General features: G+C 35.9%; 5 protein-coding genes across 5 annotated transcripts; all 5 read right to left on the bottom strand.

Annotated features, from left to right (window-relative positions):
• Positions 1-16,059: 16,059 nt before the first annotated feature.
• On the bottom strand, positions 16,060-17,059 carry LOC118480462 (transcription factor KUA1-like). The gene is made up of 2 exons (XM_035975330.1): positions 16,588-17,059; positions 16,060-16,272 (listed from the first exon to the last, which is right to left on the bottom strand). Exons 1-2 carry the CDS (start codon positions 16,766-16,768, stop codon positions 16,229-16,231), a joined length of 225 nt encoding a protein of 74 aa, XP_035831223.1. The 5' UTR covers positions 16,769-17,059; the 3' UTR covers positions 16,060-16,228.
• Positions 17,060-19,126: 2,067 nt separating this feature from the next.
• On the bottom strand, positions 19,127-25,949 carry LOC110868730 (methylesterase 10). Its single transcript, XM_022117970.2, has 3 exons — positions 25,518-25,949; positions 25,226-25,354; positions 19,127-19,620 (listed from the first exon to the last, which is right to left on the bottom strand). The coding sequence occupies exons 1-3, from the start codon at positions 25,890-25,892 to the stop codon at positions 19,339-19,341; spliced, it is 786 nt and encodes a 261-aa protein (XP_021973662.1). The 5' UTR covers positions 25,893-25,949; the 3' UTR covers positions 19,127-19,338.
• Positions 25,950-36,039: 10,090 nt separating this feature from the next.
• LOC110866998 (acidic leucine-rich nuclear phosphoprotein 32 family member B-like) lies at positions 36,040-36,411 on the bottom strand. The gene has a single exon (XM_022116145.1). It carries the CDS (start codon positions 36,409-36,411, stop codon positions 36,040-36,042), a length of 372 nt encoding a protein of 123 aa, XP_021971837.1.
• Positions 36,412-49,351: 12,940 nt separating this feature from the next.
• On the bottom strand, positions 49,352-53,503 carry LOC110868729 (methylesterase 10). Its single transcript, XM_022117969.2, has 3 exons — positions 53,100-53,503; positions 52,809-52,937; positions 49,352-49,803 (listed from the first exon to the last, which is right to left on the bottom strand). Exons 1-3 carry the CDS (start codon positions 53,472-53,474, stop codon positions 49,522-49,524), a joined length of 786 nt encoding a protein of 261 aa, XP_021973661.1. The 5' UTR covers positions 53,475-53,503; the 3' UTR covers positions 49,352-49,521.
• A 16,537-nt stretch (positions 53,504-70,040) lies between these two features.
• LOC118480285 lies at positions 70,041-70,457 on the bottom strand. The gene has a single exon (XM_035975055.1). The coding sequence runs from the start codon at positions 70,455-70,457 to the stop codon at positions 70,041-70,043; it is 417 nt and encodes a 138-aa protein (XP_035830948.1).
• Between the last annotated feature and the right edge of the window lie 1,632 nt (positions 70,458-72,089).

The raw sequence follows: 72,089 nt of genomic DNA, 5'->3' as shown, positions 1-72,089 counted from the left end.
TTTGAAGAGTGTAGTCATATCATGTGGGATATGAATGCATGCATTTGCAGAGGTGAGTTCTTTTTTTTATGTAATCGTACTGCATATGGTAGTCTTTAATGGCCACAAATTTAAATTAAAGCTCACATGTGACTCCTGCAAACAACAGTCTCAGGCTTGCATGTAATCGTAGCCCCAATTTAAAATTAAAAGTCACATGTGACCACTGCCACACAGTCTCAGGATTGCTGCACCATTTAGCGATTTTCAGGAAGAAAGCTACATCAAACAGCGACCTTTTAAAGACTCCCATATCAAACAACGACCTTTTATAAGAAAGCTATATGATTCACCGACCATTTATAAGAAAGCTGTATGATTCAACGACCTTTTATAAGCAAGCTGTATGATTCAGCGACCTTTCGTAAAATATATTTTTCAAACAACGACCTTCTGGAAGATGTATGTATCAAACAGCGACCTCTTAAGGTCTTTATTCAGAACAACGACCTTCTTACATACTTGCAGATTTTGGACAGAATTCAACTTGAAGGTCGTTGTTTCATACAGCTACTTACCTAGATATGAAAACAATATTGGTGACCACCTAATGGCACTCTTTTCTGGCTCAAAACACCTATTTCTGCAAAAAATTCACACTAGGAAGCCTCTAGACAAACCTCCCAAACTTCTATTCATTTGCTTAATTAGAACCCAATAGCTCTGAAATTTAAGAGTTTCTACCAAATAAGTTAGCTTTAATTATTAAAATTTTCAAATATTGTTTTATTATAAATTTATAATATATGCTTATCAAGTGTTAATATCTAAGCATTTATTTTTTTAATCGAACTAGAATTAAGTCCCCCCGTGTTGCGGCGGGGGCATAAACCGTGCCAAGTAGCACTAATGTTACACAACTACCAGCGATCAACAACGCCAAAAAAGCTCGTAAAAAATAAACAAAAAGGAAAAAATAACACCGAAAGAAAAGCATATATAAAATCGTTGAATCACGCACGCCCGTTGTGTCATGATAATGCGAAAAAATTAGACTGAAAGGTAAAAATAGAAAAGAATAACTAAGTCGATCTAAGACCACGCGCGTTGCAACGAACTTGTCAAACAGGGAAAAATAGACGCATTGTGACAATCTTATTAAACATGAAAAAATAGACGAAAAAATGTTGAAACCCACAGGCATATTGCGGTCTGTTCACTCGCAAAATTAAAACGAAACATAAAACGAAATGTGACAACCTGAATTTCCAAGGCAAGTGACGTGTAATCTTGTGATCTTAACTCCATTAAACTTAAACGTTTGATAACCCGATTAGATAACTTGTTGGAAATTGTTGGGTTGCGTATATTTTGGGCTTTATAACTATACCTTACAAGATGCACTTTGATTTAATTGAACACAAAATCCCCATCTTACCCCTAGTGAGTTCCCCAAATTACAACCACTTGCCATCACATGTTTTATTCGGAATTGAGCCTTGTGCACATTGTTTAGTTTTGATTGGGCCCTACCATTACGTGCAACACATTTATTTCAACCCAATTAATTAGAATCCTATACAAACACACATACATACATCGCAAGAAAAGGAACAGACGGCAGCAGCAATACACATATTGTGCATGTTAATACTGAATTCGACCCAACTGATTATAAGCCCACTTAGTTGAAAATGATCTATGTCCTACCCTCTATGTTGTGCGGCATCCCAAAGTGGATGGGCTTGAGCCCATCTCGGTTATAACTTGAACCGCCTCAAACTCTATATACTATGTTTACGTAATAGTTGTTTGAGGGGATGAAACTCTAAATCAAAAGAAAAACAAACGCTACTTCCTCTCTCAAACGTGCGAACGGCAGACGACCCCCCCCCCATCAAGGCGATCTTGCAGTCTCGAGACATCAGTCTATTTGTTCGAGCCCTGCTTGGTTAGTAGATTTATGTTATGCTAAACTTTAGATTATTTGATTTTGTTATGATGGTATGATCATTCTGATTAGTACATATGAGTGCATGATAGTAGGATCTCATACGTGTCAACTGATTATCGAAGAGTATGTTAGTGGGTTATGATATAGGGTTATGTGTGTTACTAGTCTGCATGTTAATGGTGGAAATCATTGTGCATATGATTGGGTTAGGTTGTTTAAGGATGATGATCGAGTAGACATAGACAGATTCTTATTGTTGAAAACTGATTGCTTGCGACCACTGTTGAATGAATAGTTTGATATGATAAATCTTAGACTGTAAATGTTAGGGGTGAAGTACGACGAAAGTTAAGAGTTTCGTCGAAACCGTGTGCCGACGAAACCTAGCGTTTCGTCACCTTCTTCACGACGAAACCTAGAGTTTCGCCGCGCATATCTTCACGACGAAACATAATGTTTCGCCACACATGGTGCCTCGTCTGTATGATGTTTGAATGTGAGCTGTTATATGGATTCGTATGTGTGCATGATTCTGATTAGGACTAGGGGCATCCATTGGAGGAATTGTGTGTCATGACTTGGGAGCTGTGGTGAGGTTCGAAATATCCAGGTTGCATGTTGATGAAAGAAGTAGGTGAATTAGAATGCAAACTAGGGTTCGGCCGTGTGGAGGTTGATGTCGATATGTGCAGCCAATTTAATAATAATCACTTCATGATGTCGGCCACTATGTTTCTAGTTTGCATGAGAATTTATGGTATGTGTTTATTAATAGCTTAATATGGGTGCAACTGATCAATGTCAATGTATATATATGTGTGGGTTTAATCTGATAGGGGGTCATGAGCATATGCATAAATATTAGGGTATAGATTTCTGTTGGTTATTTACCCAAGAAGGGGCACAAGTCAAAACCCATTTTCTCAATTTGATGGCACTAGTGGTCTAGTAGCCATAGGGTTCCATGTGCTATGCTACATATCTAAATTTGTTGGTGCACTTGTGTCTGTACTTTGTCTGTATTCAGTCTCTATGTAAAACGATGTCCTTCTTAGTCCTGTAAGTTGACCAAGTCAACCATCCTCCTGGTTTGACTTGGCCAAAACTGTTTGTATATGGTTGTAAGCTGTCCATGTCGAAGGATAAGGCATCGAAGGATTATGTGTATCCTTCGATGAGCTCGAAAGTTATCATTCGATAGATTCATATGGACTTCGAAGGATATGCCATCCTTCGAAGTATATGTGGATCCTTCGAAGACTTTGTCATCGATAGATGATCCTTCGACCATCTATCGGATCCTTCGGACAGACAACCAATGCTGGGTGTATATATACCCATGCAGTGTATGTTCACAATAGACTCGATAGACAGAAGATAGACACACTCACTTGAGAGCATTCTGTCCTGGAACACACACACACACTAGAGGGTTTGCAAAACTGATTTGTAAACAATGTGCTTGTAACCGGAACCTTTCATTCGTATTAATACAAGTGGTGTTAATCGGTGAACTTTGTGTGTTTGTGTTTGTGCTTGCTTCAACTCGGTTTGCTCACTAGCTTGGATTCCGCACTTGCTAGTGGGTTAGTATAACAAGGTTAAGGTTGAATCTCATCCTCCGAGAGGGACCTACAAGTGGTATCAGAGCCGTGGCTCTTTACCTTGTTTAAAACCGGGTTTGTTCAAGTTCTTGGTGTGTTTGGACACTTGGCTTAGCACCCGTTTTTAGTGTTTTTCTTGGAGTTCTTAACATAAAAACGTGTTCTAAACCAACCGGGTGTGTTAAAAAGCGGGTTGGGTAACTTAAAACTTGTTTTTAAGATATTTGGTGATTTCCGGCCATAATTCCGGTGGATTCCGGTGACCGGTTTCTGGATAAGGTTTTCCTTTTTGGGCATATCTTATTTGAAAATCTGAGTTGGTAGAGAAAGTACAGTCTGATCATACTCTTTTGCCGAAAGTTGACTCTACCAACCCATCACCTTTTCACCAACCTATCATATCTGTGTCAGTGTGTCAGAAGCATTCGAAAGATATCCTTCGACATCGAAAGACCATCTTTCGATCAAAGACAGCTCGATAGATAAGCATCTTTCGAGTAGTCTTTCGAAGTCTAAGCATTATCTTTCGTTCCAGGAATCTATTCGAAGGATAGTTGTTCGAAAGATAAGGATTTATCTCGAAAGATAAGGATCTTTCAAGTGTGAATCGTTCGAAATTTTGAATCTTTCGAAACCATTGCTCGAAAGTCAACAGTGATCTTTCGAACACTGTTGATCATTCGAACAAGTGTTGATCTTTCGTTTGTGGTTTGTTTATAGTTAACAAGTTTCTGTGTTTCAGATCTTTCGTACCAGGATCTTTCGGCTGTGTGTGATCTTTCGGAATATTCATTTAGAATTTATTTTTCTTATCAATCATGAATCCGAATTGGTGGAATCCGGCTCCAGACAGTGGAAAATATACAAGTTCAGGTTCCACTCCCTCATGGTGGGGTACACCAGCTCCAGATAGTGGAAAGTACACGTGCACAAGTCTATCACCTTCATGGGCCGAGTCTCCGGTATCAACATATTCACAAGCAAATGCCATATCATCAAGTCAATGGGCATTAGTATCGAATCAAACTCCGAGCATCCAAAGTATCTTATTGAGCGAAAGTGAAACCGGAAGTTTGAATCGACCTCCGAAGTTGATGCATTTAAATGAATATCCGGGCTGGGTTGATAGATTCCGTACATACGTTCTTGGTCAAAACACCGAACTGTGGATACGTTTCACCACAGATTTCGATCAAGCTATAGAAGTTGCTGCTTCAGATACTGCTACGTTTGCCGATCTTCCTGAAGATCAAAAGAAAACGTATGATCTGGAAAAGAAAACATACGCCATTCTCACTCAGGCGTTGAGCAAGGATATCTACCACCAGTTTGTCAGTTTCAAGACAACTAAGAAGTTGTGGGACGGGTTGAAAACCAGAGGAGTAGGGAATGAAGCAACACGTCAATTGCGTCATGATCTTCTCAAGAAGGAATTCGACTGTTTCACGTGCATGGATAAGGAGTCTTTGGGAGACATGACAAGCCGGTTTTATCATTTGCTTACTGAGTTGAATAATTTTGGTGTAGCAACAACTCAAGCAGAAGTGGTGAAGAAGTTTGCTGATGCTTTGCCTCCCCAATGGAGTAGTTTCTTGGAAATCCTAAAGTATAACGGAGTGTTGAGAACTACAAATATCAACGACTTCGTGCAGCTTTTGGAAAACAAGGATCAGGAGGAAACATTAAAGGCAAAGAGAGTTCCATTGCCACAAAATCCAGAAATGTATTATGGAACTTCAAGTACATCGTCTGCAAGAACTGGTCCACATGCTCCACTGCAAACGGCGTTTGTCACAAGCACGGATATGTATGGCAATCCGGTGCAAGTTCCTGTTAAGCCACCTCCCACCACAGACATGTATGGAAATCCAATACAACCACCTCCTCCTCCTCCTGCTCAACAACAACGTGCATGTTATGGAGGAACATCATCTGCTGGTCAGCAATCAAAGCCAAGTACTGTACAGCTCGACACTTCAAGTTTCTCTAAAGTCAGTGTATAAGTAGCTAAGGAACACATGGAGCTGCTTAACACTGTAGTGAGCGCGTACTGTGGGTTAATAGAAGGTCAGATTGGCAACATTAATCTGACACAAGAAGACTATCGACAGATTGATAAAGAAGAGATGGACTTGATGGATATCAAGTGGGCCTTTGCTAGTGCTGTGAGAAGGGCAAAGGATTGGATGGAAAGTACTGGCAGAACCAGCTTGGAGAGTAAGAGAGACACCAAGTATGGGTTCGATAAACAGGCAGTGAAGTGCTTCAACTGTGGTGAACGGGGTCACTTTAAAAGGGAATGTACAAAGCCAGCACAGCACGGGAACCAAAACCCCTTCAGAAACCAAGGCAACCAGCAGAACCAGAACAGAAACAATGAGTGTACATTGGTGCCTTTCAACAACCAAACCAACCGGGCACTTGCGGTTCAGGTGGATGAAGGTTGTGACTGGTCAATCCAGTTGGGTGGTGATGCTCCCGATGGAACAACATGTTTTGCTCAAGTTGTGAAGGATGTAGTTCACACCAGTGGTGGAGAATCTTCCGCCAATGGTGGTGAATCTTCTGAGGATGAAGACTCTTCGGGTTATAGCAGGAGTTCAGATGAAGAATCCTCAAGTTCTGGTGATGATCATGTGGGTGAGACATCAAATGCAGCAATCGATGCAGATATTGATGAACTTTTGGGAGAAGCTGCAGCAGAGACTCAAAGAAGATCTATTCTGGTGGATCAAGCTGCTTATGCTTCGTCTTCTCTCCATTCAGCCTTTATGGCTAATGTCGACGGTTCATCAAGTCAGGTATGTGTCGATGAACCGACAGTTGATAATTGTGATGAATGTGATAGATTGCATGCTAGATGTGCTGATGTAGAGAAAAGTATGTCTGAGTTGCAAGGCAAACATGATGCTTTACAAGCTAGTTTGTTTGACTTGCAAGACAAACATACTGCAGTGAATGAAAATTTGAGTGACTTGCAAAGTAAGCATGAAGCTTTGCAAGAAAAGTATGATGTGACTTTTATCCACAATCAGAAATTGACTGTGGACCTTTCCAAATGCACTAAAGCCAACATGTTTTACGAAAACCATGAAAAGGAATTTAAGTCGGTAATCGAAAAATTAAAGAAAGATAAAACCGAACTAACTAAAATGGTTTCCAGAAAACAAACGGACATTAATTTGTATATATCTCGTCTTGAGACAATGCAAAAAGAAATGGCTTGTGTAAAAACGGAAAGTGAGGCAATCCAACTCAAGTTAGATAGTTATTTGAGTTCTAGCTATGTGTTGGATCACATCATTGATGTCCAAAAGGAGAAAAGGGACGTCACGTGCATAGGCTATAAGAATTGTCCACCTCCAGTGAGACATAATTATGATGCCATGCCGGATGAGGAGGACAGGGTGTTCTTTGAACCATCTGTGCCTCTAGATGTGAAAGAGTTTGCAGCAGGACTCGGATACCAGAAAGAAGTATCCTCAGATTCAGATGTGTTAGCAGATACATTTGTAACTGCTGAGCAGAATCAGGATCCTCCAGTTGTGATTGAGGATGCTGATTCTTCTGATGATGAATCTGATGATGCTGTCCCAGCAAAGTCTGATGCGGTAGTCAAAAATGAGGACATACCTCTCGAGAATCACATTCTATGTGATCCACCTGCAAAACCCGCTAAGACTGTTGCAATCGAGTCCTCGTCTGAAAAGGAGTTGGAGAGTGTGAATTTGCTGTACACTCTTGTTGGTGATGATAAGATTTATTCAGACAAAGATTTTCCTATTAAGAATGTTAATCAATCTTTAATCAGTAAAGTCTTTGAGAATTCGACTAGTAAGTTTTTGGGAAAGACAGGACCACGTGTTACAGTTACACAGTGTCCTCCTATTCCAAAGGATGAAATTCGAAAACAATATGGCAACAAGAAATTACCAACAGTGCAGAAACAGCAAAATCACACCAAGCCAAAAGCAAAATCACCGGCTCGAACGCAAAAGAAGCCGAATCAGAAGAAAAACAAGAATGTAAACTTTGTGAAATCGACGGGAACGGACAAAATTGAAACGTTTGAAAATAAATCTAACTTAGATTTTGTCAAGAAAGCTACAGTTCTGAAAAGAAATGAACAAAACAGTTCAAAGCCTAGTACCTCGGGTTCACAAAGTTCAACATCATCGGCTAAACGATCACATGATACTTCGGGGTTTGTTGAACGAAGATCATGTTTTGAGTGTGGAACAATTGGACATATAATTAGAAATTGTCCATATCTTCATAAGCAAAAAGAAAAAGTTGATGTTCCCCGTGACCAAACTGACCGCAGGCAAACTGTTTCTGCAAAACAAGATCCCCGCCTTGTAAAAGAAAGGGAAAAGAAACAGAAACGCCAACAGGTCAAGAAAATTGAAAAGGCAATTAAAACCGATGTGGTTAACAAATCATCTGTTTCTGTCAAACCAGAAAATTCAAAAACTTCAGACAACCATGAAGTTAAAATTTTAAAGAAAGACACTGGTAAAACAAAACAGACATGGAAACCTAAAACGGTTACTGAATCAGGGGGACCATCACAATTCACCAACCATCAAAGACAAGAAGTTATTGTCATTGATGAAAATGGAAGACCCAAGACCACAATGGCTTGGGTCCCCATCTCCAACTAATCATTTTGAGTTCATGTGCAGGGTGTTCCAGGAGGAACTATCAGTAGTCATTGGATTGTTGATAGTGTGGCATCCAGGCACATGACAGGCGACATGAAGCTTCTCTACGACGTCAAATCTATTAGAGGAGGTTATGTTGCTTTTGCTGGAGATAAAGGTGGATATATTACGGGTGAAGGAATGATATCCAACGGGATTGTCAGCTTTGACAAGATCAACTTTGTGCAACAACTTGATCACAATCTTCTTAGTGTTTCTCAAATTTGTGACAAGCAGTTCTCAGTACACTTTGATGCTAATGGGTGTTATGTGCTGAAACCCGGCTTCAAAATTCCAAAAGAATGGATTCTCTTGTCAGCTCCAAGGATAAATGATCTGTACGTCCTTGATATGAGCCAAGCTATTACTACGTCTGCACAAGCAACTTGTTTCGTTTCCAAAGCCACAGAAAAAGGCACTATCTCTTGGCACAGACGAATGGGTCACATTCACTTACGCAAAATGAATCATTTGGTATCAAATGAATTGGTGAATGGTGTCCCTCTCAAAAATTTCCATCTTCAAGACGTCTGTGTTTCGTGCCAGAAAGGAAAGCAAACGAAGAAGAAGCACCCTACTAAGAAGATCAACACGGTGGCAGTTCCTCTTGAACGTTTGCACATGGATTTGTTCGGTCCTGTCAAGCACAAGAGCATTCGGGGTGATCAATACTGCCTCGTGATAACTGATGATTATTCAAGATTTTGTTGGGTGGCGTTCATGGCACACAAGAGTGAAACCTTTGGCATTATCAAAAACTTGATCATTCAGATTGAGAATTTGTATAAATTGAAGGTTAGGCGGATACGTAGCGACAATGGTACTGAATTTAAAAATCATGCCATGGCGGAGTTTTGCACTTCAAAAGGTATTCTTCATGAGTTTAGTGCAGCTTATACTCCTCAACAGAATGGCGTCGCTGAACGAAAGAACCGCACATTGATCGAGACTGCTAGGACAATGTTGGTAGAGTCGCAGTTACCCATTCCATTCTGGACTGAAGCTGTGGCCTCTGCATGTTACACATTGAACCGAGTCCTTACAGTCAAAAGGCACAACAAGACCTGCTTTGAGCTTCTTCAAAAACGGAAACCAGATTTGTCTTATCTTGAACCGTTTGGAGCTCCATGCACAATCATCGATCCTAATGGAAAGTTTGGGGCAAAAGCAATTGATGGATACTTTCTTGGGTATGCCACCCCTAACTTACGAGTCTGGAATCTAGAGACTAAAAGGGTCGAGGAATGGTCTGAGGTCAGAGTACAAAGGCACACTTTGCCAGTCAAATGTCCTGGTCAGCCTTGGATGTTTGAGTACGATGACTTTTTCAATTCGATCAATGTTGAAGCCGTTGAAGAAAGTGCTGCGGCAAGGATGTTTTTTGAGAGTGACAATGCAACAGTTTCACCGGTGGTCCGTCCAATTCTTGTCAATCAAGAACCATCTTCGGTGAACAATAATACTCTCGACAATGAGGATTTTCACGATGCTGCTGAATTGAACGAATCTTCAGAGGATGATGAATTTCTAGATGCAGATCAAGAAGCTCCGACAACAGCAGTTCATGGTACTTCAGAGGGTACTCCTCCAGTGGATACCCATAGAACAGCTGAAGCTACTGCATCATCCTCTTCGTCAATTCCGGGCATTGATTTAGTTGTTGATCTCAATCTCAACAACCTGGGTATAAATATTCCAGTTCCAGATAATCCAGAAACAAGGATTCATAATACCCATCCTCAACAAAACATCATCGGAAATGTGCAAAGTGGCATTCAAACACGAAACATGTTGCGAAACAACAACAATGCAGGCTTGTATGCGGCTATTCGAGAATCCGGGCAACAAAACGATTGGTCCTTCGCGTGTTATGTTTCACAGGAAGAGCCAAGAACTTGGAAAGAAGCTTTGAAAGATAACTCTTGGGTTGAAGCAATGCAGGAAGAACTGCAACAATTCCAGAAGCTGGGTGTCTGGAAACTCGTAGAGAAACCTGCTGGATACAAGAAGATTGGTACCCGTTGGATTTTCAAATGCAAAAAGGATGACCGCGGAGTTGTTATCCGGAACAAAGCACGTTTAGTCGTTCAAGGTTTTCGTCAGATTGAAGGGATCGACTACAACGAAGTCTATGCACCTGTTGCACGTCTGGAAGCTATTCGGATCTTTCTGGCTTATGCCTCATTCAAAGGATTCAAAGTTTACCAGATGGACGTCAAAAGTGCATTTTTACATGGTGTGGTTGAAGAAGAGGTGTATGTCGAACAGCCTCCAGGTTTTGAAGATCCTATCCATCCCGATCGGGTTTGGTTGCTCAACAAAGCTCTATATGGTCTTCATCAAGCACCGCGAGCTTGGTATGCAACCTTATCACACTATCTGCTGGAGAACGGTTTTCGTAGAGGCCTTATCGACTGTACTCTTTTCATCAAAGAACAAGATGGAGATCTTCTTCTGGTACAGGTATATGTTGATGATATTATCTTTGGTTCTACTAATGATGTCTTGTGTAGGAATTTCGAGCGCATTATGCGGGATAAATTCGAGATGAGTGCTATGGGGGAAATGACTTTCTTCTTGGGCCTACAAGTATAACAAACTGAGTCTGGGATATTCATCCATTAGACTAAATATGTTGGTGACATCTTGAACCGGTTCCAGATGTCTGATGCAATGCCCATTGGTACCCCATTGCCGACAAATCACGGAATTACTCCAGACTTGAAGGGTGAAGCTGTTAGCCCCTCATATTATCGCGCAATGATCGGATCTCTTATGTACCTCACAGCATCAAGACCAGACATAATGTACCCAACGTGCCTGCTTGCCAGATATCAAGTCAACCCGAAGGCCTCACATCTTGCAGCTGTAAAAAGGATTTTTCGTTATTTGAAGGGTTACACTGACACCGGTCTATGGTACCCTAGGGATAATAACTTTGAATTGGTCGCTTTCAGTGATTCTGATTTTGGCGGATGCAAAATCGACGGCAAATCCACAACGGCTGGATGTCAGTTTTTAGGAAATCGCCTAGTCACATGGCAGTGCAAGAAGCAGACATGCGTCGCTACATCAACATGCGAAGCTGAATACATTGCTGCCTCAAGTTGTTGCTCTCAAGTTCTTTGGATCCAACAACAATTGCGGGACTACGGTTTTGAATTCCTAACTACTCCTATTTACGTTGATAATTCTGCTGCTTTAGATATCACTAGAAATCCTGTGCAGCACTCAAAGACCAAACACATCGAAATCAAATATCACTTCATACGTGATTGCTTTGAGAAAAGGCTAATCGATGTTGTTAAGGTCCACACCGATGACCAACGTGCCGACCTTTTTACCAAAGCGTTTGAAAAATCAAGATTTGACTTTTTATTATTGGTAAACGGCATTAAGGTCAAGCAAGAGTAAAACCAACATCGGAAAATCATTTTTGTAAATACCTTTGTGTTTTAAATTTGTCTTAGTTTATTGATTTTAGGGGGAGTAAATCCAAAATCTGAAAATCCAAAAACATCGAAAAATTTCAAAAACACAAAAACAATAGAAAAGCAAAAATGAGTTTCCTGGCGAGCAAAAGAGAAAATGATAGTACATCAGTGGTCTATCCAAACCTCTTTAAACCTTAAATGAAAAACGATAAGCAACTCTATATAAGATGTATCGGTAGGCTCACAATCATTTTAAAGTGTGCAGGGTGATATAAATCTTAAATCGACTGAAGACCAGGTGGGAACCATTCATTGGCATATGGTCTTAGTACCGAAATTTCGTTTGATAGATTGCCGAGGTTATGAGATATTCGGTCTTTATGCTGCTTATCATCTGGGTATCATGGTTGTATCTTTTACCGAAAAATAACGGGGACGCAAGTCTAGATCTTCCATGATACTATACATACGTGTACATATTACATACTGCATTCGACCTCAATAAGTGATAAACAATCACATGTCCAAACAAATAAGTGATAAAATATCACATTTATCCGGGAGTCAAGTTCGTCTCTCTGCTGTACGAAAGTACTGACCTGTTCACGGACTTGCTCCTGTGCCCTCATGCATATGAAAATCAAGTTCCTCATCAATAAGTGATTATATCACATAGGGCTTGTTTTCAAATCAAAATAAGTGAGAATCTCACATCATATACGGTCAAACAGATGATAATCGGTATACTCACCGGTAAGATGAACCCTCGTGCATACCTTGATACGGGAATGTGTCGTGATGTGGATGAACACCGGTCGGTAAGTATAAATCATACCTTAACGTATCCCCTCGCCATGATTACATCTGATAAGTTGAGCTTAAGTGGACAACAATACTGATAATTGTTATAGGATGCTTATCTTAATGTTAACTAACTGAACAACAAGAGTGTTTTGGCATGACCGTACACTGATATGATTCTCTTACCCTCGAAACTCGCAAAAAGAATGTCTGTATATATTTATTTACTGCTTAACTTTTATTGTCTTATTTTTAAACAGTTTCGTCGTTTGGTGCATATCAGCACGACATTAGCGGTGATGTCGTTTGATAACACTCAAAGGATATTAAAATTGTTGTTCTTTTAATTTATTCAAAAATACCAAAAAGATTTTAGGTGAGTTTTAATATAAAGTTTGTAAAAGCCAAAAAGATTTTATTTCTACTTTATTTTCGATCGTACGATGTTGGAACTCTAGTCTTCGTTACCTGAAACCTGAACGAAAACCGAATTGACTAAATCTTCATAAACGGTCGAAATTTGCAAGTTTTGAAAGTTGGAAACTAAAATTGACAAATTTTTTTAAAACTTTCAAACTGTCGGACGGTGTTTGATTGTGACATGGTCATACGTGTGTCATTTGTTTATGCTAACTATATTCCAAGCAGTTGTTCTCATTACGCGTTTAGATTTCTTGCATGTGCAGATCCTAAAGGCAAGGAGAACATAGTCGATGACAAGCTTCGGAATAAAGACATGACGTGAAGGCACTCAAATGATGAAGGTGTTCGAGTTGCCGCTGACCATCATCAACACCACAAGGATCTTAAGCTTTGAAGATCAAGTCATTCACGAGCATAACTCAAGGGGGAGCTTATGTTAAGGGGGAGTTTGTCAACACACTTCCTACATGATACGGGTAGTTTGTTGATACACTCTCTGCTTTCAAGACGTGAAGACTTTGAAGATCCTCCGACATTGAAGACTTGAAAGGACATTAGAGTCTTGAAGACATAAAGATCAAAGATGATAAAGATCGAGACAAATTTGCAAACATCGAAGATCGAGATAAAGCTACAGCCAAGGGGGAGTTTGTTGGTGCACTTGTGTCTGTACTTTGTCTGTATTCAGTCTCTATGTAAAACGATGTCCTTCTTAGTCCTGTAAGTTGACCAAGTCAACCATCCTCCTGGTTTGACTTGGCCAAAACTGTTTGTATATGGTTGTAAGCTGTCCATGTCGAAGGATAAGGCATCGAAGGATTATGTGTATCCTTCGATGAGCTCGAAAGTTATCATTCGATAGATTCATATGGACTTCGAAGGATATGCCATCCTTCGAAGTATATGTGGATCCTTCGAAGACTTTGTCATCGATAGATGATCCTTCGACCATCTATCGGATCCTTCGGACAGACAACCAATGCTGGGTGTATATATACCCATGCAGTGTATGTTCACAATAGACTCGATAGACAGAAGATAGACACACTCACTTGAGAGCATTCTGTCCTGGAACACACACACACACTAGAGGGTTTGCAAAACTGATTTGTAAACATTGTGCTTGTAACCGGAACCTTTCATTCGTATTAATACAAGTGGTGTTAATCGGTGAACTTTGTGTGTTTGTGTTTGTGCTTGCTTCAACTCGGTTTGCTCACTAGCTTGGATTCCGCACTTGCTAGTGGGTTAGTATAACAAGGTTAAGGTTGAATCTCATCCTCCGAGAGGGACCTACAAAATTAATTATACCCATGTAAATTATTAAATGGTGGGTTACATGAATAAGCATAATTTCGAGGATCTAGTGTGAGGTTCAGAAACTTATGAGATGATGTCACAATAACAATTGACTAAATTGAGTTGCACTACTTCTTGTCACAACTAACATGATAGTTTAAAGGTGAACTGAACTACTTGATGTGGGCTATGATGTAATGTGAACTTGCATCATGAATGTAATAATAATCTGGATATTTCCGATGACTTAAGTAATGATATATGCTAAGTTTGCTGTTACTTGAGTTCGGTGTGCAATAAATGTGCTTGATGTGAACAATGAATACGTGGATTATTTGTACGTGAAGGTGTGGTGCATGTGCATGATGATATGTGCTTTATTGTTCATTACCGTGTGATATAATACGTGATTAATGTGTGTTCAAAAACTGACTGTCACATGGTAACCATATTAGGATTTGGTTGATCAACTTGAATACGTGAATAGTCATACCGAGCAAACCAAGGTGAGTTCACACAGCCAAGGCATGGGTTCCCAGGGTGGGAATGGGTTGGATTATTTATTTGGGTTTACCTAGCACATTGAACTTAGTTATATGGTCCTCGGGTGAGGAAGGGTTATTGATAAGATACAACTAGACTAATGGTACTAAATTGAACTGATCTTCGCACACACGCCAGGGTTGGCCGCGATATTATGACTAATCTTCGCACACATGCCTAGGAAGGCCGCGAACTATACTCTGAACTTCGCATACATGCCAGGGTGGCCGCGATACAAACATACCTAGTCTAGAATATTTGGGAATATTTCCCCTAATCTTCGCATACATGCCGAGAGGGCCGCGATGGAAACTAATACGAAACATGACTTAACGAACGAACATAATGCTACTCATACTACTACAATTACTGAACTGTACACTGTGAACTCGCTCAACTAGTTGTTGACTCTCTGCTGCATGCCTTGCAGGATCTTAGGTACTTATGGAGCTTGCACAAGGAGGAGCAGGTCGTTGTGGGCAATGGATCGTGAATGCTTGTTAAACGTTTATGACATTACACACTTGATACTTATGTTTGGGTTTTTACATTTATGCTTCCGCTACACTTGATTATGTTGGTTTTGAAACCACCTTTCGTATTGTTGAATAACGATTACTACTTATTTACATGTTCAATATGATTGGTGGCTTGATCCTGGTCATGTCACGCCTCCAGCCATTGATACTCCGCGTGTGGATTTTGGGGGTGTGACACGAAAAATTTGCAAAAGATGAAAAATCTGGGGATCAAAGTTGAAAATAAAAATGTGTTGGGGTTAAATTGCAATAGATGGAAAAATTTATGTTAAAAGTAACAAAATAAAACAAAAGATGATAAAATGTAAAAAATGAATACATTTGGATTGAAAGTGAAAACTCACAAATTTTTTTGGTAAACTCCCTAAGCTTGGAATACAATTTACTAAAGCACCAACATAATGTTAATTTATAGTATGGTAATGTCATTATTATTATTATGCTCGTCAAAATACACATATTCAATAAGCTTGCAATAAATTCAATACCCGTTTTATTTTTTTTAACGGCAAATTTCTTTTATTTTCCTCCCTATCTGTCGGACTTGAACCCAAGACCTTTCCCCTCCTAAAGTGTTTCCCTCCTAAAGTGTTTAAAGACTTTGCATTTGCCAATGGACCACTATCCCATTGGTTCAATACCCTTTTTATAATTGTTCACTAATTGGATAGGCTTAAAAACCTAATAAAAAATCTATAATTCAAAACATACTTTATATTTATATGTGGATTTATAAATATACGAGAAAAATGCAATTTGCGTTCCTGTGGTATGTGTGAAACATCAACTTGAGCCCCTAAATTTATTTTTTGGTTTTTTGAACCCCTGAGCTTATAAATTTATAACAGTTTGAGTCCCTCCGTCAGTGTTCCGTCTGTTTGACTGTTTGACAATTGTGAAATGTCCTTTATACCCTCATCTTCATCATCTTTATCCTTCATCTTCATCTTCATCTTCTGTAATCTCCACCGATCATCATCTGAGCCCCTGCATCTTCAACATCAATTTAAAAACAGAAAATGTAATCAATTTAAAGTCAGGAAAGATGATTGATTACATGCAAAGAATAATACTAATTAACAATAATTTTGCAAAACAAAACGAATTACCTAAAAAAATCACCATATCACATATCTGGTTTACAAATTTAGTCAACTTGATTACTAAAAATTCTAAAATGTAATCAATTTAAACTCAATTACCCACAACCAATACTACAATTCAACGAAAACTTTACAAAGATATATAATTTAATAAAACAAAACAAAACAAATTAACATAACATAACATGTCAAATAAAAATCCAACCTTTTTTCCTTTCACGGCTAGAAGACGACCCGGCAACAAAATCCTCCGACCCGTACCCATCACCGGCGGCGTTATGATCCGGAGTATCTCCCGGCGACTCACCGTCACCACCACCGCCGCCGGAAAACCCATTTAACAAATTGCTGGTTCCGGATCTGGTGTAGTGGGTCAAGTTCCCCATACTTGCACTCTTTCGGATCGACCCATCTGTAATCTGAAGAATTTAAAAATCAATCAGTTGTGTATGTCGGTTGCATTTGGCCCATTTGACGTACTGCTAATTCTTGTTTTGTGACCAAATTTCAGGTTGGGATCCCAATAGCTGCTGGAAGTTTGTTGCCGACGACAGGGTTGATGCTTACCCCGTCGATTGCTGGGGCCCTCATGGGTTTTAGCTCTATTGGTGTAATGGCTAATTCGTTGCTTCTGAGATTTAGATTTACATCACAACACAAGAAAATTAATGGATCATCATCGTATCAAGTACAAGAAGACATTGAATTAGGGCTTAGAGCATTCACATCCATACCATCAAATTCTGTGTGTGGAGTTTTTATAATATAAAAAGTATAAAAAGTGGTTGTGAGTGGAGGTGAGAGAAAATGTTACTGTTCATCTGTATATTTGGGGATACTGTTCACCCCCTATAATTTTTTAATATATTTTGAAAGTGGTTGTTAGTGGAAGAGAGAAAGGTAATGATAAAAGTATAAAAAATATTATTTAATTGAAAATGAGAGATAAAATGTAGTGTTTTTTAGTGTAATTTAGGGTGAAAATATGATGGAATGGATGTGAATGCTCTTATTAATGAATTTTGGGGTTTTTAGAAGGGAAAGAAATCCAAAAGACGGTCTTACCCCTGCAGCAAACAGTCAAACAAACGGAAGTGTAACGGAGGGACTCAAAGTGTTATGAATTTATAAGTTTAGGGGCTCAAAAAACCAAAAAATGAATTTAGGAGCTCAGGTTGATGTTTCACACATACCACAGGGACGCAAATTGCATTTTTCTCTAAATATACACACAATATGGAGCTTTAAATTGTAATAATTGAGATTTTAACAACAAAAATAGATAAAAATATACCAGGGCCGGCCCAAGGGTAAGCCAAATGAGGCTTGGGCCTTGGGCCACCAAAACTATAGGGTCTTCACAATTTGATGAAACCACAGTCCATTTATAAAAGATTTAGGGTGTGGGTTATTAACAGATTGATGGTTGGTAGTGTAGTGGTTTTGTGTATGTATGGATGTTGGTGAGACCTGCGTTCAAATCCCTGGTTTAGCAATTTTTTTCCTTGTTTTTAAATTTTAACACAATCTTTCAAATAATTACACTTGGGCCCTTGAAGTTTAACTTTCAATTACATACATTTTTTCCTTATTTTTAAATTTTAACACAATCTTTCAAATAATTACACTTGGGCCCTTCAAGTTTAACTTTCAATTACATACATTTTTTTTAGGAAAAAGACCACAAGATTTTACTTCGCCTTAGGCCACCAAAATGGTTGAGCCGGCCCTGAAATATACCATAACGAAAATCTTTCTCAACCACTTATTCGGTTTGCAAGGTTCAACCAGTCTGCAACATAATCTAGACGGTACAATTAAATACAGTTTAATAGTACTCAATTGGAATGAATGTGTGTGTAGCCTGTTCTTTGTCCGACTGATCGGTCCATCAATCCAATTTTAAGAATATCGATTAATTATGCATTGTTTATATATATTATCAAGTTTACTGCTTAGACTTTATTAGATGCTTTGTTTACATTAGGGGGACGGGGCACCCTTACGGGTATCACATCCAGGTATGAACCAGTGCTACAACACCGCCGTCACCCTTAAGGTAGGCTTGGTGGGTTATGTTTCCGGGTAGAGGAATCCGTGCAAGGGTAGGAGAGAAAGGTTTGAGGGTGAGGTGCATCTCTTGAATGGTGTGTGTGTAATTGGTGGGTGAGATAAAAGAGTGGGGTCCATGGTTCAAGTGTATTTTGTAGGGTTACTGTGCAAGGTAGGACACCACCAATATTTTGTAGTGTAAGGATAGTTTGTAATGAATTTGACCTGGTGCCGGCTAATTGGTCGGGTCAAAGATAGTACCCTTGGGTGCCCCTTCCCCTTAGACGTCTTGTTTCTATTAGATGCATAAGTTTGAATATTTCTGCATCAACTATGATATTGGAAAATGCATAGGTGACAAAAGATGTGCGAGAAAAACTAATCAAATGTGAAGGCGACTGATATATCTATTTTAAAAACAATGTATGCGGTAACATTTATGCAGGTAATGTCGTCACTTTGGTCTACTATAGTCTATATATGCATGAACACACACTTAAGCCATATGTGTGATAGCGTACCATCCTAGAAGACTATGATGGTCAGCTTTGAGGTTGAATAGACGCCTTAGTGAAAATAGACAGAGTTAAAAGATCTAGTTGGTTCACATTTTTTGACATATATATCATAATGATTTTAATGATACAAATTAAAATCATTCAGATTTGGAGATTTTATGAAACAAAATCCAGTTTAAATGTTCATAAACCACATGATTTATAGGCTAAAATAATATTGTATCACGCCTAAGATCATCTTCATAAGCGTTATATTATTGAACCACATGATTTATAGGCTAAAATAATATTGTATCACGCCTAAGATCATCTTCATAAGCGTTATAATATTGAACCACATGACTTATAGGCTAAAATAATATTAAACTACATTGGGGGACACAATATCACGAGTATCGATCAGCTATTTCCTGCAAATAAAGAGAGATATCTTTCGAATGTGACAACATAATCATATGCCCAACTCCGGGAAAAGATTTGACTTCTTTCGGAGGGCTGTCTTTTATGACAAATCTCTGGAATTCTTCATCCATAACACGGTCACCTTCGCACACCACGTAAACCCTACTAATCGAGCCGTATCTATCACTGGTCAGAAGAGAATCCTTGCTCATATCCTCCAAGAAAAAGTGACTCGGTCTTATCAACATGTTTGCCAATGCCATGTCCTAAGTACACCAAAACATGCACCTTTAGTGGACCAAAATTGAGATGTTAAAGTGGTCAGCACTAATCAACTTGCATCTGATTAGTTTCCACCGAATGACCAGTTTCAGTTTTGGACTCTCACAAGGTCCAATTTGGCATCATTCAGACATACAACACGTGTTACACATATAGGCCCACCAAAACTGTTCAAGCGTGGATGGTAGTCGTATTCTTGAGTGGTGGTATATGATATCAACTTTTGTTTGCTTAGGGTTAGCATATGATAAATCATAAATCAATTAGTATAATTATATGTTTTCGTTATCATTAACCATTTAACCGTTTTCAAATTGATTCTACACATAAAATATCAAACGTTTTGATATGTGCTTAATTACAACTGGCAAAAATAAAATAAAATCCCAAAACCCCAAAATTGAGAATTAGAGAAACACTAGAGAGAGAGAGACTAGTGATGATGAAATAGTTAAATGTCTATATGACATCAATAAGAATTTTAAGATTGAGGGTATAAATGTTAAACTAGGTAAAACTAATAAATCAGTTGGTAAATACAAAATTCAACTACTCACCGGGGCAGTAATAATAATAATAAAATTTTGTAATGTGTTCAGTGACATTCATAACTTTCATTATTATTATGAAAATTCTAGCCTAATGAAGAAGTAATTTCATCTGCTTCTAGCTTTCATTTGTGTTGTTTTAAAACAATTTACAACAACCTGCTTCTAGCTTTCTAGTAATTTCATCTGCTTCTAAAACGTAAGGAAGGAAGTATTTAAGTTTAATTTTTAATTCTAATTCTGTTTATTTATTTTAATTACATTTAGTTCCATTATCTATATTTTAGTACTAAAGAATTTGAGAATTAAAATTAAAATGTAAAAGATAATGCTGATGTCGAAATATAATTATCGGTAAGAATGTTTTTAGGGTTGGAGTGAAAATGAATGTCTTTTATGCATTTTTATAGATCTGATGTGGCAGCTGACTAGGCGTCTTTGTGAGTGCATTTAGCACCTTGCATTGGTGACGGTCTAACGGAAATAACGGCTATAATTTAAAAAAAAAATCTTTATAAGTTTTTTACACTCAATATATATACCACACACATACCACTCTCACATTTCTTATACACAACTCTCTCAAACTCTCACAATTTTTACACTCTCATTTTTATTATGGATCAAAGAAAACGGAAGGCTGCCCCAAAGAAATCTAGTCGAGCGGGTTATAAACAACGGAAAAATAAGAAACCAGTCGAGTCGTCAAGCAAAGTCTCCTTAGCCGAGAAATTTCGGGCGTATAAAACTATGAAACAAGCCATGTTTAAACAGTTGGTAGACATTTAAACGGAAGAAGGTAACAAAAGAATCGCGTTATTGGATGAACAACATGACGGTGCTAAAGGTAGAATTTTTGAAGTAATTCTATAACGAAAACGTGAATTGGCCAAGAAATACGATTAGGAGTGTTATTGGAAAAGCCCGCAAAATTAATCATAGTTTGTAATATTTTCTATTTCCTTAATCGTAATTTTTTATTGTTTTTTTAGGTTAACTTTATGTATGTTTTTATTTTTATTTTTTAGGATTGTATTATTTTTTTATTTGTAATTAAAAAAAAGAGAAAATAAGGAAGAGGGATAGGAAGGTAATTGGTGCAACCAAAAAGAGTAGTTTAGGGTAATAGATGATTTAAATGACGTGCTAGTTTTCGGAAACTTATGGTAGAAAGGACAAGTGACCCATCCCCTTATAGTTTGCATTTGACATGAGTTAATTAAAATAACATAAAAATAAAAAGTAAAAATCTGTAATTGATTAACAAAAAGTATTGATTGAATAAAATAAAGTAAAGTCATTGCTTGTTAAAATATTAAATCATTTAATTAAAACCATTTTGGTAAATATTTTATAAGTAATTTTTCTATGAATTCAAACTTTAATCACGCATAGGATAACTCAAAATCACGTATTGGGTAAACTCAAAATCAAGCATGATAAAAAAAGACATAAATCACGCATGAACAAAAAAACACCCAAAATCACACACGAACAAAACAAAATACTCAAAATCACGCATGAACAAAACCCTAACTCACGCATGTCAAACCCTTATCAGGCACGTTGTTTAGTGGTCGCATAAAAAGAGGAAGACACGCATCTCAATCTTCTACTCGCATACGCAACGCATGATAAGCGCTATTGTATTTTATACACACATACTCTCTCTGTATATATATACACACACACACACACACACATATAAATAGGGGAGGCTTCATCGGGATAACACTAAAAACTTGAGGAAACCGAGAAACCATCGTTTTAACATGTTAAAAGTTCAACTTAACATGTTAAAAATGATTTTTAAATTATTTATGAAGCTTTTGCATATTATGTAGAAGCATTTTTGATAAAATAAATTCAATAATTAAAAAATCAAAATAAAAAAAACAATAAAAAGGGTAAAAAAATTACAAAAATATTTTACTTTTTTTAAATAGTTTCTACGCATCTTAATATGCAAAAGCTTTGAAATAATTTATGAAAAAAAATAATTTTAGCATTTTAAATTGATTTTTAAAATATATTTAATTTGTTAAATACAATGTTCTGCAATATCCCATTTTTTTAGTGTATCCCATTGAATCTCACTATATATATAGGGACGGGTTAAAATGAGAACCACCATAAATTGTGAGAACCGTAAGAACTAGGCCATCCAAAAGGTTTTTTAGAATTTTTTTTCTCAAAAGTCATAAAAACACACTTGTTTAAGCAAACTAAAAAAAATTAAAGAAATGCCGTATACCCACATTTACATGAGGCATAAAAAAATATTTATCTTCGTACAAAATTTACACCAGCGCGTAAAAAAAATTTATATCAGTTAAAACTACCGATTCGACAATTTTTTTTTACTTTTTTTACAGATGTGTTTATAATAATTTTATCTACGTTTGCGCAAAAAAATTTGGCTCAACTCACGCGGGAAGAAAAAGTTCTCACGGTTCTCACAACTCATGGTGGTTTTCATTTGAACCGAGCCCTATATATATATATATATATATATATATATATATATATATATATATATATATATAGGATTAGGATCATGAGTGAACAACTTCTTGAGAATGAACTTAGTGAACTAATCTTGACTCTTGATCATTTTTAGATTAAAAGGGTAAGATTGACATTAACCAATTACTTTTAATTAAAATCCCTTAATTTTCTCCTCTCTTAACTACCTCTCTCTCTCTCTCTCTTATTTTTTATTATTTCTCTATTATTTTAATTATAAGAGATTGAAGGGCTATTTTTTTTAAATAAACTGTTATGTTCCTTTTAAAATTAAATATTAAACCTAATTAAATTATGATTTTTAACATATGTGTATACATGTTAGTATATACAAGACTTATACACTTGTGTATTATTAAATCTTGTTTTCACGGGTTAGTATAAACCATATTTATACACTTGTGTATTATTCAAGTACATATGTGTATATGGGTCGGTATATACCAGATGTATACACCTGTGTATTATTCAAGTACGTGGTGTATACATGTCGATATATATCGGACTTATACACTTGTGTATTACTACATATTGTTTCCACTATACATCTTTTCATCAAACATTGATCTAATACATATATGTATAGAGAATGTAATTAAATATTTTTAATTGTGTTCTAACTGGAACAATATTTGATAATATTTGTATTTTTTTTAAATTATGAAATATTAAGTTAGGTAATATGTGAGAGAAAAAAAATATAGAGAATGTCATTAAATGTTCTTTTAATTGGAAAGAAAAATCAGGAGAGAGAAAAAATTAATTAATTAAATGAAGATAGAAATATACAATTATACCCTTGTGTTTATTAAAATACTTGTAAGTTACAAAAGATAATTACAATCTTGCCATTAAAGAAAAAAATCTAGATCTACAAAATCAATGGTCAGGATAAGTTCATTTTGTTCACAAATAAATCATTGTTCACTCATGAACCCTACCCTATATATATATATATATATATATATATATATATATATATATATATATATATATATATATATATATATATATAGGGTAAGGTTCATGCGAGAACCACCTTTATTGCGAGAACCGCGAGAACCAATGTGAACACAACCTAAAATAGCTAAAAAATCTAAAAAAAACCTAACCCCCCTCCCCCCAAGCTAAAATGCTAAAAACTAAACCCCCAAAAAACCTAAAAAAATCTAAATTTTTTTTAATATTTTTTATGTTTTTTTGCTACTAAAAGTAGAGAATTTTTTTATAAAAATTATTAAAAAAAATTGTGTGTTTTTTAGCTATTTTTAGGCATTTTTGTTTGTGTTCACATTGGTTCTCGCGGTTCTCGCAATAAAGGGTGGTTCCTAACGGATCTTTGTCCTATATATATATTAAATGGGAAAACATATTGTATTATTTTTGAGGAGATAAGCACATAGTGTTACTAGCAAAGCTTTAAAAACTGAGTTTTTAATTGTATCAGATTAAGCTTAGAAATAGTTTAATCGGTGTAACTATTAACCGTATAATTTCATAAAAATAAAATTTTAACTCAAAAAATCACTACTAGAAAAGTAGGCAGTTGCGACAAAAATTTACGACCAACATAAGACTGTTGCAAAATTAGTGACCGAATTGCGACCAAAACCTAAACAGTCGCAAGATTTAAGACCAACCAAAATTTGGTCGCAAAACAGTCACAAATTTTGTGGCCGCATTTTCACTCGCAAATTAGTTAAATAGTGGTCGGAAAACAGTCTCAAATACGAGAATAATAAAAAAAGCAAAAAATAAATAAAAGAAAACCAATTTTGCGACCGCAAAACACGTCGCAAGGCAAGCGGTCGCAAAATAAGCTGTTGCAAAACAGTCGCAGGTTTGTAAAAAGTATGCGGTCGCAAAACGATCGCAAGCAAATAAAGTATCACATAAACTAGAAGCGGTGGCAATATTTGCGACCGATATTATGGTAGCTAATAACAATCACAAAAATATACTTGCGGTTGCAAAATAGTCGCAATAGAGCAATTGCGACAAGTGTTTTTCCAACCACATATATGGTCGCAAACCAGTCGCAACAGGGCAATAGTGACCGCTTTACGACCGGAGATGCAGTCGCAAATACCCAATTTTCTAGTAGTGAATAATCTAAAACGACATTATTACATAATCAAAAATCAACTTTTCCAACAATGTTTATAATAGTTTATGGCATTGGAGTGCTAAATGCATCAAGTTCGCGATCGTGTAAAAAATAAAATTCACTATAATCACTATTTTAAACTCAAAATTTTAACATAGGAATAAACCGGTAAACCAATATGAACCGGTATTACCAGATATACGGGTTGTTCAAAGACTATATTGGAACCTTATTTATACCGAGTTCAACCGTACTGTCATGATAGCTGGTACAACCGGTATTATCAGCCGATTAACTGGTATTTAAAATATTGGTTACTAGAGCAATAGGCCATTGGCGGCTAGCTTTTCTTATACTTCTCATTTGCATTATGCTCATTTTTCAATATCAATAAAGAACATCACGCACCTCCGGTTGGCAATTATGATACATCATGGTGTCCAGGTAATTGCTACCTAGTTCACCATACGCCGGTGATCCATTTTTGAACGTGAACCGGCAATCCATACAAGTGTCCGGCTTCAAATTCTTAAAATACTACAAAAGAAAAACAAAAACAAATAATGACTTAGCTAGATAAATACATAAGCTACAATAATAAATACGTATACAAATAACTAATGAATTTCCCTACAAGACGCGACATGAATTCGATATATGTCCAAACACATAAAATAACGTTTATATAAATAATATGAACCTGTGTCATCTGCAGGGCCGGTGGGTCTTTGTAATTTGGCATGTAGGCGGTGATGAAAACTGCAACCGAGACAATGTTGGGAAACCTCTCCATGGCCAGAGAAATAGCAAGTCCACCGTAGCTGTGTCCAACCAACACCACCTTTTCGTCGGCAGATAATGACTCAAGAAACCGAACTAGTGGTTGTATGTAATCAGAGAAAGTGGCTATTTCGTCAAGCCGACTTGGGTGCACCCCAGAACCACCAAGGTCCACCGCAGACACCCGGTGGCCGGCGGATCTTAGGTGGGTCATAACCTTGTACCAACACCAAGCTCCGTGACATAGCCCATGAACGAGCACCAAGTGCTTCCGTGAAGCGGCAATGGTCGGCATTTACTTAAGGATAAGAGGCTATTAATCTTTTATGGTTGTTTATTTATTTACAAAATTTGTCGACATATAACTACTTAAGGATATGATAAATGCATTTTTTCAATTAAACATCACTGGCTAAAGTCAAAAGATTTGAGCTAGAAACATGTTCAAGATAGCTGTCGACTTAGAATTTGATTTTATTTTACTCATGTGGCTAATTAAATATTGCAACAACGTTTAATAGAAGTTTTTCGAAAGAGAATTGTTGAAAAATCTATTTATTAAATACTCCCACTATTTATACACCCCAAACATCTTATATTCACACCCTTATTTCTATACGACTCGTACAGAGTTATACATATCGTATAAGATAGTGTTGCACAAAAATAAGTGTCAGAGAATGTTTCTCCGTCTTCATCTATACGAACAGTATAACATTATCCAACCTGTATAGAATGTTATACGATCCATATAGTGCTATACGATCCAAACCTCATATAATTTTATACCACCCACATAAATGTTATACGACCAAATATTTTCTCCATCTATACGAGCCACATAGCATTACATGACCCAACGTCTGTCATGTGAGAATATTCTATAAGGGTTGTATAATCCTATACAACTCATATAATGGGTGTGAAAATAAGATTTTAGAGTGGTTTTATTAGCTCTCTTATTAGGGTGGGCCGGGGGGAGTGGTCAATCAGTGGTGATCGTTTAAGTTATTTTCTAACCAATAATATCATGTCATGTCACGTCCCCACTCCACCTCCCATTTTGCACTCAATCAGTGACAATTGTCAAACACATGGAGAATAATAATGAATTTTAAAAAAAAATGTGATTGGTTAAAAGGGGTTGGGGCCTACCATTCACCCTCTCTCTCCCACCTTTCTCTTCTTCACCAATTTGGTGAGTAGTCACCCCCAAATTAGTAGCTTTTTTTTAAAAGAAAAACTTTCTTGTTTCTCACACTCCTAATTACAAGATTAGTAGTGAGAACAAGCAAATTTTGAAACATTATTTTAGTAAATATTTCTCCAATGACACCACTTTATTAAATAACTTTTTAACAAACACCCTTATCAAAAACAAAAAAAAAACCCTCTTAATATATATAGTTCCCCAAGATCTCCTAAATTGGGGCAGAACTACAGATCTAGTGTTAATTATATCAGTAGAACATGGGTAAAACATAAACACTAATTAAATAAATTTGAATAATAAAAGAAATGTGTATCAGATTAGCCAGTAACCGCATCAGAGAATAAAGTTGATGTCATGTTCGTCAGATTGGTCGAGTTCACCTTTAGGGTGTACAGTTCTGAAAGGTTTAGGTGTTCTTGATGAACATGGTTATGAGGGGGGGGGGGGTGAATTGATAGTGATGATGTCATTATAATTGTTTAACCAAAAACCCTCTCTAGTAATCTCTATTTATATACATCCAAGAGGAAACCCTATGTTTATCTACTAAGGATAAATACGTCCATCAAATATTTAACAATTAATGATATATGGGTAATTAGGTCAATGATCAATTATTAGATAAATGATAATAATGTCCACGTAATATATTTAAAGCAAATTGGATTTAAATAATCCTAGCTTTCTCAATTTGGCCGATAATAATCACAACTCAGTTATTGGCCGATAATAATCCGAACTGGTCCACTTTTGGCCAATGATAGTCCGCGTTAAATATAGATTAACGGAGTTAATTTTTTTTCCGGATTACAAACTGATGTTTTAGGGCTTTTGATTAGAACGAGGATACGAGTTGATTAATGTAAAATTTACCTCGAAATACTGCCCCAAACGACGACAACGGTGCTTCAATTCGGATGTTTAAACTTCTAATTAACAAAAATCAAGCCGTTTGAAGCATCGTTTCGAGGTAAGTTTTATATAAATCGACTCGTATCTTCGTTCTAATCAAATCATAAAACATCAGTTTGTAATTCGGAAAAAAGCTTAACTCCGTTAAGCTATTTTTAACGGTGGACTATTATCGGCCAAAAGTGGACCAATTCGGAATTTTATCAGCCAATAACTGAGTTTGGATTATTATCGGCCAAATTGAGAAAGTTGGGATTATTTAAATCCAGTTTTCCTATATTTAATATATAAATATTTTCTTACATTCTCCTACTTGGCCAAGTTATCATTTATTATGAGTACTAGATAAGCCTGATCTGCAGTTAATACTCATTTTAGCTTTAAACCAAAACTATAACAAAGAAATACAACCGTTGAGTTAGTAATCAACTCAGGACCACCATTAATCATACTATAGTCCCAATTTAAAACCTAAGCAGTCAGGATCAATTGACGAATAAGCCCTTAACGTTGATTTGTATAATAATTGTCTATATGTCATTTAGGCTAGCATGAACATATATTTAGAGACAAACAAATCTAAAGGGATGGGAAAAAAATTAATAATTAATCATTCATAGTACGATATGCAGTTGTACACGATCACTAATAAAACCTCTCATTATCATAAGCATTTAGATAATATTTATGGTTGATTGACCTTTTGTTATTAGATCCATAAGCATATCATGAATGTATTCGATACAAAGATTTAGTTTTCTCTATGTGTTTATAAACGAATAATTAATTTCGTATCGAAATTCAGTGCAACACCTCTCGAACTCTTTACTATTCAAGAAAACATGGAAGCTAACTTTATCACAGTAAATCTTGAGTATATAATTTCTATGGAGTTAATAAACTTATGAGTCCACTGATAAATTTTCAACAACATTATTGACAATTGTGTTGTGATTAATCAACATATTATGTCATATACTTAGGTTGTTGTTATCTGTTCATTATGACTCCTCCATGAGATAGGTTTTATCTGCTGACATAAGGATATACCCTGAAATTACATTTAGTTATCTTCGAATATAAAAAAGTTAGAGTAATCAATCGATTTAAGTTCTCACTTCTTCTTTAAATTATAGTCTCTCGTTTTTTTATAAAGATATTGTAATACTCTATTAAATGTTTCATATATAAGGCTTCTAATTAATGAAGCATAAGGAAATAATCTCATTAATCCCGTTATCCTCTAAAAGAGCGCAATATTAGTTATGCAATGAAACTAATGTCCCATTAGGTCTGTGTCGGTATGCTATGATATCTGTTATATAAGAGATGTATCTGAGATCTACCATATCAAAGTATGTGTGAACAATGCTTTGACTTATGTAACATATACTTGTTAAAAGAATGTCATCTATTTAAGAACAAGTTTGTTTTAGTTGCCCCCACTCATCTTGAGGTAGGTACATCACTCCACTTTATTCTTGATGAAAATAATTGTATTAAGATTTCGTCACATTATTATGTTTGCATTAACCCATATATGGATTTTATTAACTTACAGACGAAGTGTTCTTTGACCTTCAGTTAGAATTTTTAGGTTGTTTTATGAACGTGTAAATATGTACGTCAGTTGTTAGGGAAAGTTGTTTTTAATGTTCATCTAATATAGCTCTCATTGTTATAAGCTACTAGAATAGTGATAATCCTTAAAGTAAGTTTTGTAAGATAGGTAAGAAGATTCTTTTATAATTTATCTCCTCTTGAGTATAACCTTTGACAATCAATCATGCTTCTTAATGTCATAGAGTTGGTATTAGGATTTAGTTTAGTTATGAACACCTTAGGTGATTCAACCAAATCACAAATGTTATTCTAACTCATATAATCAGTTTTGCTAATAGCAGTTTTATTCTATTTAGAAGATTATTAATGCTAATGGTTTAACAAGAGAAGGCATGATCAATAAACCTTCCAAAATCCATTTCAACTTTAATTAGGGAGGTTGTAAAATCATCAAAGTTAGTAGGTTTTTTAAACTTAGATGACCTCCTAAGTTGATTATTGGGTTTATTAGAAGTTTCAGTACACTATTGATTAACTCTTGGTTAGGTTGCTATCCTTTTCAGATATGTTAGATTCTAAGTATGTAAAAGTTGGTGTAGGATGGTGTACAAGAGGTGTAATCAGAGTTAATTCAGAGTAAAATTTAACGACTCTCTTCCCCCTGCCTCTTGTATTCCCGACAAGTCATGATAAACACTTTTACTACTCCCACTGACCTTAGAAGTCTTTAGGAACTCAACATGCGTAGTGTCAACATTTAAGGACCCGTAGATTCTAATAGAGAAACAACTTAATGAGGTTACTCATTGTAGTTTCTCTTATTGAGGATTATTTTTAGTTTTAGTAAGAGATCTAAGTGTACCCACATTTAAGCAATAATGAAACTGTTGTAAGAGTAGCATTAGATTTAAGGAGACGAGATTTGATGGAACAATGTCGAGATGGAGAAGTGTCTTGTACAAGAGGTGTAAATTTTAGTAATATGAAGTTTTCACTCCCCCGCCTCTTGCAACTCTTGCAAGTTATTAGTAAGACACTTGGTGCTCCCACTGATCTTTGATATCTCTAGGAATGCTACAAGAGAAGTTTCAATGATGTACGTTGCATGGGAACCTGTCATACATATGTTAGACTTTATTTGATTTCCTTAATGTCCAGATGTCATGAGAAATCTATGGACATATTTAGAAGAAATCATATTAAGTATATATATGAAGAGTTTTTTCCTATAGTGGCGTTTGAGAAAAAAACTATTTACCATTTTAGAGTTCTGTGAAAACTATTTACCAAAATAGTGTTCATTTGTTATTATACTTTTTGAAATTTTCATATATACCCCCTTACTAAAACCTTTATTACAGTATTTCTCTTTTATTAAGAAACTACCTGGATACCATTTTCTTTAATTCTTTTGTTAAAATCAATCTGGTTTGGATAAACATCAAATGATAGCAACACCAAAGCGCTTCATAAGGATGCAACACTGGGGATAAATATTATTTAGTTTTCTGAATTGTTTATTTGAATTTACTTTAGCTTGTTTATATTGTATTATTAAGTTAGTCTCTGAATCAAATTACAATTAGTTTATGTGTTCCGTTTTCTTGTGTATTTAAGTTAGTCTTTAAGTTAGTCTTTAAGTCAAATTACAATGCATTCCGTTCCGTTCTCTTGTGTTCTCGATTAAAAGAAAAGTGTGGCATAGTTCTTTTATGCAAAATTCATTATTTGGTTTCTTTATTTGTTTTGCAAGTGAAGAAAATTAAGGTTGTTCAAAAAACTCGCAGCTCGCTCGAAAAAAGTTCGGTTCAAAATTGACTTAGGTTTTAAATGAGCCGGTTCCATTTGTAAATGAGCCGAGCCCAAGACAAGATAGGTTCAGTCAGTGGCTCGCTCGTTAGGTGGCTCGTTGGGCTGGTTATAACTAAGGGCTTATTATATATATGTGTGTGTATATATATTTTAGGTTATCTTTGTAGTAAAAAAAAAACCAAACTGATCACTATATAAATACTAGTATATAAAATTATAAAATAGAATTAAGTTTGACAATGAAAGTTGTGATTTTGGTTATTATTTTACTATTTATCTTTGTAGTCACATTCACCCACTGACACATTAGCAAGTCTCAGCTTGCATTTAGCCAAACATAAGAACTTTCAAACTTGCATATCCCTAGATGTCCCATAAATAAATATGCAGGTTTTGCATATCCTTAGAAACTAAAATAACGAAGTTCCTTTATGTTTGAAGAAAAACACATTTTGAAGAAAAGTACAGAGAGTATTCAGAATTTCGGTTCATGTGATTTGTTTGTTGCCTATCAAAATTTTTATGCAAGAGTTATAAATTGAAGGTAAAATTCAAATATTAATAATGATCGCCAAATGAAATCGATTATTCAGTTGATTGGGAAAGAAAATGAAAAAGACTAAAAATAGGACAATGAGTTGATGGAAAACAACTAAAATAAAAATACAAATATATAATTAATTGAAGAAAAAGATTAAAAAAATGTATCATAAATGAACAAAAATAATTGAGCCAACTCGTGGGGAGAGAATGTGCCTCTTCTTTTTAATTTTTAAATCTAATAAATAAATGAGAAGGTTAAAAATAAGTAATGAAAACACTATTTTGGTAAATAGTTTTTAAGGAACACTAAAACGATAAATAGTTTTTTCTCCAACACCATTATAGGAAAAAACTCATATATGAATGGGTCTCTTTAAGATTTTGGACCATAGGAGATAGATAAGATACAAGTAGATAGCCTTTAAATGGAAAATTATTGAACTCTGAATATTCCCTTTGGAATAAGTTCCACTAATGTCCGTTAAATATAACTTTGGTGGACCCATACTTATTCCTTAAGCCAAGTAATGATTTAGGGCCTTCAAGCATATGATTTAAAATCACCGAGAATGAGACTAGTTAAAAATTCATCCTCATCAACCCTGTCATGATTTCTCATGAGATTTGGTTACAATGGATGGATTTTATAAGTCTCATTTGTCCTTTTGTTAAATTCTCAGTTGTCCTTTTGTTAAATTCTCATTTGCATGATAACAAAAGTTGTGAAGGTGTATAGTATCATCTAGTTCCATCTTATTAAGGTTTCTATCCAAATATCGAGAACAAATAATATGAGTGTTTAAAGTAAGGGTGACTTTATGTTGGCTATGCAAACCTCACAACCTTCATAACATAGCTTAAGTATTGATACTATATTTTGATTAATCTCAAGAATATGTAAGGTATCAGTAGCGTTGTTAGAAGATAACTTATTATGGTTCTTATAGCCTTAACATTTAATTTTGCTACTAACTCTCATGTAAGTTATTTGTTCACTTATGATAAGAAAACGTATAGAACTAGACTCAACCAAACATGTGTAAATTGGAATATTAAGATTAGCAGACTTAAATATCACTAATAAGCGACTGCTTATTTTAGCCAACTGTTCTTTTGAATTATGGATCGTCTCTTTGGTTATTCCTAGTCTAATGGCATAGTTTTGCAATAAGATTCTCCCGTGAAGAACATTAGACTTAGAATTAGTACTTGTATTTTGTCTATGGACCTTAGAAGTATCCTCTTTTTAGGTTTTAGTGGTTATAAGGTGAACAACATCTTATTTTACAGTTTCAAACATTTCTTTCATTGTACATATGTTGATTATCAACACACTCAATTTCCTTAAGTACTTTTAAGTGTTATAGTTGACTTTTAAGACATCAAATTTGTACAAGTGGAAAATTTAGAATATAATGTACTGGAAATATGTACTTATTTCCATGTGTAAGCCCTTTATTTTCTGGGTCATGTTATTGTATATTATGATGTATTCACAGATTCATTTAACCTTATTGTTTAGGATTTGAAATGACGACATGCATCTTAGGAGTTTTTTTGATTATTCCATAAAAATTAGATTAGTCTTAGGGAAAACAATCTTGAATAACTTTAGTGATAACATTTATGTTAAATGAGTTCTTGATTATCATAAGAGACATCATGTTCGATTCATCCTATTCATCATGCTCTACTTTTCTTCTACAGTAATTTATCAGAAGAGAGCAGTATAATTATCGTGTCTTAAGAGATAATAATCAAGGATTTGATTTAAAAGCTAATCCTATAGAAACTTAAAGTAAGGCAAAACATATTAGGTTTAGAAATTAGAGTGGATGAGATATTAATTTATAGAAGAAAGTTATAGTGAGTAATGTTATGAGGTATTAAGGTAAGGCAGGCAAAAAAAATGATCATAGGATTAATGATGGATCATTAATGCGAGGATCATTGTTTGAAGAAGTTGTGATATGTTTATTACTAATATTAAAATAATAGAATAATTTGAAAAATTCTACTTAAACGAAGACAAACCACCTTTGGGTAGAAATGAACTCATTTAAGTATGTATGCAATTGTGACAGATCACCTTTGGGCAGAAATGTGACAATTATCATAGTTATGCACGAGTTAGGTATACTAGACATGAATGTAGCACATGACATTTGGGCAGAAATGAGACATTCTTGTATATAAGGCATAAGTAACATAGCTTTTAATTATACTTGAACAATAAAATAGATGTGACACATCACCTTTGGGCAGAAGTGAAACATTAAAAGCTCATTCAAGTTTAACCTATTTAGTTTTGTAAAAGGTTTAATGTATATAAGTATTTACAAAACTGTTTAAGTTAATTGATAGCAAGCCACCTGTTTAGGGATTTATAAGTGTTTACATGATTTGAGTTCCCGATTGAACACTAGTTCTCGAGAAATTAGGGTTCTCAAGTAAATAAGGTGTTCTCGAGAAAAATGGTTTTCGAGCAAATGAGGGTTTACGAGAAAAATTAGTACACGAGAAAAAAGAGACTTCTCAAGAAAATGTGAGTTCTCGAGATTTAGTATTCTCGATATTTTTAGTTCTCGATTTTAGTTCAGTTTCGAAGAAATAGGTTAGTTCTCGAGGTTTAGAGTTCTCTATATTATGAGTTTTCTAGTTTTCGAGTTCTTTTCAAATGTGAGTTCTCTAGTTTTATGAGTTCTCGCAAATATAAATCGTAAACATCAAACCCGTAAGCTGATAATTAATCCGTAAACTGAAGATGATCCGATAAGGCCAGTTCAACTAATTTTATAAATTAAAATAATGTTTCATAAGAAACTTGGAGATAAAGTTACACGATATTTGGAAACATAATAATAATAATAATAATAATAATAATAATAATAATAATAATAATAATAATAATCAAAATCTATCCCTAGCTAAGATTTATGTAAAAAAATATGTCATCAAAAACATAACTTGTAAGGATATATATATTTTTAAGATATCCTTCATTTAACTAGGAAAAGAAAATAATATCCTTCATTTAGTTGTACTTTACTTTCATTCATGACCCACCAGGTTTACCGACTAAGTTGGTAAACTATGTGCTTTGGTGAATCATACAATGAGGTGTTCATACCTCCATGCTTGACTTACATGAATTCTATGATAATACATGATATAATAATACTACGTAGTATAAGATATAAGATATATATTTAGCCGAATTCATGATGCTAACCGATTTGTGGTTAGGTGTTATGAACTTTGGTTATCTTATCTTTGTTCTAAGTTTCTCGTTTAGGATTCTAATGGCAAGTTAGGACCCATGTAATCACATAAAAACTTAGTGTCAAAACAAGTACTTAGACGGGATATATTTTCGTGTATACATACTTTTTGTACTTGAATTCTGAATCCGAATCCCTCGTCAAAATCCGAATACTCACACACCTTCGTTTCCCCCATGTAGGGTAACTTCGGTGTTCTCATCTCAACAACTCGTCAACTCTCGATTTTATCAGAAAGCTTGCAAAACCGTGAGTGTACATGACCCTTTTTTGAACACTTTTGGGTGCAATACGCATACATTATCAAACTCACACAATCACATACTTTATGCTTGAAACACAAAAAAACAATCCAATATACATGCTTAATACGTTATGCTTCAATTTGTATATGCTAGACTATTCTTTTGCTTTATACTTGTCATTAACTTCATACAAGCATCCATTAACATGTATAGCGCTATAGGAGTAACGCACTGCCCGTATTCTTGAGGTCATGTTAAGTTAAACAAAACAGTCTATTCAACGCTATGATTAGATTACGCTAGCAGGAATCTTTGGTTTGACTTGTATAGTTGCATGCTAGTATTGTATGTTAGTTTAAGTTAACAATTATGCCATGTGGATTCGTTTAAACTTTTATACTTATGCTAGTAATTAAACTTGTATACTTGCCAATACTTTTGTGTTGAACTATACTTTAATACGTGTTGCAGGAATTTGATGACGATGATGATGAATGGAATTTAGTAGGACGAACTAGAAACCCATATTAAATTTGTATTGTCGTTGTATTTTGTTTCATGTTTTTTGTTTTATTTTTTTAAATAATGTAACTAAATTTAGCATGTTTGTTCAGGATCTCAACTCCATTGTTACCAATACTTTATTTCGTATTATTTTATTGGGTTATTGGATTTTTTCACCCCAACTATCGGCTATTGGCCGCTGGCACCCTCAACTAACATTTTAACGCCCGACACCCCCAACTTAACACTTAGTGTGTTATGGCACCACGTCGTTAACTGAGCACTAACTACGTTATGTTTTTGCCTACGTGGCCCTCTTGTTCCAGCTTTCACTATTAGTTGACCAACTTTCACCAATAGTTGACCGAGTTAACCAATCCTGACCCGTTGACTCAAGCTTTGACCAATGATTGGGTTTGACCCGTGTTGACCAGCATCAACATCATCAAAATCCAATTGCCTCTTTGTTTCCTTCCGATCTATTATCACAACCTTATCATCATCACCATTACCTAACTCCTTTTCCACATCGTCATCATCCGCAACCTCTTCAACTTCCAAATCTTCCTTTGCATCATCATTACAAGATCTCAATTCATTCACCTTTAAATCGTCATCGTCATCATCAAGCCTAGGGCTCAACTCCTTTTCATCTCCCTCACCGCCGTTATCGTCGCCATCACCTTCAGCGTTACTGTCAAACTGCTCAAACGACAGCTGGGTTGAACCATCATTCGTCATCAAATGCTTGAGTATCTGACGATTCTAGGGCTTCTAATCTGGCGAAATCCACTCGTGGCAACTCAGTGAGTTCGTTTACCGATTCAACTGTTGTTGATTGAATAGTAACATGTATGGATTTCTTCAGGCGTTTGAGTCTTCGGTGCTTTGGTGAAGGTGAAGGCTCAGTGAACTAAAAGGACTCGTAATCGTCATGGCTTTACATTTGTTCTGTGTTGGAGGATTTAGAGAGTTAGGGTTTTGATTTTGAGAAAGGTGGAAGATGGATCTAGATGAATTGAAAAAGATAAAGGGATGAGGCTATTGAGTTATGGAGGGAGATGTGAAGCTGGAACAAGAGGGCCATGTAGGCAAATAAGACACCTCATCATGCCATGTTGGAACAAGAGGGTCATGTAGGCAAAACACCTAACTGGGTGAGTGCTCTGTTAACGACGTGATGCCAACACCCATTAAGTGTTAAGTTGGGGGCGTCGGGCGTCAAGGTATTAGTTGGGGGTGGCAACGGCTAATAACCGATAGTTAGGGATGACAAAATCCAATAACCCTATTTTTCCCCAATTTTTCATTATAGCATTATCAAACAACATGATTGTATCCTAAGTATTAATTATGCTAAAACATAATAAACTAAATGAAATCCAATACTAGTATCATCAAATTAGGGCTGGCAATTTATACACGAGACACGAATACACGACACGTACCTACACGACTTTAACAGGTAACAGGTAAGACCTTAACAGGTATCGTGTACTAAACAGGTAGACACGAAATAACCTGTTAATTTTCGTGTCTAAACAGGTTAGATACCTGTTTACCTGTTATGTACCCGTTAAGACATGTTAAGATTTTATTTTTAATTAAATAAAAAATATACCCTGTGAAATAGATGGAAATAATAGGTCACAGCGTGAATCATCTTTGACTTATCATATTCCTTCTTTAGTTCAAAAAAAAGCAAACCCTAATGACCTAATCTCTCTCAAGTCTCTCAAGTATCATCGCCGACATCGTTCAGATCCATCGCCGGTCACCATCGCCGGTCATCCACCATCGCCGCTCACCATCGCCGGTCACCATCTCAAGTCTTTCAAGTAAGTTCCCATGTTTTTTATTCTTCTTTGTGTTAATTTCCATCCAGTTTAGTATGTGTTTGATGAATCTTTATGATTTTAGTGTTTAAATGTTTAATATATGTTTCGTTTTTTGGTTTTTGACATCCACTTTGATGAATTTTATAACGTTCTTGATGAATTAGGCTTATGAATTTGTATTTCAGGCTTATATTTTAAGGTCAAATAGAAGTATATTAAAGGTCAAACATTGATCGCACCAGTGCAGAACACATACAATGGAAATTTCCAAACAATAAAATAAAAAATTAAAAAGAAATATTTACGTTTATGTTAAAAGAAATTTCCAAACACATACAATAAAATATAAGCCTGAAATAAAATAAACTATCAAATGTAACCAGAGATGTGCAATTAGTTTATGTTATGCTCGCATTGATATTTATGTTATGTTACTGTTATGTTTACAGTTTGTGTTGCTTTGATATTGTACACTATCAACTGATTAAGAGTTGCAGATTAACTGATAAAGATGGTTTAATCAACTGATTAAGATAGTTTATGTTTTGAATTTGATGCAGCCCCTTGATTATTGTTTCTTGTATGCTTTCTAACAGATTAAGAAACTCAATATGAGTGAGTCTCAAAAGAAGGTGGGAAAGAAGAAGGATAAGAAGGATAAGAAGTCCAATGTATGTTTATCTAACTTTTATGGCTTTTAGTTCAAGTTTGGTATTATTTTTTGTGTAACTTTATTTGTTTTCTCTATTGTAGGTGGAGTCGGATTCTATCAAAGTTGATCTAGAAAATGACAGCTCAATGAATATGGATGTGGAAGATGATGAAGTTCACTCTGTGGAGGTAGATGATACAAACGATAGTGATGATAACAAATCAGGAGTAAAGAGACAACGAAAGGAAAGATCTATTGTGTGGCAATACTTCACTAAACTTAAAAAGAAAGCAGTCGGTGGAAAAGTTCCAAGCAAGTGCAACAAATGTAATCATATTATCATATATGATAGCAAGCAAGGTACGGGGAATCATTCGAAACACATAAAATCTTGCTATGGTTCTAGTTTTAAAGATGTTGGTCAAATGATTTTAAATAGTGACATGAAATTAAAGTCATCTACGTTTTCTCAAAGTACGTTCCGCGAGATGCTTGTAGCTGCTATCGTTATGCATGAGTTACCTTTGTCATTTGTTGATTATAAGGGGTTTAGAGATTATAAGGTTTTTATAACATAATATCACACTAATAGTATATGTTTGTTTGTATTTGTAGGTTCTAACGAAGTTAATTTAGATGAGTTGACTGAAGATATAATGTCACTTGATATTAGTGGAGAATCAAATGCTTCAAACTCGATGAACAGTTCTAAGGTAACCACTCCAAATGCTTCGAGTAGTGTTGCTAAAAAACAATAAACAATCAAAGGTACTTACTCCAAATGTTTCAAGTAATGTTTGATAAATTAAAATTACTCAATTTATGTCCAATTATCAATGCTAAATATGAGTATAATTATGTGCAGGTTTGAATTGTTGGAATTAAAGATCTGAGAAGAGAACCATGGGAACTTTGAACTTGTTTTTAATGGATGTATTGAATTATTTAAGTCTTTTGTGATTTGCCGTTTATGGACTTTTGTTTTAAACTTGTTAAGTATTCGGTGTTTATGGATTATTTAAGTTGTTTGTGAACTTTTGACGAGTTTTGTTTCACTAAACAGGTTCTAAATATGTGATTATTTTAGTGTTCGTTAACAGGTATTAACAGGTAATTTTCGTGTATATCGTGTCGTGTTCGTGTCGTGTTCGTGTTTGAAAAAAAGGACACGAAATCTTATCGTGTCGTGTTCGTGTATGGCCTTTCGTGTATCGTGTCTTATCGTGTCGTGTCTTATCGGGTACGGGTATACACGATATGCCAGCCCTACATCAAATTGAGTATTTTATTTGAGTTGACAAAGTTGCAGACATTATTTGTTATTTTTAAACAATATACTTGTATATTATGTTTTGTTTTAAGTATTAAATATATATTTAAAGTATATATCCTATTATTTGGTTATTTAATCTGGTTGTATAAGTGAACAAGATTAGAAGAAGGCTAAAGGCTCTTTTTCTTGTCAATTTTAAATTTTAATTATTTTTCTAAATTTGCGACGACTTTTAAACAGTTGCAACTTTTGCGACTGCCTTGAAACGGTTGCAACTTTTGCATTGCTACCATTCCGCGACTGCCAAGTATAATTTAGTTTTGATTAATTATTTTCAATTTATTTTGAGATCAGTTTGCTACCAAAACAAGGTGGTCGCAAAATTTGCGATCGTCTTGCGACTAAAAACGGGTTTGTAAATTTTTGCGATGGTTTAAAATTCGGTTGCAAATTGGACGCTAATTTTGTGACGGGATTGTATTAAAAAATAATGTATTTTTTGTATTATTACGAGTGTCGATACCACACTGGTACTCTGACGAACCGAACCGATTCCAACCGAACAACAAGGGTACCAATATCGGTAGTATCAAAACCAGTATCATTTTTTTTTGTTTTCGATCTATGAAAAATATGTGTCGGAATCCTTTTGGGGAGATCACGATTTAGTTTTGGGTTTTTTTTTGTTTCTATATAGCGAATGTCAGTACTATAACAGATTGAACTGATTCCAACCAAGTTCACACCATGTTGCGTGGGAGAATCCAGTAATTATATATATGAGAAAATTACGAAAATAGCCAAAGACCAGGGTTGACTTACGAAAATAGCCACCTCATGCGTCCTTGGAGTGGCGCATCACGGATTCAAATGCGCGGAATGTGTCTGGAAACAATGGGATGCGTCTTTAGAGCGAAACCAAATAGAAAATAGACACGTGGCGGCAGACTCCTCCAAGGGGTCAGACAGGCTCCTCCAAGGGGTCAGGCAGACTCCTCCAATGAGTCAGGCAGACTCCTCCGAGTGTGAGATCCAAGGCGTCAGGCCTGACCCCTTGGAAGAGTCTGCCTGACCCCTTGGAGGAGTCTGCCGCCACGTGTCCATTTTTATTGGGTTTCGCTCCAAAGACGCATCCCATTGTTTCCAGACGCATCCCATTGTTTCCAGACGCATCCCGCGCATTTGAATCCGTGATGCGCCACTCCAAAAACGCATGAGGTGGCTATTTTCGTAATTCAACCCTGGTCTTAGCTATTTTCGTAATTTTCTCAATATATATTAATAATTCTACAAATTTTTTTTCGGAATAAAAGTGTGACTATATCATTTTTTCCACGTGCATGTATATTGTAATTAAGTTCTCAAAATCACATGAGGGTATCGTATTTGGTCTGTGGATCGCTAATAATTATCATATTTTTTCTTTGGTGTGAAGTTTAAATCCCAACAACTTTGTGATTACCCTACGTGTCGTAGGTGAGTTTGGGTGGATGCCATATTTTTTTGAAAGAATGGCGATTTTATAAAGGAAAGGTAAACACAAACCTTAGCAAGATGCTAAGGCATGAAGTACAAATACAGCAAAGAGAAAGAAAAGAAAACAACAGTAGGATTATACAAAATACTTCATTTGAAACAACTGAAGTCTCCCCAAGCTCTCCATTCTAAATCCTTTATTCCAGCCCTTGTACTAACCCATAGGAATGAGAGTGCTTTAATATCTCCAACCGCCCTAGAAACTTGTGTTGTCTTGCAGTTGAAAATTGCGTTGCTCCATATCGTCCAGCATGTTGCCGCAATAATCAAGTAAATCGCCTTCTTTTTTTCTTGTGTTGAGCTGTGTGATTCAATATGTTCCATTAGACCCACCAGGCTAAGTATATATCTCGGAAGAGGAACCTTAACCCACGTCGAGATAGCCGTCCAAATCAGTTGAGCGAATTGACAGGAAATTAGCAGATGATCGACCGTTTCTATGCGTATGTTACATAACACACACATAGCCGTAGGGATGTGTATATTCCTGATCGCCAGTGCTTCTCTTGTCGGGATTCGATCCAACACTGCCCGCCATAAAAAGCAATTTATCTTCTTCGGAATCCAGCTAATCCATTTAAGTACCTGTGTTACTGGGATCAAAGTAATGCTATCCAGTTCTGATCTCAGGTTGCAAACAGTGAATTCTTCTCGTCCAGCCTCCTGTTTCCAAAGCCACCTGTCTGATTTCTCATTTAGTACCACATGTTCTAGCAGTTTTTTACATTCTTCCCAAAGTCTCGCCGTATTCGGTGATGTAGCCGCTGCCTCACCACCCCATATCCAGGAGACATGGCTGTTCGTAAGAGTGTAACTGTGCTGAACCAGAATGGTTTTGTTCGATTGTAACGCAAAGAGATTTGGAAACCGATCCTTTAAAACAAAGTCACCCGCCCATTTGTCTAACCAAAAAAAGCTCTTGTTTCCATTGCCTAGTTGCACCTCCAACCTTTTTTCTACATCCGCCAATTTAAGATTTGATCCCTTCCCCAAGTGTACTATGTTTTTCCACACTCCTGTTATCGAATTCTTCATCGGAATAGTGGGGTATGAACGACTCTTACCATGTATTGCCGATATAACCTTCGTCCAAAGATGTGTTGTTTCATTTCTAAATTTAACAATCCATTTTACCATCATAGCATTATTCATAGATGCCAGGCTTCCAATACCCAAACCACCCTGTTCCTTAGGAGCCACAACTTTAAACCATGGAACCCAGTTCATCTTGTTTTTATCAGGACAACCACCCCACAAGAATCTACGCCTTAATTTCTCTAAGTATTTAATCACATGTACTGGTGCATTAAATAACGAGAAATAATAAGTAGGGAGATTACCTAGGACAGCTTTCACAAGTGTCGTCCTGCCTCCAAAAGATAGAGTCCTTGCCTTCCATAAAGAGAGTTTGCTTTCAAAGCGATCAATAACGGGTTTCCAATTTTTTACCAAACCCATGTTGGAGCCCACCGGTAATCCCAAATACGTGAACGGAAGCAACCCTCTTTCACACCCCAGGACCGAGGCCATTTCCGATATGTCATCATTCCCAACTCCCACACCAAACACTTTACTTTTTGAAAAATTCACTTTAAGACCCGAGGATAAGTGAAAACATCGTAGGAGCCTTGCCAGATTCTGAAAATTATCTTTCGACCATTCACCCACAAATAATACATCGTCCGCGTATAGAAGATGCGAGATTTTAGGACCCGCACCTGGTGTTGTAATGCCTTTGAAAATTCCCACGTCAACCGCACTTTTTGTAGCTATATGTAAAGCTTCCATAGCCAAGATAAATAGAAGTGGGGATAATGGGTCACCTTGTCTAACTCCTCTTTGAATTTCAAATTCCGCGGTTGGTGATCCATTTACTAAAATTGATGTTCTGGCCGTCTTTAATAATCCCCTAACCCATTTTCTCCACAGAGCAGGAAAACCCATTTGAGTTAGAACCGAATCTAGGAAATCCCAACTAATTGAATCAAATGCCTTTTCGAAGTCCACCTTGAATAGCATAACTTTCCGTTTACTACTTTTTGCCCATGAGATGAGTTCGTTGATGATTAATGGACCTTCAAGAATACTCCGCCCTTCTATATAGGCTGTTTGTACTTCATTGACCAAAAAATCCATGACTTTCTTTAGTCTGCTCGAAAGAATTTTGGTGACAACTTTTGAAATGCAGCCAATCAAATTGATTGGTCGATAGTTGTTGATTGTTTGAGGATTGCTTACTTTGGGAATTAGTGAAATGAAGCTCGAATTACAACCACGATTCAGCTTACCATGAACATAAAAGTACTCGAGTGCTAAACCGAAATCTTTCTCAAAAATATCCCAGAAATCTTTTATGAATCTAAACGTGAAGCCATCCGGACCCGGTGTTTTTTCTCCCCCACAATCCCATACCGCCTGTTTTATTTCCTCCTTTGAGAATCTTTTTACAAGCAATGCCGACTGAGACAAAGATAAAACTTTAAAACCGTTATTGATGAATCTTGGTCTGTTGTGCTCCTGTTCTTTAAAGATCGCTTCATAATACCTTTTTATATTATCCTTGAGTTCTTCCGGTTGCGAGATCCAAACTCCATCAAAATTCAGCCCATTGATTCTATTATTCCTTCTATGCCCATTAATAATCCCATGAAAAAATGCAGTATTTTCATCTCCGTCTACCGCCCATTTGACTTTCGCTCGTTGTTTAAGGTCCTCCAATCTGTCATCTTCCAGTTCATTAATCTTTTTCAGCCATAAGTCTCTTTCACATACTTCCTGCTCGCTTAAAGCCCCGTTTTCAGCTTTAATGTCCATCTCATCCACCTTTTTTTGAAGTTCTTTTAATATCTTATTGTCCCTGTTTTTAAGTTTCTCACACCATGGTTTCAACGCCGTTTTAACGGCTTTCAATTTTGCTGCTAAGACCTTGTCTGGTAGATCCGAACAAGCTACCCCTTCATACGCTTTTTTAACTATCTCAGCCAGACCCTCTTCTTTTAACCAAGAATTGAAGAATCGAAATGGAGGTTTTCCAAAAAACACATCGGAACAAAGCAGGAGAAGTGGCCTGTGATCAGATTTGTATCTCGGTAACCCCCATAATTTCGCTGAAGGACAAATGGATAAAAAAGAATGGCAGACCAATACTCGATCAATTTTGCTGAATTTAACCCCATCATCCGTCACATATGTGAATGCACATCCCAACATATTATACTCTGTAAGGCCAGCTTCGTTAATAAAAGAATTGAAATCATCCGCCTCCTGTTTGTTAAATCTTGAATTTTTTCTTTCAGTTGGTTCTCTAACACTGTTAAAGTCGCCCAGAAATATCCAAGAACCCGAGAAGGAGCCCATTAGAACAAGTAAATCATCCCAAAGTTGTTTTTTCTGACTTTGATCATGAGGTGCATAGACATTCACCACCGCAATCAGACCTCCCTCCCCATTACAAAGCTCTCCGATTATTGCTAGAAAATGACGATTCTTCACAGTTGCCTTTTTAGTAAATAAACTAGGATCCCAAATACTTAGTAAACCCCCAGATCTACCCGAAGCATCAATCGATTCAAAATCAAACATAGTGTTATCCCAGAAATTACTCACCTGTAGGTTCGAGGGAATCGACATCTGTGTTTCTTGAATGGCAATGAAACTTAGTTTATTGTTCCTCTTAAGCTTCCTGATGTGCTCCGCTTTACTGGAGTCACCAGCCCCCCTGACATTTGATGTTAAAAAATTCATTGGGTAATGTTTGTCTCCTGAGCTATAACCTGTTGCAATACCCTATCATCACAACCAGAGACCTGAAAGCCCACCATTTCCCCAACCCGTATGGTCGCCGCCACTTCCTGTGCTCTATCATTGTTGTTGACCGCATTCACTTCATCTTCCTCCAAACATTTCGTCGATGAGCTACCAGAGCATGTTGCTGACCTACCTTTGTACTTTGATGCTTCATGATTCCTCCCATACCACAAAGAATCTTTCATTTTCATGGAAGGAAAGATAGGTTTTTTCTTCTTCTGACCTAATTTCTGCAGAGGTGGAGAGACAAGTACACTATCTCTATTCTCGTTGACCGTCTGATGGGAGGAGCTTGGTTCATTGTTCAAATCAAAGTCCTTCTTTTGTTGGGCTTCCTGATTTAATAAATCCATTATGTTGAATGGGTCAGAAGAATCAGTGCCATTATTTTCCATGACGGGCCCAGCTGGTGGAGTGTCCTCCACAATTTCTTCTTCATTAAACATATCACATAGGCCCATATCAGAGTTGGGCTCAAAGTTAGGCCCCATGTGACACATGGGAGGAGGTGGTGGGGTATTACATGGGTTACCTGAATTGGTTGCATGTGGAGACCCATTATTTAAATCAGTTGGATCATTTTGGGGATTAGAAAAATTACCACTGTCACCATCACCTATGTCCTCGGAACCATTATCCTTAGCCAAACCATTATCTTCAGCCACTTTTTCAGCCGTCAAATTAATATTGTTTTTTGTCTTTTCCCGAACCTCATCATTACTGCCAGACTTATCACAACCCGATGAAGATGTTCCATCTTCCACATGCACGATCTCTGGGCTTCCCTTCACCCATTCCGGCGACCATTCATTATTCCGGCAATTTTCATCTCTCACCGGTATATTTGCCTCCATTTCCGATATCCAAATTTGAATAGGCTCGCCATCCCATCTTAACGTCAACATGCTGTTGATCCGACCAACCTTTTCTGACAGAATACCCACCATGTTAACTGATAGGTCTTCATCTTCTTCGGATGCCTTTGAAGGACTAACCACCTTCCCAACCAAGTTGTCTATTTGGTTAAAAATGTCGGACCCCCAGAACTGTAAAGGGACACCTCTGATGTTGATCCAAGCAATCCTTTGAAACGACAATTTTTGCCCCTCCCATGTATGAATCGACGAGAACCATATAGACCAACTATCCTCCATTTTAACAAAATCCGCCGCTTCTTTTACCGTATTGAAAATGAGTAGAACCCGTAGGCCACCCAGATATTTGATCGAAAAACCAGAGATACCATCAAGGTCTAACAATGTTTGTATGTCTTTCAAATCATAAGGGTTTTTAATTTCACCAATGAGAGACCTGTTTCTCCAATGTTTTGAGTAGTCACTCTCCTGTAACTTAATCTCGAGTGACTCTTCCGGTGTCTTGAGATCCCGTATCCCAGTAGCGATGTTTGATTCTTTCGGCTCCGTTACAGCCTTCACCTGTGCCTGCCCAGTTGTAATTTTTGGAAACCATGCATTGTACTGATGAGATTGATTATTCTGACCGTATGTTTTTGTCACATTAGCGGTTTCAGCTTGAGGTACACTCGCGCTTGCCTTCACCGGTTTTTTTTTATTGCCTCTGACTGTTTCATTGTCTCCGAACCATCTCATGTTATTATTGCTGCCCACATTTTTTTCTTTTTCAAACTTAGCCAAATTAACCGACACCCTTACTTTGTCGATTTTAACTGAGCCCAGATTCTCTCCAAGAGCATGTACATCTCTTACCCCTGCAAACCTGATAAATCCAAAGGTGTTTCCTTTCTTGTCTTTCTTTCTAGGAATGTATGCATCTGTCATGTTACCGAAGTTCTGAAATATATCCCATAAAAGATAGCTTGAGCAGTCATATGGTAAATGAAATACGTCGTTTCTTTCACATGTGGTTTCTTTTGTTGTTTGTTTTCCGGGATCAGTCTTCTTCCTTTGTATCTAGCAGTCCGCCAAGGCTCTTCTTCGATGCAGTCATCCCGTCTCGAGTTATCTTCATGTCTTCTACCATAGTAATCATTATACCATCTCACATTCCCGAAACCCCTCTCCATTCCTATGCCCCTCCAAACAAAACAAACGAATCAGTGGCTCTCCGACCCTAAAGGTGTTAATGGGATTCGAATCGATCTAGCTAAACTATACTCAGATAGCCGCGATCAATATCAGACCCACTAAGCCCCGAAGAAGTCCAAGAATCACTGCGGGAAATGAGGGTAGAGGAGATAGCGAGGCACCAACGGAAAAGAAGAAAAAACCGACCTGGAAGCGAGTGGGAGAATCGCCGAATCGGGATAGAAGGTAAGGTACAAACCGGAGAAAAGGGAGCCGGGACCTAAACTGCTATTCCAACTGAGTTATCTCCGTCGAGCTTTCCGAATGTGCACAAGAGATGGACCAAACTTGTCTGGGTGGATGCCATATAGAGAATTATTTGCAGGATTAGGTGGTTTGACCATCAAAAGATCACCTCTAGATGGTCTTAAAAGAAAAGAGTGAAATTAGGTATATAGTGATATTATATAGCGATATTCATTGGTTTTCTGACACAAATCTGCCATATATATCAATATCGCTATTTGGTATACATATATATATATATATATATATATGAATATCGCTAATTGGTTTACATATGTATATGAATATCGCTAATTGGTATGCATATATATATGAATATCGCTATTTGGTATGCATATATATATGAATATCGCTAATTGGTTTACATATGTTTTGCAGAAATTATTGATGACATGCAGCTTTATGCATGTGACCTCTACACATGCAGCTTCCATTAAATAAAAACATTATATATTTTTGACTTGTTACGGTTGCGACATTCGTTACGGATGTACGCTCGTTACGGACGACATCGACTAAAAAATAAAAATATTATATATTTTGGACTCATTACGGTTTCGACGCGCGTTACGGACTTTGGCTCGTTACGGACGACATCGTGTAAAAAATAAAAATATTATATATTTTGGACTCGTTACGGTTTCGACGCACGTTACGGACATACCCTTGTTACGGACGACATTGACTAAAAAATAAAAATATTATATAATTTGTACTCGTTACGGTTTCGACGCGCATTACGAATGTACGCTCGTTAGGGAGGACATCGACTAAAAAATAAAAATATTATATATTTTTGACTCGTTACGGATTCAACGCGCGTTACGAACAACATCGACTAAAAAATTAAAATATTTAATATTTAATATTTTGTACTCGTTACGGTTTCGGCGCACGTTACGGACGACATCGACTAAAAAATAAAAATATTATATATTTTTGACTCGTTACGGATTCAACGCTCGTTACGGACAACATCGACTAAAAAATAAAAATATTTAATATTTTGTACTCGTTACGGTTTCGGCGCGCGTTACGGACGACATCGACTAAAAAATAAAAATATTATATATTTTGTACTCGTTACGGTTTCGACGCGCGTTACGGACGACATCGACAAAAAAAAAACATTATATATTTTTGTACTCGTTACGGTTTCGACGCGCGTTACGGACGTACGCTTGTTACGGACAACATCGACTAAAAGATAAAAAAAATTATATATTTTTGACTCGTTATGGATTCGACACGCGTTACGGACGACATTATATATAAAATTTTTATTTTTTAGTCGATGTCGTACGTAACGAGCGTACGTCCTTAACGCGCGTCGAATCCGTAACGAGTCAAAAATATATAATATTTTTATTTTTTAGTCTGTGTCGTCCGTAACGCGCGTTGAAACCGTAACGAGTCCAAAATATATACTATTTTTATTTTTTAGTCGATGTCGTTCGTAACGCGCGTCGAAACCGTAACGAGTCCAAAATATATACTATTTTTATTTTTTAGTCGATGTCGTCCGTAACGCGCGTCGAAACCGTAACGAGTCCAAAATATATAATATTTTTTTATTTTTTAGTCGATGTCGTCCGTAATGAGCGTCGAAATCATAACGAGTCAAAAATATATAATATTTTTATTTTCAGGAAAGTATATTTATGAAACAGCAATGTTAAATAACATATTGGTATCAAACAGCGAAGTTACATAACATTTCAATTTCAAACAGCGACATTCTTTAATGTCTTAATACGAAATAGCCAAGCTTCTGAACGTATGGATACGAAACAGCGATATTCATTTATATATCAACATGGATCAGCGATATTCATATATATACACATACCAAATAGTGATATTCAGTGGCGGATCTAGAAAATCCGCCAAGCCGTAACGTTTTATAAATAAGCCGTAACGAAATCGAAAAAACCTCAAATTTTTCCAAAATTTACACTAATTTTTCCAAATTTTTCCGCGTCAAGCCGTAGCGGGCGCTGCCCCCCGGCATAAGGTAGCTCCGCCCCTGGTGATATTCATATATATATATATGCATACCAATTAGCGATATTCATATATATGGCAGATTTGTGTCAGAAAACCAATGAATATCGCTATATAATATCACTATATACCTAGTTTCACTCTTTTCTTCCAAGACTACCTAGAGATGATCTTTTGGTGGTCAAACCATCTAATCCTGCAAAAAAATTCCCATATAGACAAGAGTTAAAGCCGTAGTTGGTTTACATTTATTGAAATATCAATTTAACAAAATCATTAAGACATGGTGAAGTTATGAAACAACATGCACTTTAACTATTCATAAACCAAGGTATTTTAGATCATCCTCACAAACATTGTTTTACTACATAATATATCTATAGAATTGAATCACGGGTATCGAGCAGCTATATCCTGCAAATAAAGAGATATATCTTTCGGTATTGACAACATGATCATATGCCCAGCTCCTGGAAAAGATTTGACTTCATTAGGGGGACTGTCTTCTATGACAAATCTCTGAAACTCTTCATCCACAACGCGGTCACCTTCGCAAACCACGTAAACCCTACTAATCGAGCCGTATCTATCACTGGTTAGAAGAGAATCCTTGCTCATGTCCTCCAAGAAAAAGTGACCCGGTCTTATCAACGTCTTCGCTAAGGCCAGGTCCTAAACAAATCAAAACTTAACCTTATAGTGGACCAGAAGTCACATGTTATTATGTTAAAGTGGTGAGTGTATGCATGGTTACGACTGCTTGTACGTATCCATCGAGCCCTAGCTAAGGGACCAGTTTTAATATTGGAATCTTACAAGGACCAATTTGGCATCATTCACCACTTTTCACATAGGTTAAGCGTGATAAGTCGTTGTCAGATTATTCGAAACAACTAAATGTTTTAGTAGCATCCGCTTACATTCCTTTCTAGTTATGTCACCGAAGTAGACATGTCTGATAATAGATGTGAAAATAAACACACATAGTCATGTAATTAATAAATAATAAAATAAAATATCTTTAATTCTTAAACGTGTTTGACAAAAAAAAAAAAATAAATAAATAAATAAATAAATAAATAAATAAATAAATAAATAAAGACAAATCATGAAGTGGCTATATTTCTCTTTGTTGTTTTTTGCATGGTGTTAGAACTATTTCACGTTTAAAATAATGATATATGCCAATATTTGGTTTGTCATCTACTTTACTAAGCTTAAAACCTTATCCATGTATGTTTCCATACGCAATATGGTGTTATCACATTAGTTTATGTTAATATTGAATGGCAAAAGTTTGATACACAAATAGGTTTAGAAACACACCTCTGTATTGTGTCCCTCAGGATTAAATGAGTTACTTGTTTGTGAAATAACTATATAGGTATAACACCGTTAGAAAAGGACTAGTTTATTTGCACTTAAAAAAGAGCTATAGTATTTACAACTTATTTAAATGAATTTATGACATATATTTATGAAATTAAGGATGAAGTAATGAAAAAGTGAACAGTATTTAAGAGTTATAATTACCGCAGTAAATAACTATAAATGAAATTTAATGGTAGAAAAAAGGAGAAAGATTAGTAATGAAATAAGGGAAACACCATCATAGAGTTGTATGAATTGCATTGCGATGTTGAAAGCTAAAATCACTATTAACATAGAACTAAGATTATAATTATAATATAATATGATATAGTGTACTCTATAATATTGATATGATATTATATTATAATATAATATAATATAATATGATATAGTGTACTCTATAATATTGATATGATATTTAATTTTATAAAAAAATTATGATATAGAATACTTGGAATTCAAATTTTCAGTTTTAATACTTTAATAAAACTATAACAAAATTCATACATATTCTTCTCATATATTTTCTTCCACATTTCACAATAATAAACTATTTTCTTATTTAGCAAATTAATTTCATTCTAAATTATACATACATATAATATCAGGAGTTTTAATATTGATGAATTTAATGCAATCAGGGACTCCGTGTCGTCGTTCGAGACCCAAATTTTTAAAGGGCTCAAAAAGTTTTTATACGCATCCGTATATATAGTAAAGAGTTAATTGCCAAAATCGTACCTGAGGTTTGGGCACGTTTGCCATTTTCGTCCAAAATGACACTTTTGTACCAAATTACCCCAACGTATGTAACTTTTTGCCATTTTCATCCAAACCACTAACTTAGTTTATTTTTTCTGTTAAGTTGAGGATATTTGGATGAAACTGACAAATATAAAACCATATGGACGATTTTGGCAATTTACTCAAACCCTTTTTAATTTCTTTTATTTAATTATTTTTGTTACATATATAATAAAAAAAATATACATGGAGTTTTTAGAAAAAAAAAATTATTAGTTTTGTCACATAATTTTTTTAAAATTTTCATCCAAATCACTAACTCAGTTTATTTTTCTGTTAAGGTGAAGGATGTTTTAAATTTTATAAATTAAGACATAAATTAATGTTCAGCTTCTTTATATAAATCAGTTTTATAAAGAGAAAACGTCATTGGTGTGCAACACATAAGAATCGATTACAACTTTTAGTATTTATCGGTTGTAGAGATAGAAAAAAAATGTAAAACGTTACATATTTTTTAAATGTGTTGAGTACCTAGGAAATATGTTGGTGGAAATAAAATATTTATTTAATTAAGATTATGAGGGTAACTAACTAATACTTATTCTGAGTGGCTTGAGTAAAAAAAAACTTTTGGTTAATAGCATTATAATTACAATTTGGTGGGTAATTTTAAGGTTTGGTAACGATACATTGTTTGATAAGGGGGGGGGGGACTGGCTTCTGTTTTTCCTTAAGAGTGAATTTAAAAGAGTAGAAGATGAATTACAAACTTAGTACATATGATAAGATTTTTTTATTTTACCCTTTTTAATAGGGTCACCAGCATTTTAGTTTTATAAAATTTAGAGGTTTAAGTAGGTTTTATTTTTATAAAACTGATCTATATAAAAAAATTAGAAATTAATTTCTGTCTTAGTTTATAAACATCCTTCGCCTTAATAGAAAAATTAACCTAGTTAATGGTTGGATGAAAATTTATAAAAATTATGTCACGAAGCTATTATTTTTTTCATATAAAAATTGCATGTATATTCTTTTTATTATATATGTAACAAAATTAATTAAATAAAAGAAATTTAAAAGAGTTTGAGTAAATTGCCAAAATCGTCCCTGTGGTTTTATATTTGCCAGTTTCATCCAAATATCCTCAACTTAACAGAAAAAATAAACTAAGTTAGTGGTTTGGATGAAAATGGCAAAAAGTTACAAACGTTGCGGGCAATTTGGTACAAAAGTATTATGTATTTAAGATATATATGCATTCATTTATTGTATATAAAATTGTTGGCGGTGGAGTGGAAAAACCATTCCACAAAAAAATTTAAAGTTCTCAAGTTCAAAGCTTGGTTGCACCATAAAGGTCTAATTTTTTTCTTATTTATTTTCATTACCACAATTTTTGGCTCAATTTTTTATTTCCCTCGAGGCCTAAATTATTTTGAGTGTTTTCGTGGTGCTCTGATTATGGACCCTAGCCAGCTATTGTTTCATATATTTGTAGAGTATCTCATTTACTCCATTATTTTATATCACATAATAACATAAAGAGTAGAACGCACCTCCGGTTGACAGTTCTGATACATCATGGTGGCCAAGTAATTGTCTCCTAGTTCAGCTGATGCCGGTGATCCATTTTTGAACGTGAACCGGCAATCCATATACATTTCCGGCTTCAAGTTCTTAAAGTACTTCATACAAAAATAAAAAAATAACAAAAAAATTACTCACGGTATCCAGGTGTGTAAAATAGTTTTCCTCTCCAAATGGTCGAAGGTTCGAGTGTTGTTATGGACAATGATGTAAAATTAGCAGTGGATTAGATTGTTCCAAAAGAAATATAATATATAAACCTGTGTCATCTGTAGGACGGGTGGGTCCCTATAATTTGGCATGTAGGCTGTGATGAAAACCGCGACCGAGACAATTTGGGGAAACCTCTCCATGGCCAGAGAGATAGCAAGTCCGGCGTAGCTATGTCCCACTAACACCACCCTTTCATCGGTTGATAATGAGTCGAGAAACTGAAACAGTGGTTGTATGTAATCGGCAAAAGTGGCTATTTCCTCAAGTCGACTTGGGTTCACCCCAGATCCACCAAGGTCCACAGCTGACACGCGATAGCCTGCGGATCTCAGATGGGTCATAACCTTGTACCAACACCAAGCTCCGTGACATAGCCCATGGACTAGAACCAAGTGTTTCTGTGTAGTGGTGGTGGTCGGCATCTATAAGTGACTATGTGAAGAATTTGATGGGTGTTTATTTTTCTGATAAATTGGTTGATATTTATAGTGTAGTGTCAACCTTTCACAAAATCAACACAAGCATTTATCGTTGGCCCCATGATAATGGTAATAAATTACTACTATCAACAAATCAACCAAGTGTTTTCACTACAAGAAAAAGGTATCTTTAGCGACGACGGTATTAGCGACGACAAGAGCAATAGCGGCGACCTAGATACGCGTCGCCGCTAAAGGCTCTTTGTCGCCGCTATTGCTGTCGCCGCTAAAAGCCCCGATCTGTGTGCTTCTTCAAGATTTATTGCTGACCATTGATTAAAAACTGATCTAATGGCTACTATCATCTCCTCTGCTCAAAGAAACACGCGTCGCCGCTAAAGGCTCTTTGTCGCCGCTATTGCTGTCGCCGCTAAAAGCCCGATCCGTGTGCTTCTACAAGATTTGCTGCTGACCATTGATTAAAAATTGATCTAATGGCTATCATCATTTCCTGCTCAAAGAAACACACATTCATCTCTTATCCTCACACACCCATCTCAAACACCCATTTCAACCTTCATGTTCACTAAACTCCATCATTTACCACCAAGCAACAACCACACCTTCTGCCGCCAATCGCCACCATCAACCTCCGCCGTCATCCGCCACCACGAAACTCCGCCGTCATCCGCCACCACCTTCCGCCGTCATCCGCCACCATCAAGATCCGCCGTCATCCGCGACAACCAAGCTCCGCCATTGTAGTTTTTGTAGAGATATGTAGTGTTTTTTTTAGAGATATGAAGTGTTTTTTTTGTAGAGGTATTTGTAAAAACCATGTAATGTAAATGGATCTTAATAAGAAATTAATCATTTTTTTTGTTACTGTGTTTAAGTTAATTTTCGAGTATAAACAAAACAGTGAAGATTTTTATGTTTGAAATTTGGAAATCCGTCTCCGGCGAACTTTCCGGCAATACTCAGGCAGAGGCATTAGCGGCGACCACAATATTAGCGGCGACATTTTGTTCAATAGCGGCCGACCTATACCGGCGACATTGTAGCGGCGACGTGTCGCCGCTAATACCCAATAGCGGCGACAAAAAGGACTATTAGCGGCGACACCTGTCGCCGCTAAAGGTACCCGTTTCTTGTAGTGTTTAATGACTTTGATTTAAATAATAAATTACTACTATTTACACATGTGACACACTAACGTTTAAAATATTATACAGGGCCGGCCTTGAGAATTCGTGTACCGTGTTCGAAGTTGAAAAACGTGCCCTTAGGTTTTAACAAAATTGAGTATTATGCTCACTAAAGGTCTAAACCTAATGCCAATAGGCTAATAACTAATCTAAAACAAAAGAATAGTTTTTTAAGTGGGCCTATGTTGATATTTATATGTGTATACCCAATTAAATTTTTTCTTTTTTACGTATACATATCAGGTTTTTTTTTTAATAACGTGTCCTTCAAAATATCGGGGCTTGCCGGTGGTCCTCTTTGCCCACCCAGGCCGCCCATGGTTGTATACCCACGTGCTACAAGGCTGTATAGTGTATAAAACATAAAAATATAACAAAAGATAAAGTTGATTTGATGATATAGACGTGCCCTAGCATTGCCTTGGGAAGGGGTGTTACTTTTCTTTTACACTTTAGGTAGGTTAACATATGATGATTTTCTTGTATCTATGCCTATGTTTGCATGCTAATGATCTATCTGACTACTGTTACGCTATTTACTTATCCATCTTTCATATATCTACCGGTTGGTTGTTTTGGAGACGGGGGTCTCTTAGGAAGCAGCCTCTCTATTCGCAGGATAGAGGAAAGGTTTGCCGACATCCCACCTCCCCCAGACCCTACGAATAGTTCTGCTATTTGTGGGATATACTGGGTATGGTTGTTGTTGTTGTTGTTGTAAAGTTGATTTGATAAATAGAAGACAAATTGTAGTGTATGTTGGCTTCAATATGAAACAGGAAAAAACATTTGGTTAAAATAAAACAGGAAAAACTTAAACAAAAGAATTATAGTTTTGCACGCAAAGGTTTTCTTCGGATTTTGCATTTATACTAAATAATTGTTTCTAAAGAAAATATTTCACTCCATTTTCTTTCGTTTGGTTCTTTCAACAGGATCTATTATATGTAGTAGGTGATAATGCAATTCTCCAAGAATAGTATGCGAAATACTAATGACATTATATATTCTAATTGCTTGATCTTGTTGTTATGACTTTGAAGGCACTATAACATGCTTCTTCTATATTTGGATTCAAACTCATCTTGTTCGGTTACTATTTTACCCTTCACCATGGTGGGATTTCTGTGATTGTTAATTTGATAATTACCGATGGCAACACAGAATGTAAAATGATGTAACATTATAATAGATAAATAAATTTATTAGGTAAAGAAAATGAATGTGATGACGGTTATTTACGCCAATAATGTTGACATCCTTAGTTATGAGGATACCCACATAGAATACAGTTCCACTCTCCTACGTAACGAACTTAGTGATAGCAACTATAAAAATAGAATTCAAATGAGTATAAAAAAGATAGATACTCTATATAAAAGTAAAGCCCAAATAACAAATCTTGTACTTACTCCAAGAGGAACAACAAAGGGATATGCGACAGAAAACCGGTAACCGCCTTTCATGGTTGGATGGTTGGATTAAACAATCATGCTTCGTTATACTTCTAATCGGAACTGAACAAAAACATATGGAAAATTAGACGGGTTAGGTAACGGGTCAAAAGAAGCTCGAGTCAAAATGCTTATTGGTTTGTCATCTAATTTGTTAAAACTTATCTATGATTTAGTTACATGTTACATGTACATCAACTTGTTTTCAAACCAATATATCTATAATCTATTTTATTTTATTGAACTAAAGCAATATGGGATATTGTAACCATTTAAATAAATGTTGGACCACTTTTCGTTCGGTCATTTTACATCAGCTAAGTTTTAAATTTCATCCGACCCATTACACATTAACTATAACTCAATCGATCCTTAAAAGTAAATGGGTAAAAATTGCTAATAGATTAGTTATTCACTAACCATTTCAGCATAGGGACGCCTTCTTTGCCACCTGGACCATTATTCCTTATTCGGTTTTCTCCAATTCATAATTCTTCAACTGTAAGTGGCTCCTTTATGTGCTTCGAACTTTAGGATCAATAAACGGGTTTAGGCACCCAAGTTTTTTTGGTCAAGCTCATATCAGTGAACTCATTTGTTTCTTTTCCTTCTTGTAAACGACAAAATTAGAAAAATCAATTATAATTATAGTTCAGTTTCAATCAGTAGCATAAATGTATGAATATAAAGCATACCCCAAGCAAAAGGAATTATGATTGTAGACTGTTGGTGGAAAATGAAGTGATCACTTGTTGTAAAATAATCCAACTTTACATGTAAATTTCCACTTGATGGTATAATACAGTATGTAGTAACATAAATCTCCATCTGCATATTTTAACTCTCGCACATTAATTACCCTTGTAAGATATTCCAAATTCACAGAATATTTAACAATGCTTTATTCTCAAGTTGAATTAGGGTAGTAATGGAGCAGGTTTATATTTTGTAATTATAATCTTAGTAAATAGTCCATGTTTATTCAAGCTATGATGCATAACATGGATTCAAACCTGGTAAAAAATCGCAGTATCAAGGTTGAATCCTTTAGATCTTTTATGAGTGTGGATTGAAAAAATCTTCCGATCAGAATGGTGTCTTCTGAAGATGCTTTGGAAGCAATGTTTGTGATAGAATAAAAAAACCCTAATCTCTAAAACATAAATCATTAAGATGAAATTGAGAACTCAAATAATCAAACATAGGAATACAAAACGTATACTAACCTTGATTGCGGCCACAATCAAGGTTAAAGCTGACATAGAGCAAAACTCAAGCGAAATAACAGACAAAGGCGATCTCGGGGTAATGTCCGGAAGCGATGGTCTAGATTCCAAACTCAAGCCAGGCGTAAGGTGGGGGCATTTATGTAAAACTACATCTTCCTCAAAAGATAAACACACACACATACATACATATATATATATATGTGTGTGTGTGTGTTGGGATCATGTGAGAAACACTAGTTTAATTGAGAAACACAAGAAATATTCTGGACCACATATTATTCCAAACAAAAATGCAAAAAAAAATGCTTAAATTTTTTGGAAGTATTAGAGCTTTTTTTCTGTCCGTTTTTTTTTTTTTTTTTTTTTGGATATATACATATATGTATAATTGATATATACATATGTGTAATCGCCAATCTTTATCAATACATATATGTATAAACATGTTTAAAATTGTAAAATAAGTATTTGTACATCTATGATTGATAATGTACATATATGTACAAATGCGTACAAATAATTGGACATATATTTATACAAAGGAATATATGGTTATAAATATGTTTTTTTTTTATCTCGTGTACATATGTGTAAAATACATGTTTAAAGTTGGAAAATAAGTACCGTACATATATGTTTCATACTATACACATATATACAGTTTAAGAATTGACAATATACATATGTGTTTAATTCAAAATTAACAATATACATATATATGTATATATATATATATATATTAAAAAAAAACCTCTCTTAAAAATGTACGATTAAAAAATAATTATTTTTTTACTTATAGAAAATATGTAGTTAAGAATACTTCTCGCTCTATGAATTATAATATAATGTGCTTGTGTGTGTATATACATATGTATTTTATTTCGCTTATGTAATATATGTTATTATAGTCATTAGAAGAAATAAAATTAGGCAATTGTTAAACATCACTAACAAAACTATCCTTGTTAAAGTGTTACAAGAGAGTAACATGTTGTTACACATGTTATAAAACAAAACAAAAGGTGATGTTAAACTGGGTTTTTATGTGTTTTCTTAAAATTAGTGGAAACTTAAATTATGTTAATTATATATATATATATATATATATATATATATATATAGTTGTATCTTTCGCAATGTTGTATGTTGTACCGACCATCCCTAAATCACATGTGACTATTGTTTTAGTATTACATATAGGTTTGGCAATGAGTATATGTGTCAGATTTTTAAAGGGGGTTAATCATCTCGGCATATTAAATTTCTAGAAGTAATATATTATAATCATAACCAATCTGTAATTGAAAATGTTGGTCAATAAATCGTTCTTGTTGGAAAATAGGACGTGTCGATCAATTTGTGTGAAAATAACTGCTTTAGTATAAACACACTCAAAGGTGAGTTTCCCTACCCCTCTTTTTACTGTTTTATATAGCGTTTTGGAGGATAACACGCCTTAAAAAACTAGAGGAAAATGCACGGATAGTCCCTGTGGTTTGCCTATTTTTCACCTTTAGTCCCTAACTTTCTAAAATTACAGTTATAGTTCTTAACTTTTGCAATTTCGTTCCCAGATAGTCCCTGGCGTGGATGGGTTTAGTTTTTGATGTTAAGTGTTTGTGAAATTACTTAATTACCCTTTATGTTAAAATCTGATAAATAAAACATTTAAAGATAAAATTAAACTTAAATGGGCCCCACCTAAATCACCACCCACGTCTTCTACGTGCAACCACCCACCTTCACCATCATCTTCAACCTCATCCACCACCTTTACCATTACCCTTCAACAAAACATTTACCTAAAAAATATTTTCTGGACATACGATTCTAATCTACATACCGCATAATCCGCTATTGTTTGCAAAAGAATTCAATTCGTTCATCGTGATCGTTTGTCCACTAGTAGGAATCTTACCCATCAGCTTATTATTGCTCACATCAAGAATCGTGAGTTATTCAGCTTCGAAAATGATTGAGGTAATGAACCCGAGATCTCGTTGTGTGGCAAATCTAAGCTCTCTATGCCCTCTAGATTCCCAAATGAAACTGGAATATTCTCGAAGATTCTGTTGCGTGAAACGTTGAGCAGTTTTAGGCCTTAGAGATTTCCTAAAGTTGCTGGAATCTCGCCAGAGATTTTGTGTTCGACAAGTCCAAGATAAAGTAGATATCAAGCTTCCGACTTGATAGCCCTCGAAAGATTTCTTCCAATTTAAAAGCAAGTCTTGAAACTCAATCAAGAAGTTGGTGCATTCCCATCCTCACTGTCAATATACAGATGAATGAATGAATGCATTACAAGAAACGAATAAATGAAATGCTTACAAATCCATAGCCTTTGGATCGACAGGTTGTTTTTTCAGATATAATAACGGATTCGAGAATATCGCCGTATTTCTAGAAGTCGTCGGTTTGTTTTTCCGGCAACAGAGAGAGAAAGAAACAGAGCTTGCTTCTGGTGTTGTCAACACTCAAGGCGAATGAGAAGCGAGTCTCATTGTCAGATTCATGCATCATTGTTGCTCGATCTGTTCATCTATTTGTTGATTCCAAACTCATCATTTTTTAACCAAAATCTTGATGAACATCAATCTTACAAGTAACTCATGGCAAACTGAGAATCTTTGACAACAACCTCAATAGCAAGTTTATGTGTAAGATGAAAGACGGCTAAAGAACCTAACATATATTTAAGAATGACGACTACCGTTTTGTAGGTTCGATGGCGGTTTGATGATGGCCGATGGGGTAAGATTGGGGGTGGGTGGGTTGGGTAAAGAAGATCAGGATGGTGGAATAAAGTTTGGGGTGGGTTGGGGTGAAGAAGATAAGGATGGTGGGCCCCAATTAGAATTTCTTTTAATATTAAATAATTAAAGCATTTGTATTAGTAAGGGCATTATAGTCATTTCACACCCACTTAACATAAAAAACTAACCCCCATCCACGCCAGGGATTATCGGGAACGAAATTGCAAAAATTTGGGACTATAGGTGTAATTTTAGAAAGTTAGGGACTAAAGGTGAAAATGAAGCAAACCACAGGGACTATCAGGGCATTTTTCTCAAAAACCTAATATGTTTTTATATAAAACATGCCCTAACTGGGATAATAATATATTTTTTCGTGGAAAATATGGATTTAAAATGAATATGTTATGTTTTCACGAAAAACACGGTTTTTGGAAGTGGATAATAAAAAACTCTTATCAAGGAAAACATGATTGAATGAATAATAATTTTTTTCACCGAAAATGAGGATGGACGAATAATAATAGTTTCGAGGACAAACAGGGATGATTACAACATTGGGGTAAAGGCAGATGTATAGATTTAAAAATATTTAAATCTAAGTTGTGACGATCTTGCCCGATCTCAAGAGGTTAGGTATCGGCATAAGCCTATGACTTTAGTGAGGACTTCGGGAATTCGTACAACATTAATACTAAACTTTTCGATATAATAGGATATATATATTGTTCATGAGGCAGACACCATAACTGACCCAAAAGAGGCACTTTGTACGAATTAGCCGCTTATTCATCAACACCAGTGTGCGTAGAATTGTTGATAGGTCTATCAGGTTGACAGCCCCGTCGTGATCGATCATCCCGGGTCAAGTAAAAACGACGAACTGATATTATGTGATTGTCTAGCATTGATTATACCCTTATTGTTAATATATAGCTTATAGGCTTGGCAACCCTGTGAATCTGAAATGTTGATATTAGAAATTTAATATATATTGAAACAATTGGAAAGATGATTTGAGTCGAAGGTTTTGAGAAGACGATTGCGATAAGAGAATTGTCCCATGGATTTTTAAAAAAGGAAATTTGATTACAAAATTTTCCAGAATAATATGGTTAAAATTGAAAAGAGACTCTCAAATGAGAAGGCTTTTCCTAAAAGAAATTGTGGAGAAAATTTGCTTTTAGTTTTACTTACGTGAACTCAACAGCCTTTGTGTTGACACTTGATTTTACGTGTTCTTCAGGTACATGAGTTCGACTTCGGGATTTTGGCATGTCTTGTGTTTAGTAGATGCTATTAAATAAATAATGTTTGGAGAACTTTTAATGTTAAGTCTGAGTTTACAAGGTTTGTGAATAACAAATAATTAAGCTCAAAATAATTTTGTACTGTAATAAAGATAAGTAATCACAAACAAGAAATCATCATCAACAACTGTTTTTTTCATTAATTAGAAGATTCAAATATTTTACAGAAGCTCTGATTGTGATTGGCTGACAACACCCTGATAGTGACATCTAACATTCCTAACAGAAAAGATTCCACATATGTTGCAAACAGTTGTACAAATCTAACATTTGATCTAACTATGTTAAGCACTTATACAAAACAAGTATTATTACATATGGAAACATTTGTTTAGGCTATCCTCTGTTGCTCTGATTTAAACATCTGTTTAGCAAGACAGATGATTGGTCTTCTTCATCAGATTTTTGCTTCAACATACCTTAGCACTTCACCAGACCTTGTTTCTTTATGAACAGCGGTTCCAAGGCCTTGATCAGATGTTTGCTTGCTTAGCCAAATGTTCTGATTTATTTGTTCAAGATTCATTATCTTTGGGAACAATCTTCTTCAACCTTCTATTTATTTCATGATCACTTGATCATGTTTTGGCTTTTGAATATCATCTATTTTTTTTGTAGGTCCAACAATCTCCCCCCTAGAACAGATGATGCCAAAACAAATGTTTATTAGATCAATTTTTATTCCTCTTCAACTTCTCTCTGATTGTGCTTCGAAGGTCTTTTCAAATCTCTCAGAGAGAGAGAGAGTCATCTGCATCCCTTTCAAGTGGAAGATCCAGTAGGTCTCGTAGATCTTCAATTTTCAGGCTTATAACACTATTCATGAAGTCCTTTTATTTCTCCACTTGCGCCCGAGTATTGTCAATTCATGGCTTGCCCTATCTGAAGACAATTTTAGAATTTTGGAAGCTGATGGATTTACTGGGACCGATTTTATTGAAAGAGGTGAAGGAATATACTTTCCCAGAACTTGCCCTAACAACTCTTCTAGTTTGGCATCAGGATGAACGAACACGAGTTCATTTCTGATCCCTTCCTTCCTTATCTCATCTTCATATTTTTGTAGATCTTCTGCAGACATCAACTTTTGTCTTTTGAGGTGGTTTCTAACTATTGAGGAGACATGCTGTCACACTCAGATTTCCGGTGGGCCCGAATGGCTTTAGTCGTGACAGTTGAGTAGCAGTTCTCACAATTAAATAATAATAATAATAATGCAGCGGAAAGATTGGATTAAAAATATTAAATTCAATAAAGCTTGAATATATATATATATATATATAGGGTCAGGATTTAGGGAAAATGGTGAAAAGTGTGAGAACAGTGAGAACGCTTATGGATTATCCGATCAAAACAATCTATGGACTAGATTGACGCGGTGGAATTTTCGTAAATAACATCAATTTTATTTCGTGGACGCGCTTCAATAAGGGTAAAAAAAGGCTGAACATCCTTTCATACATAAAACGCCATTGAAAATATAAAACGCCAAGTAAGTACAAAACGCCAATTTTATTACTGCGTACTTTTTTCTGTGTTTTAGTTAAGGTCTTAGCCTACAAAAACGCCATAAAATGTAAAACGCCATAATATATAAACACCAAGCCTTATAGACTTAACAGATAAAGCTGAGTAAAACCGGATACTTTGTTAATTGTATTTATTGTTTTAATAATTTTAACACTCCCAAAATTTTTATTTATATAAAATATTTAAAAACTTGTCTTATTAAAAGGATGCATCATGGGTAAGTTGAACAATAGAAATATGAGGTATTTTGGGCAAGCGTATGACCCATTTAATAATTATAAAAATACATTATATTTGAACCTACTCCGTTTTTAATGAAACTTGATTCAAAATGAAGATAGAAATATGCTCGTCCTAATAGCATATTCATTGTTTTATAAAACGTCATGTTTTAGAAGTTATAAGCGCCAAATGAGTGAAGCAGTTAAATTAATTATAATATATAAATTAATAAAATAATAATAAATATATCACTCAAATAAAGTGATCGTAATATTATTTCATATATAAGTTTGCAACTTTTTTGTGCAATACCACTTGTAAATTGTGCTTCAAGAGTTTTTCAAAAAAAAACTTGATTTTTTACTTTTAACCAAAATCTTTTTACCTTTTTCAATTTTAACCTTACCTAATTTGTTTTTTTTTTTTTAACTTTAACCAAAAACTTTTCATTCTTTGCAATTTAACTACGCAACTTTTGTCACTTATACTTTTCATCTTTCGCAAATTTTCGTTTTACATATAGTTCTAAATTTTTCGAGTTAATACGACGCAACGTGCATGTGTGGTTCAACGTTTTTACCTCTATTTTTCCATGTTTGACAGGTTCGTCGCAACACACACATATCCTAGGTCGAGTCAGTGTTGGTGGTCGATGACGGTTGTGTGACATTAGTAATATCTGACACACCGTTTTACGCCCCGCCGTAACGCTGGGTGGTTATACATATGGTTGTCGTAGCGCTGGCTTTGGGGGTTTTCCAAAAAAAGTGCTTTTTTTACTTTCACCCAAAAATATTTCATAAATTACTTTTAACCCAAAACTATTTGTTTTTTTTATTTTTAACCCAAAAATTTTTATCTTTTGCAATATATTCTCATAACTTTTTTTTACTTTCAACTTTGGTCCTTTATAGTTTTCATTTTCCGCATTTTTTTTTGCTTTATGCTTGGTTCTAAATTTTGTGACTTAACACATCGCGACGTCCGTCTTTGGTTTAATGTTTTTACGTTTCGTTCTAAATTTTGCGAGTTAACACAACGCAACGTGCGTGTGTGGGTGAACGTTTACATCGTCTATTTTCCCCCGTTTGACAGGTTTAACATAACGTGCGGGTCATAGATTGACTTAGTTATATCTAAAGAATCCCCGCCGCATTGCGGCGGGTCGCAATCCTAGTTTTGAATAAAATACTAACATTTGAAAGTTAGTTTCTTTTGAATGCATGTATGAACATGTCTTTAAGAAATGAAAATCTAAACAAACAAATTACGTGGATGCATGACAAACGAGGCTTTGCCTCCAAGCAACTGAGAAAGGGCTATAAATAGAAGAATCACATTCCAACTTTCGTTGTTCATTTTGTATCTATCTCAATCCCTCTCTACCACTCGCAATCTCTAAATATTAGAGTTCTATTTTCTTAAGTATATCACCTATATAGTAATAAAGCCCTGCCCCATTTTAAGTGTTTTAACCCCTAATCACTGATACCTTGTCCGACTGACGTAGGGCCCCGTAACGTATGCCAAGGCTCTGCCTAAATTCGTTGGGGTTCTGTCTCGTAACGTAGGGATAAAGCAGAATTGGGTTACTATACTTAATGTAAGTGCACTATATATTTTATTAAATAATCCAGAAGTTATACCCAAAATATAACAACCTTCCTAAAATACACCCCAAATGTGAAAACCGAGCCCGAAATACAACATAGCATTAACAGTAAATGAAAAACAAGAAAAAGTAAGTTGAGGCGGGCCGCGTAGACCCACCCCAAACCTTTACGCGGGCGGTATAAGGGCTAGAACCTGATTTCACTGATTCTTAAGTTCAAACGGGCCGCGTAAGATCCTCGCTTAGTTAACGCGGGCCGCGACAAAGTAAAAGGTGGCGAAACCTTGGGCCGCCACGTGGCCCAACACCCGGCAGGCCTAGTTGGTGACTCGGACAAGCTACGCTGTTGACCAGCGTTGACGCAGGCCGCGTAGATCTTGGTCTACCTTTACGCGGGCCGCGAGAAAGACATAATTCAGCACTATAAATAGAGGCCATCGGATTTCATTTGGAATTCGCTCACGAATGTTTTCTTCTCTCAAAACTGAATATTAGGCATAATACTCGGGTATTATACCCCCCTAATTAGCGAAGCTCTGCCTCGTTGTAAGTATCATAACCCCTGGATACGTATTAGATACTCTGCCCGATTGATCTAGGGTTCCGTAACGGCTGTCGTGGTTCTGCCCGACGTAGTCGTTGGAATGCCGTCTCGGGGAGAGTATTACTAATGTTAAAATGGGTTATTATACTAACACATGTGCATTGTTTATTTAATTAGACTATAACCAGGGAATCACAAAGGAAAGCCCTATAATAGCAATGTGAGTTAATCCTCTTTTTGTAAACCTATTTTGTGAACTGTTTTTACAAAACCTTAAATATCTTTCCATGCGAATAGCAGTTATTGAGTATTTGTAAGAATACAATTACAGTCGGTAAATTTGGGGTTTTGTATACAAAATTTGTTACCACCTGGTAAAGGAGTAACATGACCATAAGTCGGAACGACATTACCGTGTGGTGGTAATTGATATAACTTGGAAACAAATGTAATTGCGGATGCGCCCTCAATACTGTTCACTGTGACTTTTTATTTAAACTTGATTATACTGGGATTCACTCACCAGTATTTCCTGCTGATAAAATGTTTTTAAACACGTGTTTCAGGTAACTTAGTATGAAGCCAATAAAAGTCAGCTGGAGAGCACTAAAGGCTTGGAAAAGTGGCCATAAAGTTACCTAAAATAAAATAGATGTTTTTATTAAACAAAATAGGATTTATTCCTATGAAAGTGTGTATACTGAAAACTTGGGATTTATCCCATGTATTTAATGTTATAAAATGTGGTGGTTTACTCTGATAAAATATTTCCTAACTACGGTCCTGATGAAAATTTCCGCTGCCAAATTAGACAATAACCAGATACCACCAGAACTGGCCATGGCCGCCCGTTCCCGGGTTTTGTACCAGGAGGGAACGGGGGTTGTGAAAATAATATCCCGCCTAAACTACACGCCAAAACATCGTATAAAGAGAAATGTCTCAGCACCTTCCGTTGATCACACCAAAAAAAACACAAACACAATGTTTCCTAAATACAACTCACTGTAAATCGCCAAAAAGTTAGAAAAAACAATGATGGCAAACATCTTTTCTTGGATACTCAGTAATGTTCTGCATGAAGTTTCGCTGAATGGTTTGTTAGCTGAGGGGAGTAAGATTTTGCTACATGAGATGGAAAAAATTCAAGAAAAAGAGACTGATGACACCGATATGTCATTTTGTCTTCTTTGTTCTTGAAGAAGGTTTGGAAGAGGAGAAGACACCGATACCAGTGTAAATGCTACTTTGGCCTCGATGATGATAATGAAGATGACGGGTAAATAGCATCCACCCACATGTCGTCGATCTATGTCTCCAACATCCACAAACCCACTTCAACACAAGAACAACAAAAAACCACACCAAAACCAAAACACCATTTATTTGTGACAGTTCTTGTAGTTTCAAAAGAAGAAAGAGACTGATGACAGTGAAGATTTGGAAGATAAATTGTTTCTATTTTTTTTTAAATTTTCTTTTTCTGTTGTTTGTTATGTAATTTTCCGCTAAGAACAAAATACATTAATTCTCTAAAAAAATATAACAAAACGCCAAAAGGGAAAATGCTTGTGAAACGCCATCATGCCATAAAACGCCCAAACTACCAAACTATAATAAAATTAATTTGGACAAGTACTATTATAATAAATCTAAAAAAAGTATAAAACAATTTGCAAGAGAATAGAACAAAGTGTCATCTTTATCTAAACGCCATTGGAAATACAAAATGGCATAATTAGAGCCATAGAGATGGGACGTGTAACAGCCATAAACAGATGAAGCGAAACAAAAAACAGTAACTACATACAGTAAAATGAAGCGACGGGAACATTATTAACATTTATTATATTAAAAGCTACTACATAGGAAATTATATTTATTTATCTTTTCAAAACGCCATAATTACCTGTCACTTTATAGGACTACATCCTACATGGCGGGAAAAAAGTCATTATAAAATTAGAACATGAGAACACATCTTAACATGCCAAACATTGTCTAAAACGCCACATATTGTCCAAAACGCTAAAAACTTAAAAAATGGCTAAGGTTATTGCATAGAGGTTTGAAAGGTCGGAGATACGTTTCATCCTAAAGTTCTCTATTAGGAGATGGGTGAAGGTGAGGACAATCAAAGCCATACTTAGTATGGACGAAGGGGTTCAGAGGGATATCATGGCCCTTGGGGTTCCAATGGCCAACGATTGTGAAAGAACTCGAACGGTAATAAGAAGATTGGAGAGAAAATTTCAAGCAAAAGATGATGATGATGATATTGACGATACTCCTCTACCAACAGTTAGCAGTTGGGTGGTGCATGAAGAAGCAGGAACGGTTGAAGTGACTTATCGACACGGGGTGAAATATTCGTTGTCGATGGAGGAAATGTTGAAGAAAGAGAGGCTATATCTCCTTGAACAAGTATGTGATTTAGCACCTTCGAATGATGCAAGATCCAGGGTTGCAGTGATATTCAAGTATAGGCTGCAGGAAAGAAGAGACGAGATGATGGCGTTATACGCCAATCTAAGATATGATGATGATGAATCTAATGAAAGTGAGGAACAAAGCGATGGGTACAACTCTGATGTAATCCCATACACAGAAGACTATTAGTTTATTTTGATTTCGTATTAATGTAATCTTATGAAATATTAATGAATGGTAATGAATTAATAACAACGCCAAGAACTCCAAAAAACTGACCTGGGAAACCCCATAACGCAAAAAAATTATCTATGTGACACCAAAACAATTAATTCAACGAGACAGATCCAAAAAAACAGTAAAACGCCATGTAATTAATGAATCTAATTAACGCCAAAATAGTCTTAGACACCAAAAATGAATCAGCATGTGATAAACGAAATTGGGAAAAAAGAAGATTGAATAACTTTAGGGCGTTTTCTCCTGAACCCGTTTCTCTCTCTCTCTCTCTCTCTCTATATATATATATATATATATATATATATATATATATATATATATGAGAATGATCCGTTAGGAACCACCCTTTATTGCGAGAACCGCGAGAACCAATGTGAAGACAACCAAAAATACCTAAAAATAGCTAAAAAACACACATTTTTTTAATATTTTTTTAAAAAAAATCGCTACTTTTAGTAGCCAAATTTTTTTTTTTTTAAATCTCTATAAAAGAATTGATCAATGCCATATTTCCATCATCTTCTATTAAGCCTAACTCAAGAGCTGGTTTTCCAAATGTCTCACACCGTTGACCATTAACTGTGCAAAGATGTTCAAAAGAAGTAGGCCCTCTGACATTTGACAAAAGTAGGCGTAAGTAGTACCTTTCTCCCTCGGCTGGATTAAAAATGTTCACCAGAAAGTCTGGCATTGTAAAGACTAAGGATGGACTCAGTATACTCACCTGCTACGATGAACAGTTGTGCTTACCTTGATCGCATGGGTATGCCTTGGAATGGGACACACGGATGTCACAGTGTAATTTTACCCTAAAGCGTATCACAAGGTTGATAGTTGAAGTTTGAGTGTTGGATTAAAAAGGACAAGTATATTACCAATCGCGTGGACCAGTTCAAGTAAGCGTGAGCTGAAAAGTGTTCCTTAATCAGTTCGAGAATGATTTGATCCAATAGCAGTCTCCCCAATATACCCCTGTGTTAGTAGTATTATATTATTATTATAATATTATAATATTATTGATAGCAAATAGTTGCTCGGTGGGTTGATTCGCTGATTTTGAAAGGGGTATGTTCTGTCTTGAAAAAGCTTATTAAAATAATAATAAAATATTGATCTGGAAAGGCCCACCATCTCGGATGGGGCCCAACAATTTTGACCAAGTCAAAGTCTAAACAGGCCCATCATCTCGGATCAGTCATCCGAGATGGGCCTGGCCCAATGGCCCATTCGAGACTTATATATACTATCAGACATGGTTCGAGATACATATCTCGAACCAAGTCTGAACAACAAAATTGTGTTAATTAAGTTCTTTAGCACGAAAATTTATTTCATTTCTCAGCAACTAATTCTCCTCCCATATTTGTGCAAAAGTAGAATACTTTATGCTCAAATTTATCCGATGAGATACCATTATTCTTAAACCCCCACCCTTTTTTTAATGCTCAGTCGGTGAAGCGCATCATTTTCACCGAAGGAGAAAGGTACTACTTACTCCTACTTTTGTAATGCTCAAAATGGTTGTTTTATTAGTCTGAATAACTAATATAAAAAATTTAGACGATGGAAAGATGGCAAAAATTTCACCGAAGGAGAAAGGTCTACAAGCACATTGAACCTCGAGATGCTGATTGGTTTTGTAAAAAGATCCATTGTGTTAGCATCAGTATGGATCTGTTCAAGTTTAATTAAAACTCTGTCAAAGCAATCTCAAATGAAGTGGACTTTGATATCAATGTGCTTGGTTTTGGAGTGAAAAACAGGGTTTTTAGTGATCTGGATAGCGGCTTCATTATCACAATAAATAGTAGTATCAAGATAAGTCAAACCGTAATCCTCCAGTTGATGTTGCATCCAAAGAACCTGGGAGTAGCAGGCAGATGCTGCAACATACTCTGCTTCTGCGGTGGAAAGAGATACAGTTTGCTGCTTCTTACACTACCAAGAGATAAGTCTATCTCCCAAGAATTGGTATCCAGCTGATGTAGATTTTCTATCCCTGTCAGTCCCTCCAAAGTTGGTGTCTGAAAAAGCAAACTAATCAAAGTTCGAATCTCTGGGATACCAGAGTCCGAGTTTAGGATCTCCCTTCGGATATCTAAAAATTCTTTTAACAACAGTTAGATGAGAGAGTTTACGATTAGCCTGATACCGAGCACACTGACAGACGGCAAACATGATGTCTAGCCGGCTTGCAGTTAAGTACATTAATGAACCAATCATAGATCGATACAATGTGTGGTTAACAAAGCTTCCTTCAGGATCCTCAGTCAACAACAGCCGCTCTGCAATTGGGGAGTCTATAGACTTTGAGTTTGTCATGCTGAATTTAGCAAGAACGTCGTGAACGTATTTGCTCTGATGAATCAAGATTCCTTGATTGTTCTGATGAGCTTGCAGGCCCAAAAACATAGTCATTTCTCCTAAAGAACTCATCTCGAACTTCCTCTTCATTACCTCTTCAAACTCCTTGCAAAGCACATCATTTGTGGACTCGAAGATGATGTCGTCAACATATATCTAAACAAGGATGATGTCCTTGTCAACACGTTTGATAAACAATGTTTGATTGATTGTCCCTCGAGTGTACCCATGAGCAAGCAAATGTTCTGTTAGGGTAGCATACCAAGCATGTGGTTCTTGGTGCAAACTGTACAGAGCCTTGTTTAACTTGTAGGCATATCCTTCCTTTTCTTTATCAACAAAACCCGGAGGTTGAGCGACATAAATCTCCTCCTTGACCTTCCCATAAAGGAATGTTGTCTTGACATCCATCTGATAGACTGTAAAGCCCATGAAGGATGCATATGCCAAGAAAATGCGGATGGCTTCAAGACGTGCTACTGGAGCATACACTTCATCGTAATCTAAACCCTCAACCTGACAGAAACCTTGGACTACTAATCGAGCCTTGTTCCTTACGATCACTCCAGTATCATCTTGTTTGTTGCATAACACCCATCGTGTGCCAAGAGCGCGATTTCCTTGAGCCAGCTTCTCAAGCTTCCATACTCCAAGTCTTTCGAACTGATGAAGCTCTTCATGCATTGCATCAACCCATCCAGGTTCCTGCAAAGCAACATTAATGTTTTTAGGCTCAATCTGTGAAATGAAGCAAGAGTATAGGCATGAGTTGATGTCTCCCGATTTGCTGCGGGTCTAGACCACAGCAGTTACTGGGCCAATTATATTCGTGATTGGGTGACTTCTCTGAACACGCTGTAGAATTGCTGCAGCAGGAGCTTGCAAGTTTGAGAAGCTTCTTGATGCTATTCCAGATTGCTCCCGCTCATTTGGTGCAGTAGCATTGTTGATTGCTGGAGAATCTACAGTACAATCTGAGGGAATTGCTTCCGGAAACAAAGAAGTTCCTTGAACATTTGAGGGTCCAACGGAGGCTTCAGTGTTACGGACTACACTATCAGGGATAGCTGCAGCAGGTTCAGAAATCGGCTCCTGAACAGTCGAAGAGTGAAGTTTAGCTGGAGTATCCTTGTGAAATCCTGATGCATCCACTGTGAGTTTCTTGAGCATGTTTTGTAGTGGAACATCTTCATCTTCATCTTCAATGGGAACAAGCATCTCTGAACTTGAAGCACCTGCATTACCAATTTCATCAGACAAAATAGGAAACGATTTAAACAAGGAGGACTAATCATATAGCCAATCAGGTCCAATGCAAGCATCTTTTGGATTTTCTTCCAACCAATCCACATGATATGCTTCCACGATCTGCTTCTTGACCTTGTTGTACACACGATATGATGTGTTATTAGCATATCCAATAAAGTGGGAGGGATCTCCTCGAGCTTCAAATTTTCCTTTGGAATCCATGAGATGAAGCACACACAGACAACCAAAGGTTCGAAAGTGTTGTACCGAGGGTTTTTGACCTTCTACTATTTCATGTGGAGTCTTCATGTGGAGCTTATTGATCAAGGCATGATTCTGAACATAGTAGGTCGTATTCACTGCTTCTGCCCAAATTATTAGCAAATGAATCTATCCGCATGGTGCGAGCAGCTTCAATGAGAGTACGATTGCGTCTTTCTGCTACTTCATTCTGTTGAGGAGACCTAGCTAACT

Source organism: Helianthus annuus, chromosome 7 (assembly GCF_002127325.2).
Source record: "Helianthus annuus cultivar XRQ/B chromosome 7, HanXRQr2.0-SUNRISE, whole genome shotgun sequence".
In the NCBI taxonomy this organism is placed as follows: domain Eukaryota; kingdom Viridiplantae; phylum Streptophyta; class Magnoliopsida; order Asterales; family Asteraceae; genus Helianthus; species Helianthus annuus.
Note: the sequence above shows the minus strand (reverse complement) of the source record. Positions and strands in the feature narration are given on the sequence as shown.

Bases quoted from the DNA above. Each gene is read 5' to 3' on its own strand.
- LOC118480462 (XM_035975330.1), bottom strand. From the start codon at position 16,768: ATGGGGAACTTGACCCACTACACCAGATCCGGAACCAGCAATTTGTTA. The intron at 16,273-16,587 runs GTTGGATTTTTA...TTGATGTTGAAG, and splicing joins TAGCCGTGAAAGGAAAAAAG to ATGCAGGGGCTCAGATGATG.
- LOC118480285 (XM_035975055.1), bottom strand. From the start codon at position 70,457: ATGAAGAGGAAGTTCGAGATGAGTTCTTTAGGAGAAATGACTATGTTT.
- LOC110868729 (XM_022117969.2), bottom strand. From the start codon at position 53,474: ATGCCGACCACCACCACTACACAGAAACACTTGGTTCTAGTCCATGGG. The intron at 52,938-53,099 runs GTTTATATATTA...TTTTGTATGAAG, and splicing joins CCGTCCTACAGATGACACAG to TACTTTAAGAACTTGAAGCC. The intron at 49,804-52,808 runs GTGCGTTCTACT...TGATTTGTTTAG, and splicing joins ATCAGAACTGTCAACCGGAG to GACCTGGCCTTAGCGAAGAC.
- LOC110866998 (XM_022116145.1), bottom strand. From the start codon at position 36,411: ATGACGAATGATGGTTCAACCCAGCTGTCGTTTGAGCAGTTTGACAGT.
- LOC110868730 (XM_022117970.2), bottom strand. From the start codon at position 25,892: ATGCCGACCATTGCCGCTTCACGGAAGCACTTGGTGCTCGTTCATGGG. The intron at 25,355-25,517 runs GTTCATATTATT...TTTCTTTTGTAG, and splicing joins CGGCCCTGCAGATGACACAG to TATTTTAAGAATTTGAAGCC. The intron at 19,621-25,225 runs GTGCGTGATGTT...TGGTGTACTTAG, and splicing joins ATCATAATTGCCAACCGGAG to GACATGGCATTGGCAAACAT.